We start from the raw sequence: 72,089 nt of genomic DNA, 5'->3' as shown, positions 1-72,089 counted from the left end.
TCTTTAAGAATTCTGGGGCATATCATCAAGGGCTGAAGATATAATTATCGCCACTTTAGCGTCTGTTTTTGGACGAAAAGCGGCGATAATTATATTGCATTATTTGTAAGGACACGCTAGCGCGTGTTTCCTTGATTCAGTTCCTGTTTTGTTCAGGTCTCGCTTTGCATCTCTAATGAGATGCAAAGGAGGCGTGCTTGACAAAACACCATGGGAAAATATCGCTACCCCAGCTTCGTGATATCATCAATGAGGGGTAGCGATATTTTAAATCCCGTTAACTATGCCTTAACGCAGGAATATAACGTCTGTTAAATTCACACGGGAGGTGGATTATGGTGATATGACCACAGGGTCGTATCACCAAGGCTATCTCCGTTTTGGGTGCAACATTGCTGGTTTTCCAGCGATGTTGGCCCATTTCCCTGGAATATCATCGCCCTGGAGTAACGCGTTGTTAATAACGCGTTACCAGGGCGATAAATTCCAGCGATAGATGGCGATAAATAAACAAGCGCTAAGCACGCTTTGTGTTTATTTATCGCCGTCCTAGTTAATATGCCCCCCGAGTCCTACTCTGCGCATTGGTTGTCTAAGAGCTCCAATAAATTCTTGCTCCAGAGGAGGGCCACTGAATCTGTTGGGATTCGCCCATTATCTGCCTCCCTGTCTAATCATTGACACTTTAATTTATCTGTTAATTTGGATTGAGAGCCAAGCCTCTGCTGCAGTACATACAAAGATGCAGTTATGGCTAGTGACATTTGAAAGTGGTGGGGCGTAAACGTTGGGCATGACTTTTATATAGCGAGCGATGTGAACAAGTTCAATGGACAAACCTGGTGTCCAGGGTGAGTCCCTCTCCCAAGAAAGAAATGAAAAAAAGATTGGCAAATGGTGCCTTTGTAAGCAAATTAATATAGTGATAAAGCACAGATTATTAGGCAGTGGAAACTTATAATCTTGAAATATTAAACACATTAAAAACTGCCCCATATCTTCCTGCATTCATTTGTTCAACAGTTACTGTAATGGGCAAATTGTTCAGCATGACAACTTTAGCCCTTTAAATATATGCTTGCCCAGTGTCTTGCACTGCATGCAGCATTAACTTTGGAAAAATATGCTCTAACCAGACTTCCAGAAGCACCCACAAATGCTGGCTGTAACCAGTTATATAGAAATATGTGCAGACAGGTATTTAAGTGAGATGAAAAAAGTGAGTGCTCTCTATAAAGGAACATGTCAAATATATTTCTGTGATTCCCATAGTGTGCCACCTGACCAGTATTTTGGTTTGTCTCTGCGATGTAATTTTATCCAGACAACTGGCACAGCAACTGACATGCGTCTAAAGCCTGTCAGTATGATTGGCTTTGTCACTGAGTGTTAGCTGTTTAAGATAAATGAGTAACAACAATGATTTCTTATAAATATTTAACCTTGGAAATGTTTCCATTCTGAAATTGTGAGTCTGTGAATTAAATAGCATAGAGGCCTGTGGAAGAAGTTTTGACCTTCAATTATGTGTGGTTTATTATAAATATGCATCCTCTTTTTCTCTGCATATCTTGTCCATCTGCACATATTCAACCGCCCCTCTTTCCTCTTCAGCATCCTGTTTTCACTCTTCCCTGAATGCACTTCCTCGCATCTGTCACTTCACCGCCACTTCACTGTCACATTGTTCTGTGTGCTTTGCAGAGAGGCTAACCCACTGACAGGCATTTTGATTGGCTTCAGTCATAGCAACAGAGCACTCAAAGCCCCTCATAATGAAGCCTCAAAGTATGCACAGGAAATAATATAGATAAACAACAGCATTATAAAATAGCTAATTCTTGGGGAATGCAAGATTACGAAAATGTAATAAGAGAGGAACTAAATCACTGAAATGCATTCCCTTGACGTTTTTAACATTCGTTGTTTTTCAAGTCAATCCATGTTTTTGGCATCAGGGTTAACTTACGGGAATGAAGAAGGACAGTTTTAATGGCATTCATCAGAGAACTGGCCACTGTAAGCACATTTGCCACAGTAAGCACATATCTCTCACTTTGAGCTTGCATCTGATATTTTGATTAACTTCGCAAGGGAGCAAGAACGAACTCTGCTCCTTATTTGGATCCATTTCACAAGGGAGCAAATGCCGCAGCTCTACTTCTAAAGGAGCAAGCAATATGTAGCAGGGGCCTGGGGTGTCACAGTGGGGGAGTTTAGTGTGATGAGGGGTCTCAGCACAATATACATTACACAGCATTAGCTTGCAAACACTTACCGTTACAGAGAACAAGTCCCCGGATCAGACGTGCTTGCATCCACTCTCACATAGGACAAAAGGGTGGGATCTACTCCTATGAATGACAGACGACTGAAATCATGCAAGAATGAAGTCTCCGACGCTCAAAATCATGACGCTTATTGCGTCACTGGCCTACAGTGTGCATACAACCCTAGACCACAATGGCATTGAAGGGCTTTTAAACAGAAAGCCCTGCGTTGTGCATACAGTTATGAAAGTTGATTTACTGCCTGGCTTCTATCTCCTGCTTCAAAGTGAGGCAGGGCAGGAAGCCTTAAACAGGCAGTCCAGACTTAAACACATCAATTTATCAGAATTCAGCAGAGCAGGAGCCCCAATGTACATTGGAGGGGCTCTTATCCCACTGAACTTGAGGGTTATCCATTTCTTTTAGAGGCAGGGGAATCACTGAGTTTCCACTTGAGTAGCATCTGGTATTTCTAGGTTTGGAAACACTTGACTTGGCAGCACATGCAACCAGAGGGTGGCTAGGTCATGAAAATGGTGCCCGTCTGTTTATGAGCACGATGTACCCCACTGATATTTCTTTCAGGGACCATCATGCAAGGCATTACCATTCTGATAAGGAAATTATTCAAATGTCTTTAATTCCCAGTGACAAATCTTCCTGCGTATCAGGAGCATTTTTCTCTGGCTTTTAAACTTTAGAAGTTTGTTGCTGAAAACTTAAAGAAAAAGTCAAGACGTCCGAAAAAACATTTAACCTGCTCATCATTGAACAGTGATGAAAGTGCATCTGCTTCACTGGAGAAGCACTTTCATCAGAGAGATGCATGCGTCAAAGAACTGCCCAGCAGGGATCTTTAGATATGGCAGCAGGTCCTCTGCTGTGGGGCAGAGGTGAGTGCCATCCCCAACATGGCTGACTGGTGCTCCACTCAAGAAAGCTAGTCCCTCATAATAAGTGGCACAGTAAATGGGCTGGATTTTCCCCATCCTTGGAGTTACTGATACCACAAACTTTGGTGAGTCCAGGAGTGGGGAAAATCCAGAACATCACAAGTGGTATTCTGGGGGTTCAATAAGAAATGAGGGGGAATCTGTAATTCAGGTCCTATTCCTCCAGTAATTCCTCATTTTGGATTGAGTTTTCTCCCTGATATTTTAGATTATTTTACAGCTGAAATCTCTGTGTGAAAGATAAGAGATCTCGGTGGCATATTATCAAGGAGGGCGTTAAAAATTATCGCCGGTTTAGCGGCAGAAAACTGCCGCTAAAGCAGCAATAATGGGCTTGATAATATGCCCTTGAGAATTCCAATAAAAGTCCATGTTCTGGTGTCAACATGGACTTCTGTTGGAATTCTCAAGAGCATATTATCAAACCCATTGTCACCGCTTTAGCGGCAGTTTTCTGCCTCTAAACCGGCAATAATTTTAACACCTTCCTTGATAATATGCCCCTCAGTTTATCCTGCAGATCTCATAATTCTGATGAGGCTGATCTCTGTTGTTAGTGGTCTCATCAGGATCAAGATACAGCTTCCAATGAGGGCCTTAGTAAGCCTCATAGTCAGAATCCCTGTCTCTTTTTAAAAGCCACCATGTTACTTTTACAAGACTAGCTATTGCCACTCTATAGACACCACTTGTTAGAAATGGGATTTCTGGCTGGCTAAGGCGTGCGCCTAAGCCAGGCAGAAACCACCCCTCTAGTCAGGGCAAGGAAGTTACACGCCAAAGATAACCCCTGTTCACCCCCTTGGTAGCTTGGCACAATCAGTCAGGCTTATCCCGGAGGCAATGTGTAAAGCATTTGCGCACGCACACAGCAACAACATCCCAGGACCACCACAAAAGAAACTCCACACAAGGTTATATATTTAAAAATAGCCTTTGTATTATCATAACACATTAGAATAGTAAGCACATATTATACAGGGTGCCACCTGGCACTAGGTTATATTTACAAGGGATTATTTACACCTGACTGGTCCCACTGGACCACTGTCAGTACCATCACAAAGTGAACTTAGTAAAGGTAGAACTTATCATGACCATAGAACACAACCAGTGACTACTGGTAATCACTGTACTTAGCATCGGCCTGTAACATAAACTACATTATGCACAGCATCTCACCAGGCGCAAATTACCTTCTGCGCTAACCTCACCATCAGAAACACATGAGGCAATCATCTCACCAGTCTAACCGCATTGGACTCTAACCTCCTAAGTATAACTACATTAGGGAATAACTCTCACTAGCATAAACCATCATATGCGAACCAACCTCATAATCATAAAACACATTTAGAGGTATAACACAGGGTGCGTAAATCATACTAAATGAATAACATTTCCTAGCACCACATTAGAAGTCTAACGCATTAGACACTAACATCTTAATCATAACTCACATTAGGCATAATCACATGAACATAAATCACATTAGGGCCTGACTCCCTACACAACTCACAGTCCCCCCCTGGCCAACTGGCCATCTCAAGCAGGGCTCAAATGCCCTATGTCCCAAGAGTCAGGGCTGTTGCCTAGGCAGCGAAGGTCAAGGGGGGCCACGGCGTAAAATCTAAACATTGCAGCTGCCCACTACTTGCTGGGCAGCTGTAAATACTAAAAATGTGGCATGGGCTTTCAGTGGTCCTTAAAACAAATGGGCCAAACGTTGGAGCCACCTAGACTCTAAATCAAGTATGCACTAAGAATAACTTACCCCCAAGGGAGCGCACTGGCACTTTCAGACCACCATGCCCCCGATGGAGCCACACGGGGTCTAACACAAAACAGGCAGGAATAGCCCTCAAAGCAAGCATGACCTCAAAAGAACTGGCCCCCGTTGGAGCGGAGTAGTGCTCAAAGCAAGCATGACCTCAAAAGAACTGGCCGCTCTCGTTGGAGCGGAGTAGCGCTCAGAAAGCAACCAAAAGGGAACACCCTCGAGCCCTCTCTTACCGGCTCTCGGTGAAGGCAGCTGTCCTCCTTTTCACCCGGTCCCTCTCCTAGGGGCGGGGACTTCTCACAGGTGGTGGGGCAGGCTTGCTCCAACCGCCTCTCTTCACTCGGGTTCTCTCTGTGTGCGGGGCTTCCCTCAGCCACACGGGAGCCCCACGCAGATTCAGCAGCATACTCGGAGGCGGGGTGAGCTCCCGCCTGCCCCCCACACCTCCCTATGTCGCCGGGGCTCCCAACCGCTCACGGGAGCCCCGCGCAGATTCATGACGCTGGCGCCGCTTCCCGCCCGGCTGCAGGCTCCGCCCCCATCACGGGCCGGAGTGCCTGACTTCCGGTTTGGCCAAACGGTGCCGCAGCGGTGATTTCTTCACTCCAGGCACAATGAGGGGTAGGCTCCCTCTTTCACTAAAAATATAAAGCGGGGTGGGCACCCGCTATTCTGCAATAAAAGTCAAGTCGCGGGGTGGGCACCCGGGCATTATTTAAAATGAATAGGAAGACGCAGGGTGGGCACCTGCTCAATGCAATAAAAATAAGCGGGGTCGGCACCCACGATGCAGGCGTCACGGGGGGAATCCCTAATCTGGGGATTCCCTCTCTCTCTCTCTCTCTCTCTCTCTCTAGGCAGCGCGACGCTGCACAGCCCCCTTTCCTCTTCCTGGGGAAATTAAAATAAAGCGCTCACAAGGCGCTTGATGTCCCTCAAGGAATCCATCAGGCAGAAAGGTCCCAAGAAGCAGTCCTCCAGGCATCCAGGGGCAGGGCAGGGCCCAGGGAGGCAAGCCTTCCCCTGAGCCCCAGCAGCAGCACGCCCCTAGTAGATTCAAGTTCACAAACAAGAACATTTTCAGGGGGTCACAGCGCCTTCTTTTATACAGCATTTTCCTTTGTTCTGCAACTGTAGGGCAAGGGGAGAACCAGATACAACTGGTTCAGGAGCACTTTGTTTTGCTCAGCTCCCCTCTCTATTCACAGGACAGGCCAGGGACATCAGACGCACCACAGGAGGTGGAGCCAGCATTGTGAAGGGAAGGCCCAGCCCCATTCAGGTCCCAGGTGCAACTCCTCCCTCCCATCTACATGCAGATCTCTCCATTCACCACTGGGCAGACTCACCCTGGCTCCTAGAATTCCCCAGCCCTCCCAGCTCCTGTCAATCATAAGTCAGACAGGCAATTCACATCACACTGCACACAGACATGCCAACTTCTAGAAGTGGCACTTCTCCACCAGTCACAATAAATCTGCGCACACCATTGCGCAGCATTTATTCTCACGAGTTCGCACATACCAAACTTGCCCCTGCACTCCTCTCACATCAGGAACTACCATGGACACACATATCCCCCATGCATTCCTATGGGAGGGCAGGCCAGTCTCACTAAATGTAACACAGAACGCACACACTTTTCACTGGGACACAGTGCTAAAGTGCCTAGAGGCCTAAAACTACTAACACTACATAGGGAAAAAGGCCAGGATAAATGCAAAACGTTTATGGGTGAACCTGCCAAAAGGGCCAGGTCCAACACCACTTTACTGGCAGACTGGGATTACAGGAGATTTTCTGGTAGGCAGGATCATGGGGTGCTGATTCCACGGCTGTGCTGCAACTCTCTATGAAGCCATTTCCACTCTTGACAAGGTTGCAGCACATATACGTAAATGCACATCTACTGAATATCAGATAGCTACAATTCGTACTCAAACTGATAATCTTCATGTTTGACTATGGCAAGAGCCTTCACCTCTGTGTTGCACTTTCCAAAATACAACTAACCAAAAATGCTGCCACAAGACCCCATTTCCACCTCCAACTTCACTGGCTACCTGTAGCTAGTGGAGCAATATTCAAAGCACCTTAAATCACCCTCTGAGCCTCCCATTAAAGAGGACCACTGTATCTATAAATTAAATTTAAGCAATATCAACAGAATAGGACTCTACAATCCACACTTACACCACAGATCATCATACCCTAATGCTATAAGAAATCCATAGGAGGCATAAGTACAATCCGCCAAACTCTTGAACTTGCTACCAGCCAAGATTCAAAGCATCCAAGACCATACACAGTTCAGAAGAAATGTGAAGTCATGGCTGTTTCTACTAATTACATCATCCAACAAACCTGAGATAGAACCTGTAACAATTATCTCTCCTTCAAGCACACTCTACAGAACATAGTGATGCAACAGCCTGGCTGGCACACTCTCCTCATGTTCACAGCCACTCTAACAACTTTCTATGTTCAGGTAAGTTGTAAAAGGCTAACCTGTGCCTAACCTGGACATTGTATGATTGTATGGTAATGTAAATTCATCATAAACCACAGATGTAGGGAACGGGAGCGGAAAAGAGAGGTCCAGTACCAATGCTGCCTAGAACACGTATGTACTACACTCAAGGGTAGCTGTACCTGAAGGAGATTTTGGCCCATTGGGCTGCGAATAGGGTGAAGATCGGGAGAGCGAAAAAAAGGGGGGAAGTGGGGTATAGAAATTTTGTTTGTCTCAGGATGGAAGTGTGGGTTAGGTGAATTTCCTTATTTGGAAGAGTTGCCCTCACACACCTGTGAAGGTGTCATGCTTCATCATTGGGTGTTTTCTGCTCTTCGTGGGGTCGGCGCTTGCAATATCCGACAGGCCCCGTGAGACGGCTCTTTAGTGAAGATTGTTTTGTAAAAAACACTGTAGTGGTGAGTGTGGGTGTGTGTGTGGAGTTAGTGAAATAGTGAGTTAAAAATACCTCGATAGTGCCCAAAAAGGCACACTTCCATCCTGAGACAAATGAAATTTCTACTACCCCTCCCTTTTTTCGCTCCCCCGATCTTCTCCCTATCCGCAGCCCAATAGACTGGAATCTCCTTTAGGAACAGTTACCCTTGAGTGTAGTACAATGTAAATTCATCCACAACACACTGGCCCTCAATTATACTAAAGAACTGAGTTGTTATGCAGCTGACAGTATTTTAAAAGAGCTGGTAATAATTCCCTTCTACTGCTTGGCCCTCTTACACTCACATAAGAGAGGTCATTTCTATCACCCTGTATACTGTATCAGTCTTCAGCAACAATGCCCAATCGTCAATTGAACAGGTATAGAATAACTGAAGAGATCTACCATGTACTGCTGGCCACTGAGGACTAATTTAGCCAGCACTTCAAGCCCCAATTAACTGCATACTATGAGTGCCTTTTGACATCTCACAATGGCACTTGTACAAGAGATGACTGCAACAAAGCCCATCTCAGCAGATCTCCTAACACTCTCTCCCTCAAACCTATACCTGCTCAGGAACATAAACACAAACAAAAATCTCAGAATATACAATACAATGTGGTAAGCAACATAGGCAATTGTGATCAAAGTTGTTAGAAATGGGGGTCTCTAGTTGGCAGAGGTAGGTACCTTTGACCATATAGGGACCCTTGGTTCTAGTCAGGGTAAGGGGGATACACAATTTAGATAAGCCCTGCTCACCCCCTTGGTAGCTTGGACGAGCAGACAGGCTTATCGCAAAGACAATGTGTAAAGTATTTGTACCAACACTCACAGTAACACAGTGAAAAAAACACAAATGGACACCACACCAGTTTAGAAAAATAAAGTATCTTTATCTAAACTACACAAGACCAAAACAACAAAAATCCAACATACACAGTTTAAAAATATGACTTCAAAAAGGTTTCAAGAACTTGTACCATAGAAATCTATGGATGTGAGACCTTGCACAAAAGTACCTGTAGATGAGACAAAAGTTCCCAAGCCAAACAGCTGCAGCGACGGAAAACAAAGAGATGCAACACTCCTGAGACCCTGAGGAGGTGATGCGACAGCCCCGCTGCACGCAGCGACGGGTTGCGACGAGTGCAGTCTGTAGGGGAGCGAGCGTTTCTGGTTCGCAAGTGATGCGTAGGGAAAGGTCTGTGCACAGGTACGATGCGTAGGTCTTCCGGATGTGACAGTGATCACTGCGGCAGCGTGGCGAGGCGCGGCATCAGTCCTCTTCAGCCGCGATCCCTCGATGCGCCGGTTCTTGCAGCAGCGGCAGGCACTGCAACGATCTTCGTAGCGGCACGGCAATGCGATGGAAATCTTCTTGTGCCGTTGAGATGCGCTGGTGAAACGTGCCGCAAGAAGAGCGATGCAACGGGTTTTGCAGTTCTTTTCACGCTTCTTCTTCTTCCAGCTCCCAACAAAGCAGAAAACACTCTAGGCAGGTCAAAACTCACACAGCAGAGTTCAGGGGGAGCTACGGGTGAAGACGTTGTGTTCCTGGGACTTCAAAAAAGGAGGAGAGCTCTCCCCAGGCCCTTGGAGATCTTCTTCAAGCAGGGGACACAGCACACAGCAAATTCCTTCTCCTTTCCTTGGCAGAATAGCAACTGCAGGTTAGCCCCAGAACACATAGAAAGGGCAGTCCTTCTCTTCAGTTTCTCCAGCTCTTCTCCTCGGCAAAGGTTCCTCTTGAATTCCAGGATGATCTAAAGTTCAGGGATTTCAGCTCTCATATTTATACCCCAAAAGTCTTTGTTCTCAAGGTGTAAGGGGTCCTGGAACCAGTCCAAACCAGTTCTGGGTGCACTCTGCCAGTGCACAACTTCTTCCTTTGTTAGTGTGGGCCAGGGCCATCAGACACACTGCAGGAGGTGGAGCCAGCATTATGGAAGGCAGGCACTATTCAGTCTAGTGCTGACTCACCCAGACTCCTGGAGCCACCCCAGCCCCTGTCACTCCTAAGCCAGACAGTCAATCCACAAACAGGCAGAAAGGTTGGACAAGAAAATAGCCACTTTCTAAAAGTGCTATTTTCAAACACAGTTCAGGGATACCAGATTCCAAGTTTCTTTCTCACTCCTATGGGAAGATACGCAGGTAAACATGTTACACCGCATTCCCCATTCTTTCCTATGCGCAAGATAACCTTTCAATAGTGAAAAACGAAATTGGCAGTATTTCACTATCAGGACATGTTACATACATTAGTACATGTCCTACCTTTCACATACACTGCACCCTGCCCTAGGGAGTAACTTGGGCCTTCCATAGGGGTGTCCTCTGTGAATGTAAAGGGAAGGGTAAGGCCTGGCAAGAGAGTACACTGGCGACGTCGACATAGCAGTTAACAAACTGCGCACAGGCAGTGCGGCGGCAGGCCTGAGACATATTTTTTTAGCTACTCATGTGGGTGACACAATCAGTGCTGCAGCCCCACTAGCAGCATTTGAGTTACCAATCACAATAACAATTTATACAGGGAGCACTTGCACTTTGACACTGATCAGCAGTGACAAAGTACCCAAAGCATCTAAACCAGCAAACCCGAAATCCAGCACAGTGTCAAAAATACAGGAGGTAGAGGCAAAAAAGTCAGGGCAAACCACGCCAAGGATGCCAGGTCTAACATGTGTCCCCTCCAGCTATAAAATGCAGAGAACTACCCATCCCCTTGGGAGTTCTCATCACTAAGAAGGGAGACCCTGAACAGACCATCAGCATTGGCGTGTTCTGTACCATGACGGTGTTCCACCATAAAGTCCATTCCCTGTAGGAAAGTTTTGGGTTCTCACCCCTCATCTGCATTAACCATCTGAGGGGTCTGTGGTCTGCCTGAACCCAGAAGTGAGTTCCAAACAAGTAGGGCCTTAGCTTCTTCAGTGCCCAGACCACAGCAAAAGCTTCCCTTTCAATTGCACTCCACCTCTGTTCCCTGGGAAGTAGCCTCCTACTAATGAAAGCTACGGGTTAGTCCAAGCCCTCGTCATTCAATTGTGAGAGTAATGCTCCCACGCCATGCTCTGAAGCATCAGTCTGCACCACAAACTCTTTGGAGAAATCAGGCATCTTGAGCATGGGTGCCGTGCACATGGCAGCTTTCAGGGCGTCGAACACGGCCTGGCATGCATCGGTCCAGAGCGCCTTCCTGGGCTGCTTACTTGAAGTCAGCTCTGTCATGGGGGCATCAATGGTGCCATATCCCTTGACAAACTGTCTGTAATACCCGGTGAGACCTAGGAAGGCTCTCACCTCTGTCTGAGTCTTAGGGGCTCCCAAGCCAGAATGGTATCAATCTTGGCTTGTAGCGGCGCCTCCTAGCCGCTCCCTAGTTGGTGTCCCAAGTACACCACAGATCCCTGCCCTATCTGGCACTTACTCACCTTGATAGTGAGGCCTGCCCTTTGCAGAGCCTTCAACACTTCACAGAGGTGTTGCAAATGTTCCTCCCAACCAGAGCTGAACACAGCAATGTCACCCAGATAAGCGGCGCTGAATTCCTCCAGCCCGGAGAGTATCTGGTTGATTATTCTCTGGTAGGTGGTAGGCATGTTTTTCAACCCAAAGGGCATAACACGGAACTGGACGTGCCCCTCAGGTGCTGAAAACACTTACCTCTCTTTGCCCCCCTCAGTTAAGGCAATCTGCCAGTACCCAAATATTAAATCAAACGTACTGAGGTACCGGGCAGCGCCTAACCGATCCACAAGCTCATTAGATCTGGGGATGGGGTGTGCGTCAGTCTTGGTGACCGCATTGAGCCCACGGTAGTCCACACAAAACCGGTGTTCAGGAGAGGCACCGGGTGTAGCCGCTTTTGATAATAAGACTACTTGGCTAGCCCAGGGACTGCTGGAGGGTTCAATTACCCCTAGCGCCAACATCTTGGAAACGTCTTCCTTAATGCTGGCCCTGACCTTGTCAGCTACTCTGTAAAATTTTTGTTTCACAGGTAAACTGTCCCCAGTGTCAACATCATGGACACACTAATCGGTGACTCCTGGCGTCAGGGAGAACAGGGAGGCGAACTGACCCAACACATGGCGACAGTCCCTCTGCTGTTTGGGGTCAGGGTAAGGGGTAGGTTTACCCTATCCACTGACCCATCCTGCTCCTTTGCCGACAGAAAGTCATGAAGAGGGTTACTCTCCTCTTCCGTCCCATCATCTGCAGCAAGGAGCATTGTCACATCAGACCTCTCAAAGTGTAGCTTGAGGCGGTTCACGTGTAGGACCCTCAAAGGGTTCCTTGGAGACTGCAAGTTAACCAGGTAGGTTACGTCACTCTTGCGCTCCACTACCTCATATGGACCAGTCCACTTGTCTTGGAGTGCACAGGGCTCCACTGGTGCCATAACCCACACCTTCTGCCCAGGTTGAAATTCAACCAGAGTGGCATTCTGGTCATACCATCTTTTCATTTCCACCTGACTAGCTTCCAGGTTCACCCGAGCGAGTTTCCTGAAGCGGTGAGTCTGGTTCCGAAAGGCCAGCACATAGCTGAACACATCCTGGGGGGTCTTAGCAGAAGACTTCTCACAGCCCTCCTTCACCAGACTCAGAGGTCCTCTCACAGGGTGACCATACAGTAGTTCAAAGGAACTGAACCCTAAGGACTTCTGGGGTACCTCCCTGTAGGCAAACAACAGGCATGGCAAAAGGACGCCCCACTTCTGTCTCATGGGTTCCGCAAGACCCTTGATCATCCCTTTCAGGGTTTTGTTGAATCTCTTAACCAACCCATTCCCTTGAGGATGGTAAGGAGTGGTAAACTTGTAAGTAACACCACACTCCTCCCACAAAAATTTCATGTACTTCAAGATGAAGTTGGTACCCCGGTCAGAGACCACCTCTCTGGGGAACCCCACACGGGAAAAGATCCCCATCAATGCCCATACCACAACAGGGGCTATGATTGTCGTCAGAGGGAAAGCTTACAGGAACCGGGTGGCATGGTCCACCAAGACCAAGATAAACTTGTTGCCTAAGGCTGTCTTGGGTTTCAGTGGCCCCACAATGTCGATGCTCACCCGCTCAAATGTGGTGCTCACCACAGGAAACGGTTGGAGGGGAGCCTTACACTTCCCTCCACTCTTGCCACTTGCCTGGCAAGTCTGGCAAGTCCTACAATGTGTACCGACGTGCTTCCTCATTTGAGGCCAGTAAAAGTGGGTGACAAGCCTTTGAAGGGTCTTGTCACACCCCAAATATCCTGCGAGAGGCACGTCATGTGCCAGACCCAGTGGGAAGGCCCTGAAGCGCTCAGGTACCACCAGCACACGGGCTGCACCGGGCTCAGTGACCTTAAGCTCACTATAGAGTAATCCATCTTCCCAATAAATCAGGTGTGATCCGGACTGATCACCTGCTACCTGGTCTGCAGCCTGTTGCCGCATACCAACGAGGGAAGGGCATTCCATCTGCGCCTTGCAGGACTCCTACCTGGAGAGACTTCCTTCCTGCTGCCAATCGGTCAGCTCAGGCAGGTCTCCCAGTTCGGCCACTTGTTACCCTGTAGGTTACAGGGCATCCCCCTCAGGTTCTGCTTCCTCCTGTACCGTTGGAACTGCTGGGACTGGTTTCCCACGACCCCTGCCCCTCCTCTTCCTGGCAGGCACCTGGGCCACTGTTTCAGGCTCCAGGTCCTCTTGATTACCCCTACTGGCTGCCATTGACCGAGTGGTCACACAGACCCACTCAGTAGGGGTGGGCGGAATTTGCGAAATTCACTTTCGCAAATTATTGCGAAAATGTTAAAAATCTCCGCGAACACGCGGAAATATCGCGAACATGCGGAAGTTTTTTTCCCGCCCGTTCGCGGTATGTTCTGCATGGTTGCAGCTCGCCAACTTACCCATGCGGTTGCTCGCGGGCACGACCATCTTGTTTTCACTTGTCTCGCGGTGCATGATCGCGAGAAGAAAAACGTGATCGCGCAACGAATGATGTTACTGCGGGCGCGAACTGTCGCGAGACAGCGCAAATGGCTCCCAATAATCCAACATCTCGTGGAGAACGCGACCGGATCGGGAAAACTTGTTGGCGAATGCGGGGATTCAGGTAAGGCGATCGCGCGCACGCAAGAATGTATTGTTTTACAGCGCGAGCAAGCAAAAAATTTCCGGTAAAATGCGGATTGCAGAAATTTTGACATTTTCGCGCTCTCCGCGGAACGCGAAAATGTCAAATTATCGCAATTTCCGTGAGCGGAACGGATTTTTAGCCCAGGCCTACCACTCAAGCAGACCCAACATCTGCAAATGAGCCTGGCGTTCCACCGTCTTCCATGAGGAACTCTCCAGGTCATTTCCCAGCAGATAATCTACAGGCATGGAAGGACTGACAGCGACCTTCAAGGAACCTGAGACCCCCCCCACTCAAAGGGAACTAGCGCCACCTTACATAGGTGCACGGAATTGTCTGCTGCAACCACAGGGTAAAGTGCATTGGGAATAACCTGCTGCTCAGACACCCATTCGCACCGGACAGATGTCACACCAGCTCCTGTGTCTCTCAGAGCCTCCACCCTCCTCCCATTGACGGTCACCCACTGCCTGTACTTTTTAGTATTTTCAGGCAGGTAGGTTCCCTGGACCATCTCTCTGTCCCCTAAAGAGATAGGGGCCATCACTGCTGGCTCCCCCCCTTCACTGGGAACAAATTCCTCCCCCAACGCTACACTCACTAAACCCGGTGATGGAGCACCAGTGGGTGCTGTGGATTTCTTGGGGCACTTAGGAGGAATGTGGCCAATCTCAAAACATGAGAAACACCTGGGGGGACTCCGGTTGTCCTGCCTGCCCTTAGGGGGCCTGGACGTCTTAGGCTTGGGGGGCCGGGACTCCTTTTCCTGGGAACTGTTTTTGGGGCCCTTTAGAGAACTCCTTTTGGTTACCCTTGTCCTCCCAATCCTGCTGGGGACCCTGCCCACCTCTGGCTGTGGTACCCACAATCCCCTTCCTTATGGACCCTGGTGCTGGTCCAGTGATCCACCTCCTTAGCAAGTTCACTGGGATCAGTTAGCTTTCTGTCCAAAAGGTGCTGGCGCAGCTCTGGAACACACAGACTACTCAAGTGCTCCCAACTAATTTAATGGTACAACCCCATATAATCAGTTACTTTGTTGCCCTTTATCCAACCTTTCAGTGCACACATCTACAGATTCACACATTCAACCCAAGTACTGGAATCAAGCATCTTGAAGTTCCTAAACTACTGTCTGTACTGCTCTGGAGTGAGCCCATACCTGAGGCATACGGCCTCCTTCATATTGGGGTAGGTCAGGATACCTGCCAACTCTAAGGGCGATAGAATATCCCTCCCAGAAGCCTCAAAGAGTTTCCACAGGCTCGCCCCCCAATTCTTCTCAGGCACTTCATTCATCTTCGATGCACTCCCATATGATGAAAACCAGACATAGATATCCTCACCCCTCTGATAATTCTGTACCAAATCCTTGGGTATGTACACCTTACCCCCTTGCACTGGCTGTGCGCTGCCACCACTTGAACTAGACTCTACTTGTTTGGACTTAATGTTCAGTTCCCTCATGCTCAACTCATGTGCCAAAAGCAATTTCTTTTCTTCCAAAGAAGAAATGTGCAGGAAGAAGGATAACGTGCAGAAGAGCAGAAAGAAGCCTTGTTGCAAAAACATCCTGTATCCTCAACTTTTTCAGATGGATACTGGTGGTAACTGAGTCTGACTAACCAGTCTTAGAGCCAGTGCTATGTTAAAAGACACTCAGAATACAGTGAAAACACCTACATACACTAGGGAACACTATGCGTTGGGGTCCCCCTGTGATCAGCATGACCTCCTCTGTAAGCCCCTAGTATATAATAGGGCAGGGTATTAAAACTACCTCTTAAAAAGCACCACAGGGCGTGTTTGCACACGTCACCTCAGGCCCCGTCCCCTCACATCCCCACTGTGTAAACATGCCCTGTGGCCGTTTTACGTTCGGAGATTAAGTCCCCTTGAATCCTGAGGGTCCCTAGGGTCCAACTAGACCACTAGGTACCTACAGTAAGTGCCACAGAGCTGTGTTGCAGAGTGATGTAAAAAAGGGCACGGCCTAGACCACCTCTCTGCAACGCAGCGCAGTGGCGCTTACTGGAAGCATCTGGTGGGCTAGTTGGCCCCCAGGGTCCCTCAGGATTGAAGGGGAATTATTTCCCCAACTTAAAACGTGTCACAGGGCTTGTTTGCACACGTTAACTCAGGCCCCGTCCCCTCCCTTCACCACTGTGTAAACACGCCCTGTGGCCATTTTTAGTTGGGAGATTAGGTTCATTTGAATCCTGAGGGTCTCTAGGGTCCAACTAGCCCACTAGATACCTCCAGTAAGCACCACAGAGCTGCGTTGCAGAGAGGTGTAAAAAGTGGCACGGCCTGGACCACCTCTCTGCAACACAGCTCAGGGGCGCTTACTGGAAGCACCTGGTGGGCTAGTTAGCCCCCAGGGGCCCTCAGGATTGAAGGGGAATTATTTCCCCAACTTAAAACGCGCCATAGGGCGTGTTTGCACACGTCACCTCAGGCCCCTTCCCCTCCCGTCCCCACTGTGTAAACACGCCCTGTGGCCGTTTTTTAAGTTGGGAGATTAAGTCCCCTTGAATCCTGAGGATCCCTAGGGGCAAAATAGCTCACTAGGTACGTCCAGTAAGCGCCATTGCAGAGAGGTGTAAAAAGGGGCACGGACTGCACCACCTCTATGCAACGCAGAGCAGTGGCGCTTACTGGAAGCACCTGGTGGGCTAGTTGGCCCCCAGGGTCCCTCAGGATTGAAAGGGAATTATTTCCCCAACTTAAAATGCGCCACAGGGCGTGTTTGCCCACGTCACCTCAGGCCCCGTCCCCTCACTTCACCACTGTGTAAACGCGCCCTTTGGCCATTCTAAGTTGAGAGATTAAGTCCCCTTGAATCCTAAGGGTCCCTAGGGTCAAACTAGCCCACTAGGTACCTCCAGTAAGCGCCACAGAGCTGCGTTGCATAGAGGTGTAAAAAGGGGCGTGGCCTCAGAACACCTGTCTGCAACGCAGCTCCCTGGCGCATACTGAAGATACCTGTTGGGCAAGTTGGCCCTCAGGGACCCTCAGTATTGAAGAGGAACTAATTCCCCAACTTACAACTGGCCAGGGGACGCGTTTGCAGAGTGCTGCAAGGAGGGGGCGTGGCCTCCCATGCGACGCCAGTCTTTTTTTTATTTTATTTGTTTAAGACGGAGGGCTGTGTGGCCCCCCTTCTTTTTCTAATTTACTGGCCCTGAGGACCCCATCCCCCAGGGCCTGCACTGCACCCTAATTTTTTTTTGTTGAAAAAAATTAATTTGGCCCTCCCAAGGCCTTAATCGGCGCCGAGGACCTGAAGAACCAGAACCTTTTGGGTCTGGCAGCGCAGAGTACGCCCAAGTCTCCAGAGTTCTCCTGCTCAGCTACACAGAGACACGGGACACTCTGTCGGCATTAGAAGATCAGATTTATTTAGCTGCAGCTAGTACAGTTATCCTAGAAGTACACAAAGTAGGGTCTCAGGAGACTGCCACTTCACTCTGTGGCGCACAGGGTTTTATACTATATAGGGTTCAGATACATTAACCAAAAGCACTCCCAGAACACACAAGAAAGAGCCAAAAAGGAAAGTTGGAAAACAGGATAGAACCAATAGGAGAGATTGGAAAACAAAAGTGTCAGATGACTCGAAGAAACCTCTCCTCCAACTATGTTTGTCACCCCTCCCTTTAACTAATTCATTAACGGATTTGTAACTAACTTGCAGGTGGCGAGATACGTTTGTGTGTGTTGGAGGACAGTTGTGAAACGAGAGAATGCTAGCAGAAGACAGTGAAGGCCAGAGGATAAGATAAAGTCAAGAAAGAATGGTGTGAATCAACAGATAGTTGAGACGGGGATTAGGAAACCCAGACAGGGATTAGTGTACTCGGTCAGTCCTAACACCAGCTTTGTAAATAGAGGCAGAAAGCGTATTTCGACACCAGGTTGCAGAAAAAGCAGAACAGACTTTGCTCGCCGTGCTGCCTGAGTGATGGCAACATAAAATGGCGGCGGAGCACAAAATGGCGGGTCGATTCGATCGCGATCAGAAATCGAAATTCCTCAGACCCTCCTTTTGCCAGAACTCAGGCAAGATAGACTCATGCTAATCTGAGTCAATGTCGATAGTCATGAGGTCATCAAGTTGTTGCTGTAACATCATTCTTATGGTTTCTGTTACTTGTGGTTTGGGTTTTGGGATGCACATAGTAGCACAAAGGTCACAGATAGCGGGACCACAGTGCATACAAAGGCAACAGGAGAAAATAATGGTCAGAATTATACCAAGAAATGTCAATGCTTTCCAACCCATTTGGACAGTAGTCCCCAAAACCACTCCGTAAAAGACCAATCTCCTTCGTCCTGGTGAATAGACTCAGAGATTATGTGCAACTTGGAGATAGCTTGGTATACTGTCGGAGCGTCATTAGGTATGAAAATACAGCAACTTGACCCGATCAATTTGCACACTCCACCACGATCTGCGAGAACAAAATCTAAGGCAACTCGATTTTGTAATGTCATAAAACGGTCCGCCTGTAGTTCTGCCGTGATGTTACTTAAGGCACCTACAGTGATGTCTATTGTGGTCTCTACGACACGAACCAGTTGCCTTATATTTCTGCTGTTAGCCATTGGACCCCAAAAAGGAAGAAATCCTTTGAGGAAATCTCCTCCCTCTTGTCCTGCTGTGTCCTTCGAATCAATAATCCCTCTGCCGTATCTGGTTCGATGATGGTTTGCAGAAGCGATGTAAGTAGGGGGAAGAAGAAAGGCTATATAACAAGTACCGGAGAAACCCGTTGGTAACCATGTATAAGCTCTATTATAGCAAATGAAATAGGTGCCCTGAGACGGCACTAGAGGAGGCGAGTTCTGAGAGGAATAAACGTACGTGTAGGAGCAGTTATTCCTTTGTATAGTGTCAGAAGAGCGATCGTTTATCTGTAAGCAGAAGTTGCCCTGATGTGGTATAGGCCAATTCGGTGAAGACTTTCCTTTCTTAACTTTATCACTAAGACCAGACATATATTGGGTGACATTCCAGTTGGTTGTATGACGTTACAACGCATACTTTTACAACGCATGCACTTACAACGCAATTTTTACATCGCAACATCCACTACAACGCATTCCTTTACATCGCATGACACTACAACGCATTTTTAAAAACCACCTTTACAACGCATTCCATTACATCGCATACTACCTTTACAACGCATACCATTACAACGCATACTGTTACATTGCATTTAAGGTAAGTATTGGATAGTATAGGGGTAAAAATTACTATTCTAACTCCAGGGGGTGCAACAGTAGGGTAAGTGTTGGATAGTGTAGGGGTTAAAAATTACTATTCTAACTCCAATGGTATGCATTGTAATGGTATGTGTTGTAATGCCTGCGTTGTAGTGACATGCGATGTAGTGTCATGCGTTGTAATGGTATGCGTTGTAATGGTATGCGTTGTAGTGTCATGCGTTGTAAAGGATGTTCCGTTGTAATGCCTGCGTTGTAAGTGTAGTGCGATGTAATATTTGCGTTGTAAAGGTTGTTTCCCATTCCATTTAGTGTACGCCTTTCTTTCGTCAATGGAGATTTTACTATTTTCCATGATTTTAGCCATAGCTACCATTCCCTTAATCACAGAACTATGACTAAAATCCGGATCGCTAACATGTGAACTAACAGATCGTCTGAATTTGCTTTGATAAGCATTGGAGAAGATTACGAAGTAAGCCCAAGCAGAACCCTCATAAGAAAACGGGAGAACTAAATATGGCATTCCTTTCTCTGTGGTGTGTGGCATAAGTCCACACACCCAACAGTTAGTTGTATTGACCACTAACTGATGCTGATGTAATAACTGGACAAAGGAATTGTTATAATATTCAGTTCTTCTAATGAGTTCATGTTGAGGAAGAGTATGAAAGAGATGTGGAGAGACAGTTGAAGACGACGAAAAAGAAGAAGGAGAGACAACTTTTGGCTGCAGAGCATAAATAATCCAACCTATAAATGCCAAAACAATACACAATAATATAATAACACATAAAGTTATACTGAAACGACTGTACATTATTTTACAGGATTCCTTCTTTATTTCTTCTTTTCTCTCTCTTTTGCCTAGTGTAATTTCCATCTTACTAATGGATGCTCACGGCAATCTTCCTCGATCGCTCAATCATGATTGTCTGCCGTCCTATGACACTGCAAGTCCTGCAGGCCTATTGCCACTACTCAGGTCGTGATTCAGACTCCTACCGTGACCCTGCAACCGGGACAGAATACTACACAAGAGAGAAAATTCTTAAGTGTTCTTTGGTCTAGGTCTTAAATTGTATCGTTCCATCCCAGGAACGCTTTGGTCTTGGAACAATGTTCGTGGATTAGTCGTATCCAAGCGACGATGTGGTGGTATTGCTTCCTGCAAAACGTCGTCGTCCTCTTTCTCAGACAGTGTCCCATTCAGGTGTGCATAACTAAAAGGCACGAATCTTGGAATCTTTTCACTTTCACAGTCACCAACCAACACCTCTACGAACCCACTAATCAAAGGGAAGAGGCAAAGGCACTTTCTTGCAATGGACACCATGAATCCAATTCTTCTTTCCTTCGACTTTAACTGCTGTTCTCGTAGTTAATAAAACAATCCGGGGCTCTCGCCATCTGGGTTCCAAATTCCTTGTCCTCTGGAATCTGGAAGTTCTTAATACACACCCAGTCCCCTGGTCGGATGGAATGACCTGGGTCTGTGGAAGCCTTCGGCAGAGCACTCTGAACCTGTTGATGGAGAACACGCAATTTAGTCGTAAGATCATGCAGATAGTCAATCAACATTGGATACGGCAAGTCTGAGTATTTCTTAGGGCGAGGGACTCCCCATACATTAGCTGGGCATCCAAAAACCACTTCGTAAGGGCTAAGTCCCAAATGAGAGTGTACTGCAGTTCTGGTGGATAGCAAGGCTAATGGCAAAGCATCGGGCCAATTGAGTCCTGTACTCGCTTGAACCTTTGCTAGTTTTAACTTCAAGGTTCCGTTGTAACATTCTACTAAACCCGCTGACTGGGGATGATTTGCCGCATGGAACTTTTGCTTTATACCAAGACCTGCACAAACTTTCTGTATAACTTGGCCAATAAATTCGCTCCCATTGTCACTCCAGACAATGTGCGGCAAACCAAACCTGGGGGAAAATTCTTTTATTAGAACTTTAGCTGTGGATAAGTCTGTGTTATCCTTTAGGGGGTATGCTTCTATCCATCTTGAAAAGGCGCACACTACCACCAGAACATATTTGAGGTTGTTGCATCGTTCCAAGTGAATATAATCGATTTGCAACACCTCAAATGGATATGTTGGGGGAGCAAAATGACCTGCTGGAGTTGGGGTTCCCTTTCCCGGATTGTACATCAAACAAATAATGCAATGTTTCACTACATTGTCTGCGCATTTTGGAATTTGTTCGTTTTTCCACACTGGAGCCAGAAGTTTGCATATACCTCTTGCACTTAAGTGGGCTGGACCATGTGCCATAGTAACCACTGGGAGCACATAGGCATCTGGTAACAGCCAACGTTGGTGTTCAGATAATTCTACCCAACAACCCATCTCATCTAACATTCCTGTACTTTCTCTCCACATGCTCAATTCTTTCTCCGAAGCCTCTTTCTGGATTGCTCGTACACTTTCCACTGTATCCTCATACATTCCTCTCTCTCTAACCCAATTTGCAGGACTCGCCACATACATTCGACTTGTTGCATCTTTCGCTATCTTTTTCGCTACTTCGTCTGCAAATGGATTTCCTCGACCAACATCATCTGTAATCTTTTTGTGTGCACTACACTTCACGATTGCTATTTGGGTGGGTAAGGCAAGTGATTCGAGGAGATCAGTCACTAACTGACCATGTTGTATTTTGGTGCCATGTGAGGTGAGAAAACCCCTTTCCTTCCAGAGACGCCCAAAGTTGAACGCTACACCAAAAGCATATTGGCTATCAGTGTACACGTTCACTCTTTTCCCTTTCGACAATACACAGGCTCTTGTTAAAGCTATCAATTCTGCTGCTTGCGCTGAATTATGTCTAATGCGTGCAGTTTCCACAACTATATGTAAAGTAGTTACAGCATAGGCTGAAACTGTATCTCCGTTAAGCATTTTAAAACAAGAACCGTCTACCCATAGAGTTCCATCGGATTCTCTAACGGTGTGTCTTTCAGGTCAATTCTTCCTTTCGTCTCTTCTTCAGTACGAAAGAAACAATCATGTTGCTCCTCAACACTTTTCTCATCTGGAAGGGGCATCAGAGTGGCTGGATTTAGGGTATTACATCGTTTGATGTGCACGTGACTAGCCAACAGCGCTCGTAAGATGCTGCGTTTTTGTTCTGTTTAGTAAAGTATCCACTGCATGTGGCACCATGACAATGAGAGTGTTATCCAACACTACTCCAGCAGACTGTCGGATAGAAATTGCTGGTGCTGCTGTCGCCTTGAGGCAACTGGGCAATGCTTTAGCTACCGGGTCTAACGTAGCCGAAAAATAGGCACATGGCCGCTGTTTGTCTCCAAATTGCTGTGTTAGAACTGACAATGCACAACCTTCTCTCTCATGAACATAGAGCGTAAAAGGCTTAGTGTAATCAGAGGTGCCTAGTACAGGAGCAGAACACAGAGCGGTACTTAAATCAGTGAAACTCTTTTGGCACTCATCAGTCCAAGGAAGGGGCTGAGGCGTATCTTTTAAAGTGAGTGCCAACAAAGGTTTGGCTATTAGAGAGAAGTTAGGGATCCACTGTCTACAATAAGAAGTAATACCTAGAAAGGCACGTACCTCCCTTTGTGTGGATGGTACAGACATTCGTGCAATCGCCTGTATTCGTTCTGGTGTTAGTCGCCGTCCCTCCTTTGATAGGAGATGACCCAATTAGGTAACCTCTCGACAAAAATATTGTAATTTGGAAGGTGAAACCTTATGATTCAGATTAAACAAATGGCATAATAATGCAACAGTGACATATTTGCAGATATCTTCTGAATCAGCGGCAACTAACAAGTCATCCATATGCTGGATAAGAGCAGCACCAGACGGCAAATGAAAAGTATCAAGATGACATTTTAAAGCTTGGCTGTAAATAGAGGGACTTTCACAATAGCCTTGAGGTGCGCGCTTAAACCGGAAGCTTCGGCCTCCAAGAGAGAAGCCAAAAATATCCCTACTCTCTTCTGCAATGGGAATACTAAAGAAGGCATTCTTTAGATCGATAACAGAGAACCAAGTCGCTATGGAAGGTATCATTGTCAACAGGGCAGTGATATCTGGAACAACAGGAAATTGTGGGACAACAATTTTGTTTACCTCCCGCAGATCAATTACGAAACGATATACAGGTGGTTGAGAAGGATCAGTGCGTTTGAGAACAGGAAGAATAGGACTATTGAATGCGTTACCTCTTGTTTCTTCAACCACACCTTTCTGGATCAAATCATGAATAATTTCCAAAAGCGCTTTTTCACCTTCAGTGGAAATTTTATACTGCGGGATGCGCGGTAATTCAACATTGGGCTTGAGAGTGACAACATAAGGTGAAATCTCAAGACAACCCACATCGTTCGGACCCGTGGCCCAAAGCGCTGCTGGAAGAGAAAGCAATTCAGGTGGAAACTGATCTTTGGAAAAATACATTGGAGAAGTCAGTTTCTGTCCTAAAGTAAGATGTACACCAGAAGGGGAACAATATATCGTAGCATGCATTCTTTTCAGTAGATCTAGACCCAACAGATTCTCACCGCAACCATTCGTCAACAGAAGTGGAGCTTCCAAATCATAAGGGCCAACTGAAATAGGCAAAGGGCAAGAAACTGGGTTGCGAACAGGGGCGCCAGAAAATCCTACAGAAACATTTGTTAAGCCAGACAAAGGTGCCCCAAGGAGTTTAGAATGAATGATAGAACTTCTCATCGCCCCAGTATCTAAAAGAAATGGCTCTGAAACACCCATCGTAGTGACGTTAACATAAGGTCCATTCTGATCTACTGGAATCGACACAACTCCCTTACTTTGTCTATGGCTGTCCTAGTTGGCATGAAGACTTTCATTCTCACCTTCAATGTAATGGTCTTCATTGTAATATTGCGTAGACCTAACATAATGCTGATCAAAACAGTTCACAGAATTGGGAGAAGGAAGGGCACACTGTTCTTGAGTCAATACATCCCAACCTCTACCTCTGTTTGCTGACTGAAGGCCAGCACGACCTCGTTGAGCAGATAATGCTCCGTTGCGTTGCAATAAAACCGGACAACTATTCTTAAAATGACCTTCCTCTCTACAATAGGCACATTGATTAGGTCCTAACAAAGGTCGCGGAATGTATGGCTCAGGTTGTTGATACAACCTCTGAAACTGTGGAGGCTGTTGAAATTGAGGCTGAACATAATGTGGAGGATAGGCTTGTTGCAAGAGAACCTTTGTTTTTAATTCTTTCGTCTTTTTCTCTTGCTTTTCTTTTTCCTCCTTATTTCTGTTTTCATAATATTGCGCAGTAGCCAGTATCTGGGCAGAAGAAGAAACAGCCCATGAACTTTCAGAATCTTTTAATTTGTGTGACAGTTCGGGAAGCAAATTGAATACGAATTTGTCCACAAATAATCGCTGTCCACCCTCTGTAGCCATATCTTGACCACTGTGATCAATAAAGGTCTCTTCGAAACGAGTGAAGAAGTCAGAGACACTCTCATCTTTCTTCTGCTTACACGCGGCTAGTTTATCCCAATTAACTCTCAAGGCAGGCATCATAGTTTTCATTAATGTAATAATCCTACCAGGGAGTTCCGAAATCAAAGCGTCAGGCTTTGCACCACCCACTTGATCTCTGTAGTAGTTATAACATCCCAAGTAGCACCTAGTTTCTGCGCGTGATCCTCTCTACGAATCTTAGCCCATATTGTCTGTGGGACTACATTTCCCATTAACATGTCAATATCAGCTAAATTCATGATGCAAGCATCAACTGTCTGCGATAATTCTTTGTAATAACCTGCAGGGTTCTTACGAGGATCTGGTAGAGTCTGCTTAAGGGCCAAGACTTCAGATTGTTTCCATGGAACATGTACCCATATACGCTGAAAATGAGCAGGAATAAGTGGATTAGCACCTACTGCTGCAACCTCTTCCTTCCATACTGGAGGAACCTCTCTCATAGGATAATTTTTCGACGTCAGTCTAACCGACGGATCAGAATCAAGGAAAGCCTGAGAGGACAATAAGGATCTATAAGAAACAAGTGTCCTTACAGCTTTCTCAACCTTAGGACCCCCAACAAGTCCTTTATCAAAATCGGCCTGAACATCTAACAGGTCCTGTGAGATTGGACTCGAACTCACATCTTCCCATTCTTTAATGAGAGTGTCGCACATTACATTAAAAACATATCTTTGAGTAGGCGCATTCCATTGTGAGAAGGTAGGCATAATATCAAGCACACTGTATTGTGGACCCTTCTTGATCCATTTTCGTGCAAGAGAGTCCAACTTCTCTCGTTCTTCAAAATCTGGGAACTGACTACGAGACTGTCTTCGAGCAAAAGCCGGAGACACATTTAAATCTTCAAAGAAAGGAGATAGAATACCAGTAACAGTGTCTGTGAGACACTTACGCACAGACGGAGAATTAGACATGAGAATTGGAGACAAAGTATTAGGAGAACTGACAGGAGAAGAACTGATAATTGCAGGAGGAGCAGAAGGCAAAGGAGATCTAAGATCAGGAGATGAGGGCAGAGAAGTCAAAGTTAATGGTAAAACCGGCAAGGGCGGTAATACTGGAGGAGTCAAATGCAGAAGAGCCGGAACAGGCGGAGGTACCGCTGGCGGCTGGACAGGCTGTAATAATTGAGCTGCATTAGCACTTTGTACATAGGGCGGAGGCAACCTCAATAAATGGGACATTATGGGATCTTCTTCTATATCTTTCTTATTTTCAGAGGGGGAAACAGGCAACACCGGATAGCATTTATCTATCGCCATACGATGCTGTCTCTCTGAGATTTCAGTCGCATTGTCAATTTCATCGTCTTTAAACTGTTGGGCAGCCTGTATAATTGTCATACACTGTGCTTTCCTATCTCGTTTTGCTTGTTTAATTTCTTTCTGTTTGGCTTCCTTTCGCCAAAGGCGGAAAGAGTCAAACGTTGCCGGCCGGGCTTTTCTTTTGAATAAAACTGCTTCCAAATTATCTAACACATCAGGATCAAAGCTACCATTTTCTGGCCATTTTAGAACATCATCTTTCTTTGTGTATCGGGTCCATGTCTCGTTAAAGGCAATGGGGCCAATACCATGTTTTGAATAGAGCTCATATGGGGGAGTTCCAACCGAAGGAATCGGACAAGAGTCCTCAAGTCGGGAATCCCTATTAAAACCAAGACAACAAATTCTTCCAAACTTAGTCAGACCAGGCATCTCGAGATGTCACTGGACTGTTCACAAACTTCAAGGGAGTAAAACTCAGTTTACGCAGCACAAATGCACTTACCCTCGGCTTTGTTTATTGCAATAGACAAATCTAAGAACCAAAGAAAAACAAGGAACCAAAATTGTGGGCGCGACCCATGAAGATACTTAACTAAGGACGTCTTCTCCCACCAACAGAGGCCCGTCTATCGTCTCGCCTTACCATACATCATCAAAGGAAGGGCCAAAGCAGGGCGGCAGTCAGGGCAGCGGTCGTCAGTTGCCGTCAGGAAGGAGTAACCGCGCTGCAAAAGACCTTCGGACCACTTTCGACATACAGGGGTCGCTTAATGTGGCTCGCGAACCCTCCGGAATTTTTTTGCGGGGTTCCTCACGACCTTCTGGCAGAACCGGTACCACTGAAGCCGCCCAACGTTGGGCGCCAGTTGAAGAACCAGAACCTTTTGGGTCTGGCGGCGCAGGGTACGCCCAAGTCTCCGGAATTCTCCTGCTCAGCTACACAGAGACACGGGACACTCTGTCGGCGTTAGAAGATCAGATTTATTTAGCTGCAGCTAGTACAGTTATCCTAGAAGTACACAAAGTAGGTTCTCAGGAGACTGCCACTACACTCTGTGGCACACAGGGTTTTATACTATATAGGGTTCAGATACATTAACCAAAAGCACTCCCAGAACACACAAGAAAGAGCCAAAAAGGAAAGTTGGAAAACAGGATAGAACCAATAGGAGAGATCGGAAAACAAAAGTGTCAGATGACTCGAAGAAACCTCTCCTCCAACTATGTTTGTCACCCCTCCCTTAAACTAATTCATTAACGGATTTGTAACTAACTTGCAGGTGGCGAGATATGTTTGTGTGTGTTGGAGGACAGTTGTGAAACGAGAGAATGCTAGCAGAAGACAGTGAAGGCCAGAGGATAAGATAAAGTCAAGAAAGAATGGTGTGAATCAACAGATAGTTGAGACGGGGATTAGGAAAGCCATACAGGGATTAGTGTACTCGGTCAGTCCTAACACCAGCTTTGTAAATAGAGGCAGAAAGCGTATTTCGACACCAGGTTGCAGAAAAAGCAGAATAGACTTTGCTCGCCGTGCTGCCTGAGTGATGGCAACATAAAATGGCGGCGGAGCACAAAATGGCGGGTCGATTCGATCGCGATCAGAAATCGAAATTCCTCAGAACCCAACCCCTGGGTCATGGCCTTTTTAAAAAAAATTCTTTAGGAGGGGGCTGCGTTGCCCCCCTCCTCAGGCCACTTATGGCCCCGGGGACACCATCCCCCGGGGTCGGCCTTTGTTTTTTATTATTTTTAAAAAATATATATTTATAGAAACACCTAGGACATGCTGGACAAACCGTATGTACCTATCACCATGACGATTTGCGTGATATTCATTAAAAGGCGACTATGCATAGAATGAATCCTCATGGAATGTATTTACACTGCTAGTGAAGCTCTGACGTGTCTGACACCCTACCGTGCCTAATCCCGGCGCCCCCGCCGGTGGGTACTCTCCAAGTAGACACCCTTGTCGTTTATTTATACAAACATGGGTAGCTATTGACGGGCACATTTCATATATACGCACACCAAGCCATTAAAAAGGGGATTCGACAAAAATCGACCAAACTATGCAAGAACGAAGCAGCAGAAGTCCTCAAAGACGAAGAAAAGTGCAGGAAGAAGGATAACGTGCAGAAAGAACAAACAGAAGAGCAGAAAGAAGCCTTGTTGCAAAATCATCCTGTACCCTCAACTTTTTCAGATGGATACTGGTGGTAACTGAGTCTGACTAACCAGTCCTAGAGCCAGTGCTATGTTAAAAGACACTCAGAATACAGTGAAAACTCCTACATACAATAGGGAACACTATGCGTTGGGGTCCCCCTGTGATTAGCATGACCTCCTCTGTAAGCCCCTAGTATATAATAGGGCAGGGGGATTAAAACAACCTCTTAAAACGCGCCACAGGGCGTGTTTGCACACGTCACCTCAGGCCCCGTCCCCTCCCTTCCCCACTGTGTAAACACGCCCTGTGGCCATTTTAAGTTAGGAGATTAAGCCCCCTTGAATCCTGAGGGTCCCTATGGTCCAACTAGCCCACTAGGTACCTCCAGTAAGCGCCACAGAGCTGCGTTGCAAAGAGATGTAAAAAGGGGCAAGGCCTAGACCACCTCTCTGCAACGCAGTGCAGTGGCGCTTACTGGAAGCACCTGGTGGGCTAGTTGGCCCCCAGGGTCCCTCAGGATTGAAGGCAAATTATTTCCCCAACTTAAAACGCGCCACAGGGCGTATTTGCACATGTCACCTCAGGCCCGTCCCCTCCCTTTCCCACTGTGGAAACACGCCCTGGGCCCGTTTTAAGTTGGGAGATTAAGTCCCCTTGAATCCTAAGGGTCCCTAGGGGCAAAATAGCCCACTAGGTACGTCCAGTAAGCGCCATTGCAGAGAGGTGCAAAAAGGGGCACGGCCTGCACCACCTCTCTGCAACGCTGCGCAGTGGCGCTTACTGGAAGCACCTGGTGGGCTAGTTGGCCCCCAGGGTCCCTCAGGATTGAAAGGGAATTATTTCCCCAACTTAAAACGTGCCACAGGGCGTGTTTGCACACGTCACCTCAGGCCCCGTCCCCTCCCTTCACCACTGTGTAAACGCGCCCTGTGGCCGTTCTAAATTGAGAGATTAAGTCCCCTTGAATCCTAAGGGTCCCTAGGGTCAAACTAGCCCACTAGGTGCCTCCAGTAAGCGCCACAGAGCTGCATTGCAGAGAGGTGTAAAAAGGGGCGCAGCCTCAGAACACCTGTCTGCAACGAACGTCCCTGGCGCATACTGGACATACTTGTTGGGCTATTTGGCTCTCAGGGACCCTCAGTATTGAAGGGGAATTAATTCCCCAACTTACAACTCGCCAGGGGGCGCGTTTGCAGAGTGCTGCAAGGACGGGGTGTGGCCTCCGGCGCGATGCCGGTCTTTTATTTATTTATTTATTTTTAAGAAGGGGGGCTGTGTGGCCCCCCTTCTTTTTCTAATTTATTGGCCCTGGGGACACCATCCCCCAGGGCCTGCCCCCTAATTTTCTTTTTAGGAAAAAAAATTTGGAAGGGGGCCGCGTGGCCCCCCTCCCGAGGCCTTAATTGGCCCCGGGGACCCCAACCCCTGGGGCATGGCCTTTTTTTTTTTTTTTTAAATTTTTTAGGAGGGGGGCTGCGTTGCGCCCCTCCTCAGGACACTTATGGCCATGGGGACCCCATCCCCTGGGACCCGCATTTGTTTTTCATAAAAAAAATTTAAATATATTCATAGAAACACCTAGGACATGCTGGACAAACCGTACGTACCTATCACCATGACGATTTGCGTAATATCTATTAAAAGGCGACTATGCATATAATAAATCCACGAATCCACGTGGAATGTATTTACACCTCTAGTGAAGCTCTAACATGTCTGACGCCCTACTGTGCCTAATCCCGACACCCCCGCCGCTGGGTACTCTCCAAGTAGCTACCCTTGTTGTTTATTTATACAAACATGGGTAGCTATTGACGGGTACATTTAATACACACGCACACCAAGCCATTCAAAGGGGCTTCGACAAAATTTCGACCAAAACTATGAAAGAACCCCCCCTCACGTTTAATAAAACACACATCCACAGCCTGGAAAGGAGACGAACCTCACTTGAGAGTCACAGCGCGCTCCTGGCTGAGCCCAATGCTGTGTTACACCCACCAGTGCCCGCCGAGTGCCACACACCTCTGTGTTGTATTCCACCAGCGAGTGCGTATGCTATGACACTCTCTAGCTCATGTGCACTGTAACACCACCTCGTGAATATGTCATGCCACACTTGCCTTTGCACAGGTTATATTGCCCCATCTAACGTGCCTTCCTTGATGCCTATGTTATAACGCACAGCGCTATGCCATACATACTACAATCTGGGATCCATATCTTTGTCACAGTGCATATGCAACGTTACACTCCACAACACATATTTTATATGACAACTTTAGAGACTAGTTAGGTTACACAACACTGCCCTGTGCATATTACACTCCAAGGTGCATATCGCATAGCACGCACTAGTGCCTGTGCTATATTGCGCTCTCCAATGAATCTGTCATTGCGCACAATGTCTTGCATATTATATTTCACGCCCCGGTTCATCTTATATCACACTTTTTGGTGCATAGTTTATACCATACACTATATCTAGTTTTAATTTTCAATCGTGCTCTCAGGACTATATTCTATATAACACTACGTTCACCTACCCTTTTCACGGGCATTACATTTTGTGATGGGAGTGGAGGGTCAGGGGGTGTTTCTGCCAAGTGAGCCTGGAGTCACAGTCACAAATGTCCTCTTCTTCCTGAATAAAAGTGAGATTATGCTGCATACTTGTTCATATTTTAAGTAGTTCGCACAGACACACATTTTAAAAACAATAAAGTTCCTAATACCCGCATTCTCTGAACAGTTAGCTTGCTGCCCCATCCACCTTCTCCGTATCCTCTGTTTTCTGAATCCATGGACTAGCCTCCTCCCTCCTGCCATGCATGGTCTGGTGTGCTGCCACTGCCCTCCATTTAGCATGATGTACCAGTCCACTCCTCCTGCCCTCCATTGCCCAATTCTATGCCCCATCATTGACCTCCTGCTTAGCCTCTGTGATTAGCTTGCTGCCCCTATTCTCCTTCCCCCTGCACTCCGATGTCTTTGTGCATGCTCCATCCTTTTTGCCCACCATGTTCCATGGACCTGCCACTCCTATCTACTCTGAGTGTTCTGTTGAGCTGCCACTCCCCTCCCACCTGCCTAGCATTGTCAGATGACTGTAACCTGTCCCTGCCACCTCCACCCTGCCTGTCCACATTCCATGCCCCTATCCCCTTCCTCCTGTCCTCCATGGTCCATTTTACTGCCACACCCTTCTGCCCTCCCTGGTCTGTTGTGCTGCAACTGCTCCTCCTGCCTGCCCCGCGTGGTCTGTTGTGAGGCCCCTTCCCCTGAACTCTCTTGTCTGTGCCCAGGTCCTGACCCGCCCTTCTATCCTCCATGGTCCTTTGTGCATGCCCCTGCACCCTCCTTCTTGCCCATCATAGCCATTGTGCTGCCACTAACCCTCCCACTTGCCATGCATGGTCTTCTGTGCTGCCACGGCCCCTCCCACCTTCCCTGTGTGGTCAGCTAGCTGCCCCTGACCCCCTCCCACCTTCCCTCCATGGTCTGTGTGTTGCTCTCCATGGTGTGTCTTGCTTCTAGTGCCCATGCTGCCTTACCTCCATGGTCATCTTGCTGCTCATGCCCTGCCCCCTTGCCCTCAGCCCTCTGTTTCCACGTGCAGACCCCTATTCCCTCCCTCCTGGCTTGTCTGTTCCATTGTAATGCCCCTGATCCGTCCCTCCTGCCCTTTATGGTCTGTTATGCTGCAGCTTTCTCTCCTGTCTGTCCATTATGGTCAGCTGGCTACTATTGCCACTTTCCCCTCTGTTCTCTGTTGTCCATGTGCATGGTCCTGTCCCCTTCCTATTGCTTTCTATAGATTGTTGTGCTGCACTCTCGTCCCACATGCCCTGTATGGTGTATTGTGCTGCTGCAAACCCTGATGCCTGCCCTGTAGGGTCAGTTTGGTGCACCTCTCCATGTCCCTCCTGTCCTCTGCTATCCGAGTCCAATTCCTCCTGCCTTCCATGATCCAATGTACCATACTTGTGAACATTTTGAACTTGGTAAGAGGGAGATTTTGAAAAAAAACTGGGGTATTGATTTTCCCCTTTGAGTTACATTGAAAAAGAGGAGATTGTAGACAGGAGACAGATCAAATAAAGCCCATTTGAGCTTAAAAACATTGGACGTTTCCTGGCTGAATCGGGTCTGTATGGTTGGACTACCACTGCCTCTTCATTCTGCCCACAATGGTTTAATATATTGCCACAGCCTCTCTTGCCAGTCCTGTATTGTTGGTTTGTTGCCCCTGCCCTCCATAGTCTGTTGTGCTGACACTGCCCTTCCTGCCTGTCCAGTGTGGTGAAATGTTTGCCTCTGCACCCTCCTACCTGCCTTCAATTTTCAGAGTCTGTGCCCCTGGCCTCTGCCTCTCAACTGTATCCTAATGAACAACTAGATTGCTAACATTCTATATTTATTACAAAAGTATGGAACGCCTGACGTCATATTGATGTAATCAAAACTGTAATACCTAGAGCATTTCCTTTAGAAATAACATATATGAGAGGGTCTTATTTGCATCAAAATTATGGTTAGTGCTCTATAAAACTAAAATAAGGACATATTTTCTGAGTTTTCAAATAGCGACAAAGCACTTTTAAATTATTAGTTATCGTTATGTTTTTATATCCAGTTGACCTCTTGATTAAATGTTGCACATAGGGGAGAGGATGTGGTGTTACTTCCAGAGCTGCAGACTTTGCAACTGGGGAACCAGGTTGGAGTTTCTGCTTCAGCTCGACAACATTCTGTGATTCTGGTCAAATCACTTAATCTCCCCATGTCTACAGCCAAAATGAATTTGTTCTTGTGTGATGTAACCAATGCTCATGTAAAGCACTCCAATACCTGACAATTCTGCACCATATAAAACTGCAAAAACACAAAAAATAAAAAGTGTTTTGCACACTTCTGTCATTGGGCTACATGTGGGTGATATTTGGGCTGCATTTGGGCTCTTTTGTCTCTGGTGGCCATCTTGGGAGACTTATTTGTTATGAAGTTTCCTAATTTCCTCATTTACTGCAGTCTCCTCAGTAGGAAATACTTTCAGCTTTTTACTTTGGTTCCATCAAGAAGGCATTCAGATGTGTCACACATTTGCCATAAATTCTGAATGTTAGCACTCTAGTTGCTCATTAGATCACTGTAGTAAAGCTACTGCTCACCAGGGAAGTCTGCTGCTGGTATTGAAAGTGCATGTTTCAGTCTGCATGTCAGAATTGTTTAATGAAATAGAAGAGGATTTGAGAAGTCACTCAAAATGTGCCCTCATTTTTCTTTCGGCAGCACTAATCATACTTTCTATGGCAAAATGAACCCCCTCATTGTGTTCCTTTTTAAATTAAATGTTTTAAGAGTTACCACTTTATTCCAATCAAGATGGCTTCAGGTGTGCAATACGTTTGTCATAAGTAGGACTGTTAGCGCTCTAGTTGTTCTTTAGAACACTCTGGGAAGCTGCAGTAGAACACAAAGGAATCAACTGACAGTCTCTTCCCTTTTTGGATGTGCATGTTTTACTGAGAATGTCAGACTTTATTCTCACATGACTGAGAAAGATAATGTGAATTTACAGAAAATATGCTTTCAGTTTAGCTTATAGATCACCTTCCAAACCTCTGTGAGAAAAGCATGAGAAAATAGTTTTCTCTCAAACATGATTCATGATATCCCAGCAGAAGGCTTTTTCACATGGTAAAATCACCTTAGAACACACCACAATTCCTAAAATGAGTATGGTACCATCAACAAATGATTTATAATGTAACTAAAGTCTTAAAACCTTCTATTAACTGCAATGCTTTTTAATGAGGTGCTATCATGTATATTGGTCCCAAGATGGCTGCCAACACTTCTTGGATGAAGTGCTGACAGCCAATCAGAGCCCATGATGAGATGTGTGGTTAGGCTCCACTCAGATATGTATGTGATTTTACTTTTGATTTTCTCAGGAACTACTGAACGGATTTACACCATTTAACCAAAAGGCACGAATCTGAACCAAGGGCTACCTTTTTTGCCAAATTTGGTGTAATTCTGTTCAGCAGTTCGAGCTGTAACTGCGATTGAAGGTTCCTATGGAAAATTGCACGGGGAAAACACATTTTGGGACCCCCCCTTTTTTCTCAGCCCCCGGTTGACGAATCGCCCCGAGACTTTCAGGATAGGAGCGGACCAGAGCGCCCCAGCAGTCTGAAAATTTTGCGAAGATTCCTCAACCGGCGCCGACGTTATTCCAAATAGAATGTTGCGGATTTCCTATGGATAACAGGTCCTAGCTATAACTACCTACTGGCGACCGCCAGTAGGTAATGTGTGCATATATATATATATATATATATATTACCTACTGGCGGTCGCCAGTAGGTAGTTATAGTTAGGACCACGTTTCCATAGGAAAACCTCAACATTCTATTTTGAATAACTTTGGCGCCGGTCGACGAATCCTCGCGAATTTCTCAAAATAGGTGGGGCGCTACGCTCCGCTCCTACCCTGAAAGTCTCGGGGGGATCCGTCAAGCGGGGGCTGAGATAAAAGGGGGGTCCCAAAACGCGTTTTTCCCATGCATTTTTCCATAGGACCTTTAGAACGAGCTACAGCCCGAACGGCTGAACAGAATTACTAGAAATTTGGCAGAGAGGTAGTCCGTAGGTCAAGGAAGTGCCTTTTGTAGGTTTGGTGTAAATCAGTTCAGTTGATTTTGAGAAAATAGCCTTTAAATCAATATATATATCTGAGCCAGCTTACGGTACGCTTACCGTACGCTTACGGTAAGCGTACGGTGGCGTGCGCGAGCGCGATTCTGATTGGCTCTTAGATCTTAGTAAACATTCGAATCGGCCGAAACCAGGAAGCGGCGGCCGCCATTTTGTGTATTTCACTCTGAAAAAAAAGAGTGAAAACAAGGAAAGGGGGCAATGAGGAGAGTTACAGACCCCCTAACAATTGTAAGGGGGTCAAAGAAGGACAGAAAAGTACAAAAAAAACATTTATTGATTTTAAAAAAAATCACGGGGTACGCGTACGGTAAGCTCACGGTAAGCGTACGGTAAAAAAAATAAAAATAAATAAATGAAAATCAGATTTAAGAGTTTAGAAATTAGGGAGCTCTAAAAAGAGCTGTTGTGTTTATGGAGTCATTTTTTTAGTGGTACCTACAAGTAAGTACCGATGCAGAGTCTAAGGTTCAAGAGGAAGACTCTGTTCCCTTCATCATTGAAGTGCACACCATCTCCTCTATAAATGTCTTGCATGTCGTAACGCAAGTTGTTGTGGTAAATGGCACCCATACCATAGTCACGGAGGAAAGCAGAAACAGATTTGTTGACGTGCTTTCTTGCTTTGTCAATCTGTGGACAGAAATGATTGGACCAGTTCCATTTTTGCCTTTGGCATATGTTGGAAAACACAAAGGCAGTTTTAGGGAAAAGTGTAAACAGTTGTGCAAAGGTGTCCTTCATAAGCATTTCCAGACCTACCCCAGTCAAAGTGCCTAGGTCATTGCCACCACAGTGCACTATTATGAGGTCAGGGTGTTGGATTTGCATGAAGGATTTCACCAATGGCATCAATTGGTGCCACTTTAACCCTCTCTGACCAATCCATTTAATGTCTACATTTGGCAAAGCAAGGTCTCTCACCATATCTGTTTTCTCTGCAAACTTTTCACTCCAGAAGACATAGCTGTGCCCTACAATCCACACTGTGAACATCTTCAAAGGAGAACTGGATGCACTCAGGAGGTGTCTTTCAGTAGAATGGCAATATGAAAAGAAAGACAGTTTGGAAATGGAGGCATACATATTTTTTACAAAACAAAAAGAACTGATTGGCTGTTTCATACCATTCTAGAAAAAAAACTAGGCTGTATGTGAAAATTAATAGAAGCATGTTTTGTATTGGTACAAAAAAATGTGTAACCAAAGAACAGTACTATGGATTTGCAGTTAGGTTTGAAAAGTCAAGCACTCTTGCTCTGTGGAATTGAAACATTGTGTGTCGAACTTCTGACCTAACTGCACACAGCAGTGTTCCATGAGCTGTTGCTATGGTAGCAGGCAGAAGTCAAGTTGGGGGAAGGGTACTAGGCAGAAGTCAAGTTGGGGGCAGGGTACTTTTGGAAAAGGGTTGGTTTTCAACCAATAGAAATGTGTCATTACATTTGAAAAAAAGGGGGAAGCACTGAGATTTGAAACTTACATGTATATGTGTGGAAAAATAGAGGGAAAGTTTGCCATTATCTGGTTCTGCTGAGAGGAGAGAGGTGTACAGAACAGAGATCCTGGCTCTGATAATCTGCTGTTTGAGTGACACATTTCTTTCACAACTAACTAATTTTAAAGGTGAGTTTACAGTTTGAGAGGGGATGTATGTGGTAACTTAAGAAATGAATAATAGAAATGGGAATTGTTTTTGTTGTAGTTACACATGGTGGATTCATAATGTGTCAGTCTGTAAAAGAGATTTTCACTTGGCCCGAAAAAAAAAGAGCAGTAAGTGTGCTTTCAAATTGGCAAAGAAATTTCGTTTTGGCACTAATGTGAAAACATGACTGTGTGTGCATAGAAGAATTATAGGCAGAAATGTATTGCGTCTTGCTCTGGTGATTTCACAGTTGCAGTAGATGGAAAAGAGGAGCGAATTTTTGGGGGAAGAAGCAGAGGTTTAGCACACACCCATGTGCTTGCCATGTATAGTCATGCACAGTAATTAGAAGCGAGTGGGGTTTTCAGGTTTAAGTCTGTAATGCAAATACATTCAGCATCACTAAGGCTGGTTGCCCCTGCTGGAGTGTAGGCAGTCACAGAGAATACACACGGTGGTGGTCTGAAAAAAAAACTGCTTGGACATGTGCATTTAAATAAATTAAAAAAAAAGGTTTCAGAATGTGTCAGTCTGTAAAAGTGATTTCAAATTGAAAAAAGAGATATACACTTGCCCCCGAAAAAAAAAGAGCAGTAAGTGTGCTTTCAAATTGGCAAAGAAATTTCGTTTTGGCACTAATGTGAAAACATGACTCTGTGTGCATAGAAGAATTATAGGCAGAAATGTATTGCGTCTTGCTCTGGTGATTTCACAGTTGCAGTAGATGGAAAAGAGGAGCGAATTTTTGGGGGATGAAGCAGAGGTTTAGCACACACCCATGTGCTTGCCATGTATAGTCATGCACAGTAATTAGAAGCGAGTGGGGTTTTCAGGTTTAAGTCTGTAATGCAAAAACATTCAGCATCACTAAGGCTGGTTGCCCCTGCTGGAGTGTAGGCAGTCACAGAGAATACACACGGTGGTGGTCTGAAAAAAAAACAGCTTGGACATGTGCATTTAAATAAATTTAAAAAAAAAGGTTTCAGAATGTGTCAGTCTGTAAAAGTGATTTCAAAGTGTAAAAAGAGATTTTCACTTGGCCCGAAAAAAAAAGAGCAGTAAGTGTGCTTTCAAATTGGCAAAGAAATTTCGTTTTGGCACTAATGTGAAAACATGACTCTGTGTGCATAGAAGAATTATAGGCAGAAATGTATTGCGTCTTGCTCTGGTGATTTCACAGTTGCAGTAGATGGAAAAGAGGAGCGAATTTTTGGGGGAAGAAGCAGAGGTTTAGCACACACCCATGTGCTTGCCATGTATAGTCATGCACAGTAATTAGAAGCGAGTGGGGTTTTCAGGTTTAAGTCTGTAATGCAAATACATTCAGCATCACTAAGGCTGGTTGCCCCTGCTGGAGTGTAGGCAGTCACAGAGAATACACACGGTGGTGGTCTGAAAAAAAAACAGCTTGGACATGTGCATTTAAATAAATTTAAAAAAAAGGTTTCAGAATGTGTCAGTCTGTAAAAGTGATTTCAAAGTGTAAAAAGAGATTTTCACTTGGCCCGAAAAAAAAAGAGCAGTAAGTGTGCTTTCAAATTGGCAAAGAAATTTCGTTTTGGCACTAATGTGAAAACATGACTCTGTGTGCATAGAAGAATTATAGGCAGAAATGTATTGCGTCTTGCTCTGGTGATTTCACAGTTGCAGTAGATGGAAAAGAGGAGCGAATTTTTGGGGGAAGAAGCAGAGGTTTAGCACACACCCATGTGCTTGCCATGTATAGTCATGCACAGTAATTAGAAGCGAGTGGGGTTTTCAGGTTTAAGTCTGTAATGCAAAAACATTCAGCATCACTAAGGCTGGTTGCCCCTGCTGGAGTGTAGGCAGTCACAGAGAATACACACGGTGGTGGTCTGAAAAAAAAACAGCTTGGACATGTGCATTTAAATAAATTTAAAAAAAAAGGTTTCAGAATGTGTCAGTCTGTAAAAGTGATTTCAAAGTGTAAAAAGAGATTTTCACTTGGCCCGAAAAAAAAAGAGCAGTAAGTGTGCTTTCAAATTGGCAAAGAAATTTCGTTTTGGCACTAATGTGAAAACATGACTCTGTGTGCATAGAAGAATTATAGGCAGAAATGTATTGCGTCTTGCTCTGGTGATTTCACAGTTGCAGTAGATGGAAAAGAGGAGCGAATTTTTGGGGGAAGAAGCAGAGGTTTAGCACACACCCATGTGCTTGCCATGTATAGTCATGCACAGTAATTAGAAGCGAGTGGGGTTTTCAGGTTTAAGTCTGTAATGCAAATACATTCAGCATCACTAAGGCTGGTTGCCCCTGCTGGAGTGTAGGCAGTCACAGAGAATACACACGGTGGTGGTCTGAAAAAAAAACAGCTTGGACATGTGCATTTAAATAAATTTAAAAAAAAGGTTTCAGAATGTGTCAGTCTGTAAAAGTGATTTCAAAGTGTAAAAAGAGATTTTCACTTGGCCCGAAAAAAAAAGAGCAGTAAGTGTGCTTTCAAATTGGCAAAGAAATTTCGTTTTGGCACTAATGTGAAAACATGACTCTGTGTGCATAGAAGAATTATAGGCAGAAATGTATTGCGTCTTGCTCTGGTGATTTCACAGTTGCAGTAGATGGAAAAGAGGAGCGAATTTTTGGGGGAAGAAGCAGAGGTTTAGCACACACCCATGTGCTTGCCATGTATAGTCATGCACAGTAATTAGAAGCGAGTGGGGTTTTCAGGTTTAAGTCTGTAATGCAAATACATTCAGCATCACTAAGGCTGGTTGCCCCTGCTGGAGTGTAGGCAGTCACAGAGAATACACACGGTGGTGGTCTGAAAAAAAAACAGCTTGGACATGTGCATTTAAATAAATTTAAAAAAAAAGGTTTCAGAATGTGTCAGTCTGTAAAAGTGATTTCAAAGTGTAAAAAGAGATTTTCACTTGGCCCGAAAAAAAAAAGAGCAGTAAGTGTGCTTTCAAATTGGCAAAGAAATTTCGTTTTGGCACTAATGTGAAAACATGACTCTGTGTGCATAGAAGAATTATAGGCAGAAATGTATTGCGTCTTGCTCTGGTGATTTCACAGTTGCAGTAGATGGAAAAGAGGAGCGAATTTTTGGGGGAAGAAGCAGAGGTTTAGCACACACCCATGTGCTTGCCATGTATAGTCATGCACAGTAATTAGAAGCGAGTGGGGTTTTCAGGTTTAAGTCTGTAATGCAAATACATTCAGCATCACTAAGGCTGTTTGCCCCTGCTGGAGTGTAGGCAGTCACAGAGAATACACACGGTGGTGGTCTGAAAAAAAAACTGCTTGGACATGTGCATTTAAATAAATTTAAAAAAAAGGTTTCAGAATGTGTCAGTCTGTAAAAGTGATTTCAAATTGAAAAAAGAGATATACACTTGCCCCCGAAAAAAAAAGAGCAGTAAGTGTGCTTTCAAATTGGCAAAGAAATTTCGTTTTGGCACTAATGTGAAAACATGACTCTGTGTGCATAGAAGAATTATAGGCAGAAATGTATTGCGTCTTGCTCTGGTGATTTCACAGTTGCAGTAGATGGAAAAGAGGAGCGAATTTTTGGGGGAAGAAGCAGAGGTTTAGCACACACCCATGTGCTTGCCATGTATAGTCATGCACAGTAATTAGAAGCGAGTGGGGTTTTCAGGTTTAAGTCTGTAATGCAAATACATTCAGCATCACTAAGGCTGGTTGCCCCTGCTGGAGTGTAGGCAGTCACAGAGAATGCACACGGTGGTGGTCTGAAAAAAAAACTGCTTGGACATGTGCATTTAAATAAATTAAAAAAAAAGGTTTCAGAATGTGTCAGTCTGTAAAAGTGATTTCAAATTGAAAAAAGAGATATACACTTGCCCCCGAAAAAAAAAGAGCAGTAAGTGTGCTTTCAAATTGGCAAAGAAATTTCGTTTTGGCACTAATGTGAAAACATGACTCTGTGTGCATAGAAGAATTATAGGCAGAAATGTATTGCGTCTTGCTCTGGTGATTTCACAGTTGCAGTAGATGGAAAAGAGGAGCGAATTTTTGGGGGAAGAAGCAGAGGTTTAGCACACACCCATGTGCTTGCCATGTATAGTCATGCACAGTAATTAGAAGCGAGTGGGGTTTTCAGGTTTAAGTCTGTAATGCAAATACATTCAGCATCACTAAGGCTGGTTGCCCCTGCTGGAGTGTAGGCAGTCACAGAGAATACACACGGTGGTGGTCTGAAAAAAAAACAGCTTGGACATGTGCATTTAAATAAATTTAAAAAAAAAGGTTTCAGAATGTGTCAGTCTGTAAAAGTGATTTCAAAGTGTAAAAAGAGATTTTCACTTGGCCCGAAAAAAAAAGAGCAGTAAGTGTGCTTTCAAATTGGCAAAGAAATTTCGTTTTGGCACTAATGTGAAAACATGACTCTGTGTGCATAGAAGAATTATAGGCAGAAATGTATTGCGTCTTGCTCTGGTGATTTCACAGTTGCAGTAGATGGAAAAGAGGAGCGAATTTTTGGGGGAAGAAGCAGAGGTTTAGCACACACCCATGTGCTTGCCATGTATAGTCATGCACAGTAATTAGAAGCGAGTGGGGTTTTCAGGTTTAAGTCTGTAATGCAAATACATTCAGCATCACTAAGGCTGGTTGCCCCTGCTGGAGTGTAGGCAGTCACAGAGAATACACACGGTGGTGGTCTGAAAAAAAAACAGCTTGGTTTCATAATGTGACAGTTTGTTATACAGATTTTCACTTGCCCAAAAAAAAAGAGGAGTTTGTGTGCATTCAAATTGGCAAAGAAATTTCGTTTTGTGACTATTGTGAAAAGAAATGTAGTAATATATTTAAATACAATAAAGAATTTTTTTTTTAGTTTTTTTGCAGGTATTGCTGAAGAACAGTGAACAAAATTTAAGATGCCTACAAAATCTCGAGTTCAAAAAACGCTAAAAAAAAAACTATATTTGAGGACAACTGGAGGACCAAAGTTAGTAGAAGATGCTGATGTTGGGAAAAAGAAAAAATCTTCTGGTAAGTAAAAAAGACAATTCCTAAACAAAATATTGAAAACAAACAAAAATGTACAAAATGTCTGTTCTCGGAAAAATGTAACAAAACCTACAGAACAGCAAAAAATTGAGGATTTAGTTAATGCAAATATACCTTCTGCAATTGAAAAGTTTAACATAAACAGAAAAACAGCATTTAAAGAGATACGTAGAAAAATGTTTCAGAGAAGAGTTATGTCCAATTTGATAAAGGATATAAAGAAATATAAGCAAAAGGCTAAATATTATAAGAGAAAAAAAGAAATTGAAGCCATTGCAGCAAAGGCATTAGAATTAAAAAGGAAACTATTCATATTAATTTTGAATAGGATGCGTACATTAGATAAAATGGTTAATGTACTGAAATCACAAAGCAAAAGCAAAAGAGTAGTGAACAGAACAAATTTTTGTAAAGTGTTTTTAGGAAAGTGGATGCATAGCTCAAGTAGTGAACCTTTTTTTAATGAAGAGAGCTATTTTCAAAGTAATAGTTTGCTGCATGCAGTTGACACCAGAGGTCGTTCATACGAAGTAAAAAATGGTTGCATAATGGAGAAGGAGATAATGGTTCCAAGAGATGAGGTACAAGTGATGGCAGATGAGGCAATGGGGAGACGTCCTAAAGCCCCAGTGTACACTTGGAATTGTAGTAGTATTTGCACTGTGCGTCAGGAATCTATTGACAGATTTCGAGAGTTTCTAAGAGAATATAGTAAAAAAAGTGTAAAACAAAAGATTAAGGTGCTTCAAAGTCTGGATCCATGCAGAGTGAGAGAGAATACTGGTTTGCAGGGTCATTCTCTTGCTTGTCTATCTAGAAAAGTGTGCAATAGTGTTTTCCATCATTTTAGGATGCTGGCTGTTCATCATACTGAAATGAGAAAGTTTGTGAGACGGTTGTATTTTGCCAAAAGTCCAGCAATAAAGTTAAATGAATTGAATAGGGCTCTGTTCCGAGGAACGGTATCAGATGTAGAGAAGGTTGTTGATGAAATTCAGTTTTGTTACTTTGGTCCTGAACAAAACAGTGCAGAGAAGGACACAGTAAATGAGGCAGAAGTGGAAGAGAATGTAGAACCTTGTGTAAGTAAGACATTTAATGATCACATAACAAAATTTGCAATAGTCTCTAATGAAAGACCAAATGTTACTTGTATTTGTTGCCGCAGAACTCATTATAGAAAACAAACTAGGAATGTTGATCTCTACAGAAAGAGTGAAAATGAAGATAATTATAAGTGGATGGATTTTGCAACATATATATTTCTTGAAAATTGTTTTGAATTGGGTGAAGATCAGCGTATTTGTAAATACTGCTACAACAAGTTAGAGGAAAATAGAATGCCGACCAGAGCTGTACATAATAATTTAGAATTGGATGCTATTCCTGCTGAACTTTCTGAATTAAATACATATGAGTCTATACTCATTCAATGTGTTCATCCGTTCCAGACCATAGTACGTATGGAGCCCAAAACTGGTAAATTACCTCCTTCAGATTTACTGAGAGGTTTAAAAGGTAGAGTGGTGTATTTGCCCTTGGATTTGAAAAAAAATATGGAAACTATTGATGCGGATACTTTGGAAACTGAACCATTAATTATTCTGGTTAATGGTGTACCTACAAAGAATAAGAAGATTTGGCAGGAGCTGGTAGATGTGCGGAAAGTACAAAGAGCAAATTTGTATTTGAAAAAAAATAACAAATGGTATGAATCAATTTATATAGTAGAAGAAGAAGAAGAAGAAGATTTACAAGGAGATACAGAAACACCAAGTGGACAAATTGAAAAAGTGGACAAGTCAAAGGAAGAAGAAATTTATGAACATTTTAGCATACATCCTCTCCATTCGAAAGAAGTTATGGGAGACAATATTGATCTCTTTCAGATGAAGAAAGCAAAAGGAAATCCCGTGAGTGTATGGGAGGAGAGCTTGGAAGCTCGATGTTTTCCCCAGCTGTTTCCTAAAGGAAAAGGAGGACGATACGATGAACGTCCGGAACAGATTCCAGCTTCTGAGTATCGGACTACAAGACTATATGCTGAAGATCCCAGATTTCGACAAAGTATCCCTTATTTGTTCCATCTTTTATTTGAAAGCGACTTGTCTGCACTGTCTTATGCAGTAAATCACATTTTAAAAAGTGGAGTACATTTACAAAATGTGTCTGCTAAGGATTTTATGGAGAAAGTGCAGCACCGAGATGATCATTTGGAAACACAACTGATCAATCTGATGGCTTGTCAGCGTGGGACAAATGAATATTGGTACCGACGCCATGGTGAACTAAAATGCATGTTACGCAATTTAGGAACACCAACATGGTTCCTTACCCTAAGCTGCGCCGAGTACGCTTGGGATGATTTACTGGATTTTCTACGAGAGGCCAATTCAAACATTGAAAACATCGAATACAAGACAGCAGGAGAACTGTGCTCATTGGATCCGGTTAATGTTTGCAGATATTTCAATCATAGATTTGAGGCTATGATGTCCTTCATCTGCAATAAAAAAAATCCACCCCTTGGAGAAGTAGTGGATTTCTTTTGGAGAAAAGAGTACCAGGCAAGAGGTGCTCCTCATATTCATATGCTGCTGTGGATCAAGGATGCCCCAAAGTTTGGAACAGATACTGATGAAGCAGTGTTATCTTACATTGAAGAATATGCAACATGTGCTATACCTAAAAGCACAGAAGAGTACAAGTTAAAGGAGCAAGTTCTACGTTTCCAAAGTCATCGGTGTGGAAAATACTGTCGACGGAAATACAAGAGCAAAGAAAAATACTACACTAAATGTCGATTTGGATTTCCTAGACCTGTTCTTACAAATGGAAGAGTCAACAGTTTTATGTCAGCTGTGAGACATACTATCACAAGAAAATCACCTAAGAATACCTACAACCTTAAAAGAAAAGAAGAATCAAAAAATATAAATGACTACAACCCAGTCATTTTATCCATGTGGAACGCTAACATGGATATACAGTATGTTGCTGACAATTCCATTGCTGTTGCTCGATATGTAACGTCTTACATTACGAAATCAAAAAAAACAGAATTGAAGGAAATGTGGGAAGAGATTTCTCACGAGAAGACTGTCAGTAAGAAGCTGTACAGTTTCAGTTTGAAGATGTTATCGCATCGAGAAATTGGATCCTACGAATGTTCAGATAGATTATCTTCTGCAAGTCTCTACTCGAAGTCAAGAAGAATAATTTGGGCAAGTTTAGGCCTTGCAGCAATGAGAAATCGGGTACTGAAATCTGTTGGAGAAATTGAATATTTGGCACAGTTCGAACCTGAAAGTACAGATATATTGAAAACAAACATGTTGGACACATATTATCCCAAGAGAAGTCATCATCTGGAGAACATGTGTCTCTATGAAGTGCTGCAGAACTACATTTATTCACGGAAAGCTGCAGAAGACATCAATAATGGAAAATATAAAGTCGTTGGTGAAGAAGGATGTTTGGTGAAGCAAACCAAAGGAAGTTTGATAAATCACCGGAAGCTGAGTTGCGACACTACCGACAAGAAAGAATTTTACTACTTGGCTCTTTTACAGTTGTTTAAACCATGGCGTTCAGAGGATGAACTACTGGGAGAATTCCAGAGCTATGAAGATTCTTTTAATGCTTGCAAAGACAGCATACAATGCAGTACATTCTCAACTTATCTGCAAATGTTAAATGAAGAAATTGAACAGGAAACTACAATTGCAGCAGAAATTGCTAGAGACAGTTCTCAGGACATCCAAAGTTCAGGAACATACAGTCAAGATCCCCTAGGACAACCAATCGTTGAAAATGAAGCATCAATAGCCATGAATGAAGTGGAAACGGCTATGAATCAAGCTCAAGAAGAATTTATAGACTTAGAAAATTTGGAAAGACAACTGAATCAAGAGCAGCAACAAATTTATGAAGAGATCAAAAACAAAATTGATCACGGATTTCTACATGAAAAAAAAGAGTGCTCATGCACATCATTTCATCCAATCAGGATGTATGTAAGCGGACAAGCTGGCACTGGAAAAAGTTTCCTAATTAAAGTCATCAGAAGCTACCTAAAGCAAAAAACAGATTCTACTTTGTCTTGTGTGGTTACTGCTCCAACTGGGTTAGCAGCATATAACATAAAAGGAATCACCTTACATCGTTTGCTAATGTTACCAGTGGAGCATGAGAACAAAATACAATTCAACAAGCTAACTGGAGAAGCATGCTTGGAAGTTTCAAGAGTATTGAAGAAGATGCAAGTTCTCATTATTGATGAGGTGAGCATGGTATCAAACTTAATGCTTGCCTTTGTGCATTTAAGAATGCAGCAAATTTTGAAGACAGACTATGACGTGTTATTTGGTGGAAAACACGTCATAGTTTTTGGGGATCTTTTGCAACTTACTCCGGTTAAAGGACAACCAGTGTTTAATACTGTGACACATGAAGACACGAAGAAGTCATTGGGAAGCATCGGTAATACAAATATTTGGTCCTTCTTTGAGTACAAGGAACTTACAACTAATATGAGGCAAGCAAACGATGAAGAATATGGAAGTATTCTGAAAGATATCAGGATTGGACTACTCACAGAAGCTGGCAAAAAAGCATTACAGACTCGGCTGCTACATAATTTATTTCCAAAGGAAGAAATAGTTGCAGAGAAGATATACAAGAACATTGCAGAAAACAAAAGTGTCATCTGCTTAATGCCAACTCTACGTGAATGCTCAATATTCAATGAGGAGCTTTTGAAATTGGAAAAGGAAGAGATCAGGAAATTGGAAGCAGTGGACAAAATTGAGGATGGAAGAATTACTGTCACAGTAACAGGCAAACTGAAAAATAAATTGGACTCACTAGAGAAGAACATCTCCAAAACAGCAGGATTAGAAAAAAATCTATATGTTTGCATGAACTGTAGAGTGTTTTTAAGGAGAAATTTGGATGTTGAAAAAGGCTTAGTAAATGGAGCGATGGGAAGAGTTGTGGGTTTTATTAATTATCAGAAAAAAGATGGAATTGAATGGTTAAAAATAAAATTTGATCAGATAGAGGAAGTTAAAGACATTTGTCGTTGTTCAGTTCGTTTCATGCTTGTGAAAGACTTATATGTACGTAGGAAGCAGTTTCCGTTTTCTCTAGCATATGCTGTAACTATTCACAAGTCTCAAGGATTGACTGTAGATTGTGCATTTGTGAACATTGGATCTAGTGTGTTCAAAGAAGGTATGGCATATGTTGCTTTGTCACGAGTCAAAACATTATCAGGTTTATTCATGATAGACTTCGATGACTCAAAAGTTAGTGCTGATACAAACTGTGTAAAGGAGTATAATAGATTAAGAAGAAGCTATGCTCCTCATTTAGGTCAGTATCCTGTGTTGGAGAAACGTGTAGTTTCTCGTAAAAGGAGAAATGAGAATATCTGTAATGAAGATGTAGAGAAGAGGAAAAAAAAGAGGAGTGATGTAATTGCAAGCAAAAAGAATAAGGAAAATGAAGAACAGGTTGTAGGATGTCATTTTGAAAATAGCTCTGGTGTCAACTGCTACGCAAATGTAGTGCTGAATGTTGCTTTTTATCTGGAAAGTTTGCAAGAGCAGATAATAATAAATCAGGGAAAAAGATTCTGTTCAGAGCTCAGTCTCCTTTTTCAAAAGCTGAGTAAAGATAAAACTCAAATAGAAAGTGCTACTGATATTAGAAAACTTTTAGATGTATGTTCAGGACGAACACAGTTTTCTCAAAATGAACAGCAAGATGCTCACGAATTTTTGATGTATTTTCTTCAGGTAGTGGAAGAAGAAGGAGTTCCCATTGACATTTTTTTTGGTCTCTCTTATAAATGGGAACATAGTTGTGATAATTGTTATAATATAAGTGGTTCTATTGTTGATAATGAAAGGTTTATTTATTTGACATTGCCAGAGAGTAAAACAGTCACTTTTGCAAACTTAGTTAAAGATGCTAATCATAGCATGAAATGTGGTGAGTGTAATTCTGACATGTTATCAACATTAATTTTAAGGGAATACGGACAGTATGTAATTTTAATGATGCAACGATGTAGAGCTGATGGATCAAAATTGGATACTTTAATAAAGAAGTTTACAGGACAGCAATTATCAATTTCAGGAAAAACTTTTGTAACTGTTGCAATAATTTTCCATGATGGACCTACTGTTACTTCTGGACATTACACAGTTTATCTAAAATGTGAAAAAGGATGGACACTGTGTAATGATTCCCAATTGATTTTCAAACAACGTTTGCCTTTTGATTTAGCAAATTCCTATCTAATCTTCCTGAAACCTAAATTTTAGAGAGACTTGGCAAGATCTGGACAAAATAATTTTACCATTTTACAGGATTACCATTGCAATTTTGTAGAAAAAAGATTTTTAAAATTATCATTTGGCCTAAAGGAAAGATAACCAATTGTAATGTGGACTTTTTAAATTTTTAATGCAATTTTGAAAAACCAATAATTTAGAGATTATCGGTAACTTCTGCACATTTTAAATTTTGGAATGTTATTGGACTGCCACTGGAAATTTTTTCAAAAATAATTTCAAAAATTACTATTTGGCCATGTGGAAAAGTAAGCAATTCTATTGTGGACTAAATAAATTATTCGAAAAATTTTCGTGAACCAAAATGTTACAGAGAATCGGTGAGATCTGGACAGATTAAACTTTAGAATTTTAATGGTTTTCCCTTGGAAATTTATTCCAGGGAAAGAATAAAAAATACTATTTGGCCTAAAGGAAATAAAATCAGATGTATTTTGGAGTTATTTGAGATATATTATTGTGAATGTACTTCTGAAACAAAAATATCAGACGGTATTTTAAAGAAAAAAGTATTGTTTTTAGATGACATTTTTTAAGAATAATATGCATTTCTGTAATGATAAGTTTAAGTGAGAAGAGATTCTGGGCTTTTTTAATACAATCTTTGAGATTGTTATTTTTTTTTGCCCGCTGTAAAATGATGAATGCAATTGCTTTCACAATTTATAGTGAAATGCAATATATTCTGAAAACAGCAAAAATAAGGCAAAAATATTTTTTGGAAAAAAATGTAAATATGTGTACTGTATTATAAAATGTTTTAAAAATATTAATACTTTTTTCTTTTTTTTCAGATCGATATAGAAAATTTTCGTAAACTACAACCATTTTAAAAACTATTTTTTAAAAAAACAAATGAATAAATATTTTTTTCAGTGAGTATGGTAAGTCAATAGTAATAATTGTAGTCTTTCAAGGACCTTGTAATGTGAAAAATGATTTTTAGTGTTTTTTTTAAAAAATAAAAAAAAAGGTACGCTTACCGTACGCGTACGGTAAAAAAAAAAAAAGTTTTTTAAAAAAAATGTAAAAAAAAGATGAAAGATAAGGTTGGCTCTTAAAAGAACCGTTGTGTTCATGCAGGGACAGAGGAAAGGAACCATGGGAAAATCATTCAAAGCTACAAATGTGCTGATCTATTTTGTTATTCACTAGGGAAACACTGGTCTCCCTATAACAAATTAGAGCTTTACAAAATGTGCAATGAATATCAACCTTCCGAAATCGAGGGTTCATTTCCAGAGGGCCAGCAAAAGGAGATTCTCCCCCCACAGATGAAGGGCTCACCTGAGCTGCAGAAGAAGGAGTAAGCTCTGCAGGTGATGGTCCAGGCTGAGCTCCTGTGGATGTACTGGCTCGTCTTTCTGAAGAGTTACCTCCAAAAAGTTGAGCATGTGTCCTTTTGTGTACATCCTTGAGGTGCCTCATCATGGTGTGATTCCCAAAGGAATACTTCCTGTCAGGATTACCTCTAGAAAGTACACGCTTACACAGCTTGCAAGTAACTAAGGGTGCATTCACCTTTTGCTGGCCTTCTGGAAAAGTAAAATAATCCCAAACATAAGAAGGTTTTACTTTCCTCGCTCTCTGCCTCAAGACAGTGCTGCTGGTGCTAGCCTCACTCTCAGAAGAGCTCTGCTGTTCTGCCATCGTATCCCAAAGACAAACCAGCTCCTTCTCCCAAGGGATCACAAGCAGAAATGAGGGGAATGGGTGTGGTGTAGGAGAGTTCTAGAACTGAAAGTAGTTTCAACCAATCAAAAGTTGTGTTTCAAGATCACATGACCTACCGTACGCTTACGGTACGCTTACGGTGCGCTTACGGCAAAAAGTACGCGTGCGCGTAAAAAAGACACGCGCTTGCGCACATGCGCATAACAGTCATTTCCCGGCACTTCCGCGTAACGTGCGCGTGTTGCGTAAGCGCGCACGCGTCCCACGCGCAGTACGCGCGGCTACGCAAAGTGCGTAACTATACGCAAGCAGCGTAGATAGATTACGGACGTTGCGTAAACCGTACGCTTACCGTGAGCTTACGGTACGCGTACTATAAAAAAAAAAAAAAAAAAAAAAAAATCTGGAAATAAATTTTACATGTTTATTTTAAAAAATATATATAAAAAAAATATTTAAGGATTTTAAAAATTAAAGCATAGTCTTTATAAAAGATAAGAAAATTAAAATAAAAATATGTTTGAAAAAAATGAAGAATATAAAAAAAAAATAGCATTTAAAAAACCTTGCAAATTCACTGAAAAAACCATGGGTTTCACACACGTTATAGTTAGGAATTAGCATTTAAAAAACCTTGCAAATTCACTGAAAAAACCATGGGTTTCACACACGTTATAGTTAGGAATTAGCATTTAAAAAACCTTAGAAATTCACTGAAAAAACCATAGGTTTCACACACGTTATAGTTAGGAATTAGCATTTAAAAAACCTTAGAAATTTAGTGAAAAAACCATAGGTTTCACACATGTTATAGTTAGCTGGACATTTTACTCGTAAAAAACCAATGAAATTGCCCCGTTATAGTTAGTTCAGCTAACTATAACTCGCGCGCCCGCAATGCACTGCTGATGACGTCACATATTACATCACTCATGACATGGTCAGTGACATCACTCATGACATCACTGATGACATCTCAAATGACATCACTGATGACATCACTGATGACATCATCCAGTGAATGTGTGTTATTCTGAAAATTAAATATGTTTTATATATGTATATCTCATGGTCGATGGAAGAATAAATGGGTATATAAGTGTCTAAATGGATGATTTGTTTTTGAAAAATTGATTGTGTAACTGACTGATTAAGTGTATCATAGTGAATACATGGCTTAGTGAGTAATGTTTAAATATGTAAATATCTGTATCAGTCTCTCACTTTGTGTATAAGTGGCTGCATGGGTTGGTGAGTAGCTACATGGGTGCCTATTTAGGTTATTAGTTGTTTTTTTGAGTATCAGTCTGAGTGTCTGCATGGTTCGGTGGGGGGTATTACGTAGTGCATCGGTGCATGAATGAGTGACTCACTGTTTGTATGTGTTGAACACAGCATGTGTGCAGGACTGTATGGGTGGATGAGTGTGTGTATGGGTGTGTTAGTGAGTGAATGACTGTCTCAATAGTGTCTTCAGGAGTAACTACATACGTTTTAAACTAGTATATGTGACTATTGGTGTATATATGTGAGTATATGTGAAAGTGAGAGATTGAAAGAGTTCCTGTATGAATAAGTATGTGTTTCTATAAGTGATTGTTTAAAAGACTAAGTATGTGTAAGTTTCCGTAGAAGTAAGTGTGGTGGTGTGTGTATAACTGTATATGCAAGTAAATGTATGTTTGATTCTTTATTAGCATGAGTGACTATGTGTGTGAGTAACTCTATGGATGAGTGGCATTGTGTAACAGGATGTATAGATGTATGAGTACATATGATGAGTGAGTACATGTATGAGTGACTGTATAGGACTGTTGGTGAATGAGTGGATGTGTATGTGGATCTTAGAATTACTGAAGAGGTTGTTGTAACTGGTATTGGTATGTCCATTGTTTTGAAATTTTTAGTCTCTATTTTTGAATGTGTGTATCAAAGCTTATATTAAGGTGAGAGGAGGTCTGCCACTCTATCACAAGGATGATGTCATCAGTGAGGTCATCAGTGATGTCATTTGAGATGTCATCAGTGATGTCATGAGTGATGTCACTGACCATGTCATGAGTGATGTAATATGTGACGTCATCAGCAGTGCATTGCGGGCGCGCGAGTTATAGTTAGCTGAACTAACTATAACGGGGCAATTTCATTGGTTTTTTACGAGTAAAATGTCCAGCTAACTATAACATGTGTGAAACCTATGGTTTTTTCACTAAATTTCTAAGGTTTTTTAAATGCTAATTCCTAACTATAACGTGTGTGAAACCTATGGTTTTTTCAGTGAATTTCTAAGGTTTTTTAAATGCTAATTCCTAACTATAACGTGTGTGAAACCCATGGTTTTTTCAGTGAATATATATATATATATATATATATATATATATATTCACTGAAAAAACCATAGGTTTCACACACGTTATAGTTAGGAATTAGCATTTAAAAAACCTTGCAAATTCACTGAAAAAAACAGAGGTTTCACACACGTTATAGTTAGGAATTAGCATTTAAAAAACCTTGCAAATTGTAATATGTAATATGTGATGTCATCAGCAGTGGATTGCGGGCGCGCGAGTTATAGTTAGCTGAACTAACTATAACGGGGGAATTTCATTGGTTTTTTACGAGTAAAATGTCCACCTAACTATAACGTGTGTGAAACCTCTGGTTTTTTCAGTGAATTTGCAAGGTTTTTAAATGCTCATTCCTAACTATAATGTGTGTGAAACCTCTGGTTTTTTCAGTGAATTTGCAAGGTTTTTTAAATGCTAATTCCTAACTATAACGTGTGTGAAACCTATGTTTTTTTTTGTGAATTTGCAAGGTTTTTTAAATGCTAATTCCTAACTATAAAGTGTGTGAAACCTATGGTTTTTTCAGTGAATTTGCATGGTTTTTTAAATGCTAATTTTTTTATTTTTTTATTATATTTATTAAATATTTCTTTTTCAAAAATTTCCCTACGTATACTAACCCTGGGCGTAGTTCGCGTAGTCGCGCTTCGCGAAGCTTCGCGAAGATGTCATTGCACTACGCGACCTTCGCGAAGCTTCGCGAGCTTGCGTAGTTGCTTGTGGCAACCTGTTCGCGATGGCTTTTTCTTGTTCGCGAGCGCGGTAAGCATGTTCGGGGAACTGTTTGCATGCTCGGGGGATATATCTCGCGATCTTACCCATGCGGTCGCCAATGGGCGCGGCCATCTTGTTTTTCTATAGTCCCGCCCGCTCGCGATGCCTTATTTCCTGTTCCGGGTCGCGGATAGCGTGTTCGCGATGTGCATTGACGTGTTCGGGAGCGCATTTTACTTGTTCGCGATAAATTGTACATGTTCGCGAGAAATATCGCGCGAACTTACCCACGCGGTCGCGAATGGGCGCGGCCATCTTGTTTTTCACTCTATGCCATGTTTCTGGGCCTACTTTTGTATCCTCCCTTTATCACAGCAATCCTTTGTCTTTAAAGCCTTTTTCCTGACTTTTTTTAGTTATTATCTATCTCTCTGTTTGCCTCAGTTTATATTTTGCATTTTATTTCTACTTTTACTGTGTTTTTGTTACTTTTATAAAGTTCTTTCTATCTTCTTCCCCCTAACTTTTTTTCCCCTTCGGACTTTTCTTTTCCGCCTCCAATCCACCCCAGAACCATGGCCAAGGGCACACCAAGTCCCAAGGGCAAGGGACCTGCAGGCGCAGAGAAGCGCCGCCTGCCTTGCGGCAGAATGCGTCCTGCAGGGGTGCAGGCCCGGCAACTGTTTGGGGAGGAGGAGGTGGCGGCTCTTGTTTTTTTCATCCAGCGCCTCCTCCCCTTGACCTTGGCAGCAGGCGGCAGGCCCGGCTCCGGGTACGCTACCCAGGAGCGGCACCGTCGGTGGGCGAAGGTGCGCCGGGCCGTGTTCCGGTGCACTGGGATCCGGCGCACCCACAACCAGCTAGCTCACCGGTGGTCCGACATCCTGGACCGGGAGCAGGACCTGTTGGACCTGCTAGGTGTCGAGGTCATCGGGCTTGGTGAGTAACTGATTGTGTATATTAAATTAGATGAACAACAAGATTACTGCTGCGTGCCAAGCGTTGCTGGTATTACGTTCCAAAAAGCAAAATGTTCTTTGATTTAAGGACCCAGGTGCACGGTGGTACTCTTACTTGTTTGCAACGTAGTTTGCGCTAGCTTGTGCTGATGCTGATTATGTAAGAGTTTACTTTACAGAACTGAAGTTAGGTAATGCGATTTGCTAGAGAGACTCTAGTCCTTCCATTGTCCTACTGTGAAATAGTGGTGGATGGATATTGGATACTAGGTTTAGTTTGTTAGTAGTAGTTACTAATTGTTTTATGCGGTCTGCGTGACGCATCCTCTGTCACTGAGTGCTGCTTACCCCAGTCCTCCGTCGAACCTTTTTTACTTTGTTTAGTGAGTGGTAGGCTTAGCATGGTCAGTCAGTAGCAGAACTAGATCAGCATTATGCAACCAACCCACAATTTGTTGTATGTATGCACTAATGTATGCAACTATGCATGTGTCCTCCATCTCATCATCTATGCATTTGATGGCTGAAAAAAATTGAAGTGCAGACTTAGTGAACAATTGGCCCGTCTGGAATAGGTGGTGTAGGTCAGGTGGTACTTACTAGGCTTTGTTAGTATTTGGAATCAGAATGATCAAGGAACACTGGAGTGTTCATAAATAAGTAGACGATCCGTAAATGCACTAGGAAGCAGCCAGTAGTCGATCCATCTGATTAGATAGGTCAATTTTATTGCACTTGTTGTTTCCTAAAATGTTCTTTGACTTATTGTTTTTCCAAATGATTTATTATTTTTCTCACAGCACTCCTTAATGTTGGTCTCTTTCTTTATTATATTTTACATGATCATCAGCACCACCCAGGGGCAAGAAGACGGGGTCGGAGTCGGCGGGGGAACCCCAGGACCTCTCCTCTACTGAGGCTCCTGCAGCTGGCCCCAGTAAGTCCTCCATTGGTTAGATTGACATTTATATTTCCCTAAATGTTATGTTACTGCATCTTTTCTTTCCCAAACTCTAAATTATGGTTCAACTTTCTGAATCTCTTTTTTACAAAAGCTTACTTCTTTGACCTTGACTATCTGTTTACTAATTCTGTTTATCCCTGCCTCGAAGTTGCTTCTAACTCCCTCTGCTATGACTCTCTGTGCTACTAATACTACTACTACTATTACTATTATTACTCTGTGTGTAGCGAAGCTTGCACAGTTGCCCACTCTTTAATAGAAGGTTTTCTTTGCAACAATAAAACTCTGATTGACCAATAGCTCTAGCCACTGGGTCCTGTCCTTTGGGTTGTCCTCTTGAAGTCTTCTCAATGATGAGGCTTTGACAATTACCACAAACAAAATGCCCAACCAGATATTTGACTAGTATTTTTGATCGGATAGTACATGATACTACTATTGTCTAGGATTCTGCAGAGCCACATACAGAACTATGCACAACAAAATAGGATGGTGCTGATGGGAGGTTGGATCTTACTGATCACACCTCAGTCCGAAGAACCCAGGATCCCCTAACAGACTAGCTATAGTGTCTCACATTAGGGTCCCACTCCCGACCCCCCCACGAAGACGATACACAATGTTGATGATGACGGAGACAGAGACAATCCAGAACATAATAACAAACACCATTATGCTCACACACTTGTGTAAGTCCACTCCACCACACCAAATACCACAGAGTCTATGTGTAAGTTCAAAAGGTTTATTTGAAACAAGTATCAAACTCTGTACATCGTTAATATGAAATTTAATTTACGACAGCCATAGTCAATAAGCCAGCAAAAAGCCTAACATTAAAACAGTAAACATTTACAAGTGCATGATTGACAACAAGAACAAGAGCCAAGATGTTTATAATTCTGGAAGATCCCTCACCGTAGAACGTAGAAATACTGGTTACATCATCTTGCAGCCACTATGCTCTGTAAATCTCTGGTTTGTAGAAGGGAATCTTTCGCCTATGATATATGAGAAAAACGCTGCGAGTTAGCCGTTAGATAGTATACTGGTGAATGATGCTAGCATTTTGCAGTCATGCCAAAAAGTGTAACATGTATGTGTGATGGCTAAGCAATATAAACTAAACAAAGTCAATATGTTGTTTTTTTTTCGACCTCTTCACTTGTACGCAACAGTCAAGCGGCCTTAAAGGCATCTACTGCACATGTCAATACGCTGGCAGGTATAATATGCACCAAAAGAGTAGTAGTCGACATGATGAATCTAAAAGGGTTACTCATGGCTCAGGCTAACTTTCAAAAGAGCTGAGTAGGACTAGATGACCCTAGGAAGTGGAACCATATCCTACTAGTGTCTGTCTACTGACTGTACTTACTGTCTAGTGCTGATGTATGTTGCATCGCATTAACTTTTTGTTCAATGTTCCAAGTGAACACTTAAAATAGGGGGAGGGTTACAGGCATCTACAAAATTTTTGATGCTTTTTTCTAGGCACACTACCATCCACCAGTGCCGTCGGGGCCAGCGATGCGGCCATTCCGGAGGGGGCAGGCGAACTGGCGGCACCTGCAGGAGACACAGGGCCCAGGGGGGATCCAGCAGCAGTGGCCGGCGGCGGTAAGTTATATTCATTACTTCTTGACATTACAGCTAGATGGAACTGTGTTCACTATTTCACTGTACTGTGCGACATTATACAACGGTTGAAGAAGACACCCTTTACGTAGCATTACCAGCGTGAGTAGAGTAACCAATGGCCTCTTCTATTTGACTCCAAAATCAGCTGTGAATGTTTTATGGAGAAGACAAACTCAGATCAGATGACCTTCATGGATGTGTTGAACATAGAGGGAAAGCACTAAGGGTGGAAGGACGGGCGAGATAAAGAATATGACTGACCGGCAGAGAAGGATATGTTGTTGGAAGCATGTATAGGAGTCTGATAGTAATAAGATCAGATGCATGGGTTGTTGAAGGATGGGTGGAAGGTGAAAGAATGCCTGCCTGGGTGGGCGACACAGTATGGGTGGATAGTACTAGATAGCAAGAATCAGCGGTGTTTTTGGTTCAAACTCAAAGCCAAGGCAAGGAAGGAAGGAGCAGAAGCATGGGTGTTTGTTGGTGAAACCAACTAAGGTTTGTTAAGAGATATATACAAAAGGATAGACGTTTACTTTAATGGATGTATGCCTGGATGTACTATCACCAAGAGACAGTATAGGTGGAAAGTGTCACTGGAGATTCTTACTTTGAAGAAAATGTAACAGAAACTGCGCGACAGTAGCAAAGCCTAGAGGAATCAAGGTAGTATTATGAGCATACAGTACACTTGCAGTAGTTTGCAAGCACGTCATATATTATCAAGCGGAAACCCCTTCCTCCCACTCTGGGGACCACTCCCTACCTATTATTATTAATGTATTTACGATTGGGGCAGCCAGCCTGCAAAGGGTGGCCTATCTGTTGTTTAATGTTTATGTATATTGGTTACACAAGCAATGAAAGCAAAGTACCCTCTGCAGTAGCGGTTGGTGGTGGGATTGTTGGCGGGCGGCGACATGGGGAGGGGACGGGTGGGTGGCACTGGCGAGTAAACTGTGTATTACTGTTACGGCCAAATACAGGTAATCAACATAAAAATAAATAAAACTATTTTCAAGGTGCGCACTGCACCGCCGAATGCGATGCAGTGTGTGCTACTGTGTGCAGCAATGTTTTTTTTTTAATGTATTCTTTAATTACCTGTGAATGTCCTTAATCCATCGTTTACTATCCCCACCCTGCACCTTCCCACGTCACCGACCGGCAGCACTCCCACCACCGACCGCTACCGACCTGATGTCGTATATCGTATTAGCACTAGCAGCATCTATAATATGAATATAAGCAATGATCGTTGGATCCGATAAATAAATAATCAGCCTTTTTGTAGTACCCATGGTAGGGTGTAAGTGAAATTGTGCATGCCATTTGCCCTCATGTAACAGAGTATGACCAGTGCCAACGGCCGTAAGGCGTCAGACAAAAAGATGAGCTTCCCCACCTGCAGACAGTAGTAGTAAATAAAAGTAATGTGAGTCTGCATCATCATGTGGCTCATATCTGTTTCTCTTGGGTGCAAGCTTAGCTGATGGACCTGGCATGCCGCCTACAACAAGGTTATGTAATTGGGCTAGACTACAGATAAGAACAGCACGACTGGTGTACCGCAGTACATACATAGTACGATTATATTTATAAATAATGTCTGAAACGGTCACAAATGTTAGAGTCCAAGGAAGTAGGATTAGAGATACTTACCCCAGCACCAAATCCCAAATGTTATGAACTGTGCTTGCTAGTGATACTGTGACACTATGTGTTGAATGATTTTAGTGCTCCTGTTTTGCTAAGAATATTGGCTCCAACATGTTCTTTTTCTTTTTTGATATAGATGATACTCCTTCTAATAAACCATCAAGGAAGGAGTTGGCCGCTAGGGCCCGGCGCCGGAAACTGGAGGCCATCTGCGAGCATTATCGCCGGCTGGTGGCTCAGGAGGAGGAGGAGGCGGCTGAAGCTGCAGCCTCCTCCAATGCCCCGGGCCCCAGTCAGGCCCGGCCTCCACTTTCACGGCGCCGTGGTCCGGCATTTGCCCGCCGCCGCGCCTCGATTTCCAGCACTGCTGCCCCCCACCCTGGAAGCAACTTTAGGGCATTTCGCCGCCAGCTGCTCCGCCGGATGGCCCGCTGGGAGGAGAACATGGAGGAGCGGGTCAAGATCCTGGTGGACAAACACCTTAAGGCCCGCCGACAATAGAGGACCTCGTCGTTTGCCCCTTTTTTAATTCCTTTTGTTGGTGGGTGGGTTTGTGGGTGTTGGGGATTTCAACGGACATTGGGACTTTGGACTTTCGTTTCGTTGGGGTTAGGGAGGGGGGTGGGTTAGGTCAGAGCGGGATAGTTTATTTTTGTTAGGGGATATTAAAAATATACTTACTATTTATTTATATGATGTTAATGTTTTTTGTGGTGGGTTACAGTTTTCCGAATTCAATGTAAGTTACATGCTTGTTTACTTTGTTTCCGTGCTGCTGCATGCCCACAGCCAGTGTTTGATTTAAAAGATCTGCCAATTTTGTAACACACAAACCGATAGATGCAGTACCCCTCACTGAGTTATTTTTAATTGTCATAGTACTGTCAGTCTCTCCTCCTAGTCCATACCTCCCACCAAACTTATCTTACCTGTGATTGATGATGAAGTTCGGCACACTGATGGCTGCATGGTTGGTTTCCCAAATTGACGGAGTTGATGCCATTATAGTGGTGGTAGTAGTAGACACTGGCAATAGCGTTTGAAAAAAGAAAGAGAAAGTCACTTGACTGAGACTCAGGGAGGAGGAGTGGAACAGAACACAAAGTAAACTACAGCATGGGTGGTCAAGCAGAAGAAGATCCTTGCCCTGCCTTAGTTGAAATTCAATTAGTGTTGCTTTCACCACATCTGCCCCAGCAAGCGTGTGATCAATTGGTGTACATAGTCATCACATCACACCTCAATATAAATCACACAGCCCGGGGGAAGAGGGTTAGGGATTGATGATTGGATGGGAAGTGGGGTTTTGGGAAAGGTTTGAGAAAGAAAAACAGACAATATGCATGGACACAACAAAAGTAAAACACAATCTTGTAAGACGACCATGATCCATTATCAAAGAAATCAAAGTATGAAGTGAGAGAAAGCAAATGCATGCATGCTGAGGATGATAACTTGATGGTTAATGAGATAATGAGTTGTACTATAACTACTATGACCCAATGAGACAGTACAGTCAGGGACGAAATTGAAATTTGCCTTGCCTGTCTGACGCCCTCAGAGCTCAGACCGAACCCAATTACCTGCTCTACCGGGCTTACTTTCATTTTTCAAGCTAGCTAAGGAAACTAAAAAAAAGTTGGATCAATTAACAAACAAACCACAACACACAGTCGTAATGATTAAAGAGAAAAAAGCAAGCAAATAAATGTAAAGACGAATGATGATACTAAAGTTACTGTATTATACTGGTCCAAATGAGGAGTTGCATCATTCTCGTCATTCTTCTTGGTCCTCCCTTCCATGGACACTCCGCACATCAATCTTGGGTATCACTGCCTGCCTGGTGCGTATTGGTAAGGTACGTGTGAGTCGTTTCTCCCACTGTAGCACAGGGTAAAGGGCCGGCCGGCCTGTAAGTGTAGATGGAAAAACAAACGGGGTATTGAAAAATTACAGCCTTTACAACAATAAACTCAATTACAGTGGAGTGCAAGACAACACTCTGGAGAGAACACTTTCAGACTGAGGCAGCTTGGATAGGCTACATAGTGTGTCTACTCTACAGCAAGCATTAAGGTACAACAACAACGGGACAGGATTCAGGAGCCAGCACAGCCACAGAACAGGAGAACCGCGGCACAGGCCAGGCACCCTACCCCTTCCTTACATTTTGACCGAGCCAGAGAAATGTCAAATGCACTGCAGCAACCTAGAATTTTCCCAATGAAGTGACTAAATCAATGCGCCACTGTCCGTCATACCACTACACTCTACTCCAGTCCACACCACTACAAGGACATCTAGCCTAGGTCTGCTGTGGTTCTTGTTCAAACTTTTTACCTTTTATGTCAGCCCATGAAAAGCCTGATGCGTATTGGTAAGGTACGTGTGAGTCGTTTCTCCCACTGTAGCACAGGGTAAAGGGCCGGCCGGCCTGTAAGTGTAGATGGAAAAACAAACGGGGTATTGAAAAATTACAGCCTTTACAACAATAAACTCAATTACAGTGGAGTGCAAGACAACACTCTGGAGAGAACACTTTCAGACTGAGGCAGCTTGGATAGGCTACATAGTGTGTCTACTCTACAGCAAGCATTAAGGTACAACAACAACGGGACAGGATTCAGGAGCCAGCACAGCCACAGAACAGGAGAACCGCGGCACAGGCCAGGCACCCTACCCCTTACTTACATTTTGACTGAGCCAGAGAAATGTCAAATGCACTGCAGCAACCTAGAATTTTCCCAATGAAGTGACTAAATCAATGCGCCACTGTCCGTCATACCACTACACTCTACTCCAGTCCACACCACTACAAGGACATCTAGCCTAGGTCTGCTGTGGTTCTTGTTCAAACTTTTTACCTTTTATGTCAGCCCATGAAAAGCCTGATGCGTATTGGTAAGGTACGTGTGAGTCGTTTCTCCCACTGTAGCACAGGGTAAAGGCCGGCCTGTAAGTGTAGATGGAAAAACAAATGGGGTATTGAAAAATTACAGCCTTTACAACAATAAACTCAATTACAGTGGAGTGCAAGACAACACTCTGGAGAGAACACTTTCAGACTGAGGCAGCTTGGATAGGCTACATAGTGTGTCTACTCTACAGCAAGCATTAAGGTACAACAACAACGGGACAGGATTCAGGAGCCAGCACAGCCACAGAACAGGAGAACCGCGGCACAGGCCAGGCACCCTACCCCTTACTTACATTTTGACCGAGCCAGAGAAATGTCAAATGCACTGCAGCAACCTAGAATTTTCCCAATGAAGTGACTAAATCAATGCGCCACTGTCCGTCATACCACTACACTCTACTCCAGTCCACACCACTACAAGGACATCTAGCCTAGGTCTGCTGTGGTTCTTGTTCAAACTTTTTACCTGTTATTCCATAAATTTTCTCCAATCCAACTGACTGTGTGCAAAGATAGTATGCTCAGCATCCTCAATGATGGTGACCGTGTGGTACGTATTCTCCAACACCAACTCAGTCTGTAGTGACTGATTACGTTTATAATATATTCCATATTACCAAATTGCAACGGATATTGGCCGGCACCTGCAGTGGTAGGAGTACAATGTGGTCATTATTAAACAACAAGGAAACATTAACTGTCACCACACCTGAGTCACTTGTACTTTGTCGATAAACTAGTATAGTTCTACTTCATGGCATGCACAATTCTTCGTAGTCAGCCAGCATCCAATGCAATGCATGCCACCATCATTCACAATAATCACTCATTACCTGTCTTGGTGTTCTCTTTGGCTGTCTGATCTGATGCCTGCCTAGCCTTCTGCCAGTCAGTGATGAGTTTCTTTCGGATTGGAAACAAAATGGAATATAGGTGGAGTCACGTTTCACTTCTTATGGAGGGACTGTTAGAGGCAACATGTATTGTACTATTCTCCATCTCCATCCAATGTCTGACTTGCTTGAAATGTACTTAGGGAGAGTAAGGAACATGGAGCAGGACCCTGAGTAGTGGAGTGGACAGTTATGCACAGACGTGCAACTCCAATAGGGAAATAAAAAAAGGAGACTGTTGATGGCTTTGTTGTGAATGTAGATTTTGAACCAGAAAAACAGATACACACAGTCACACACAAATAAAGGAAGGGAGAACAATTTGAAAGCCTAGTTGTCAGGGAAGAGGACCTCGTCCTCAAACTCTGGTGGTTCGGACAGCAGTACGTCTAACAATCCACTACTTATGTCATCAAAGTCACTCTCCTCTTCCTCCTGTGATTCACGTATTTTGTACTCTGGTGGTATAAAGTGTTGATTCATTTTGATCATGGTTAACCTCTCAACACTTTTGGGCGAGAGACTGGTCCTTTTGACAGTAACAATGGCACCAGCAGCACTGAAAACACGCTCTGAAGAGACACTTGCAACAGGGCAAGCCACATACTTTATCGCCAGCCTGCTGAGCACTGGCCATTGGCTTCTTTTCCCATACCAATACACCAATGGGCTTTGCTCCATGTAGACCTCTGTTGTGTCATCTAGATAGGCCTGAACCATCCGCTCAATGTTCAGGGGTGCTCCGATTTCCTGGGCCTCTTTTGCCTTTGCATCAGTCATTGATGTGCAATACCCTTTCCGTAGAAACCAATCACCTGCCGTTTTTGTACATGTGCCTGATGATCCTGTTGGTGCTGTTGATGTTATTGCTGCTGGCAGTGTTGACTGCTGGGAGGCAAACGCACTGCTCTTGGCTTCTGAAGTAGAACTTCGTTCTGGGTGCCCTGCAGTACTTTTTCTGCCCTGGAGGGGCGGGCCTTTAATGAAGATCCTTTCGTTTTCAAACTCAGTGGCTTCCTCAGCTATCAAAGTTTTGTACTGGGCAACATTCACTTCTGAAAAAGGAATGACTTCATTACTGCGCAGCAATAATTTGTAACGTGGATCCAAAATTGAGGCAGTAATGTAATGTGGATCTGACAGAATGTTATTTTGAATCCTTGTATTGTGAGATAAGCGAGCGGATAAGGTGTCTGCCAAAGAATGTGCGTCTACTTTGTCATCCACATCTGCGTACATTTCTGCCACCTCCTTCAGCTGTTGCTCTAGCATGTACAACAATGGGATAGCTTGGCCCATAGTACAGTCCTCCCGGCTCACTTCACGGGTGAAGACCTCAAAAGGAAGTAGCATCTCTGTCAGGCTTTTGACAAGGTCCCATTGGGCCATCTCAACTCTCATGCCTTTCACTGTAGGATCCCCTGACCTTTTCATGACATAAGCATTAAGTGGTATGTACTGCTCAAACAGACGCTCAAGCATGTAATACGTTGAGTTCCAACGTGTTGGCACCTCTTGGATGAGTGCTTTGACTGGCATTTTATGCTCACGTTGAATCACCCTCAGCTCCTTCCGGGCTTTAAAAGAATGGTTGAAATGTGTGCATATTCTTCTGCAGGTGGTCAGTAAGCTGCTGACTTTGCTTTCATTTTTCAGAAAGTCTTGCACAACAATGTTAATGCAGTGTGCCAAACATGGCACCCTGAAATACCCACCATCTTTCATGGCCCGAACTACATTACTGCCATTGTCCGTGGCAACAAAACCAATGGTAAGACCTCTTGGTCGCAGCCACTCAAACACCTTGCTGTTAAACTCATCCAAAATGTTAGCAGCAGTATGAGATTTCTCCATTGCAAACATGGCTACAGTTGCATGTTTGCGAGTGTCTTTAAAAATCTCAGCGGTGTCAACAACGCCGTCAGATATCTTATCTTTAACACCCGAAAAAGAGACCCAGTGTGCAGTGATGCACATGTAATCAGTGGCTTGGCAACTGGTCCACATGTCTGTTGTCAGGTGTATACTCTGAACAGCACTCTGTTTTAAGGCTTTTCCAAGCAATTCCAGCACGTCGTGATGTAGTGCTGGAACAGCAACTCTTGCAAAATAGTAGCGGCTGGGAACTTTCCATTTTGGGCAGATGGTGGTCACAAACTCAAGAAAACCCACCCCTTTAACAAAAGAAAAAGGGAGAAGGTCCAGTGCTAACATTTTTGCCAGCTTAGCATTGTACAAACGTGCTATTGGGTGATTGCGTTCGTACTGCCCCTCCGGCCTACTAAACATGCTAAGAATGGTAGGCTGCATGGTATTCCTTCCTGTGGTCGACGTCGCACTTTTTGGCCCAGCAGTACTCCTTGGTGTCTCAGGCTGGCTCTTACTCTTGTGCCAATGAGATGTGGCTGAGGATGTGGGCGTTACCACTGCAGTGCCGGGGACAGGGCTACTTTGTGTACCACTAGCACAGAGAATGTCTCCCTCTTCTTCCTGTTCCACCGTGAGCGGACTTTCTACTCGTTTATGCCCAACAGCAATGGTTCCAGTTTTGATGAGCCTAAGGTGCTCCTCCCACTGGATTGCGTGGTGTTTTTTCAGATGGGTCATTTGGCCTCCGGTACCATAGTTTGTACCAAGCTTTCCACGGCTAACAGAGGAATGACAAACGGAGCATACAGCAATGTTCTCCTCCTTTGGGCTAACCGTAAAGTAGTCCCACACTGGGGAGCTTAACTTTTGTCTCCTGCTGGAGGTGCCACTCACACTTCCAATGCCGGATGAACTGGAGGGTGTGTGTTGAATTTGACTCTGTGCAGGACCACTACCTACTTCTGCTGAGGTGGTGCTTGTTGTGCTGGATGTAGGACGCTGCCGGCCCTTTGCTAATGTAAATATGGAAGCTGGAGGTCGTGTTGGTGTTACCTGTGTTGGAGGTATGCGTGCTACATCCCTCGCATCCATTTTGGATAATGTAAAAATGTTGCTCTCCATCTCCTCAGGCCCGGGAGTGATGTTTGTGATGACTGGCTCATCATCATCATCATCATCATCAACCTGCTCTTCTACATCAACATCCATAAGTGTAAGGCTTTCTGGAACCTTCCTTTTGCCATGCCTGCTCTTGTGATGTGTTTCCCTCTCAGACTCAGTTTGTGGCTTCCAAGTGACATCTAGATCATCAGAAGGGGGGCTTGGTGAAGAACTTGATGTACTAACCCTCCTTTTCCTTGCTGGGGATTTAAAAGCCAATGCAACTTCTAAAGGAGTGGCTTCCTCTTCTTCCTCTGCATGAGGCTCAATTTCCTGAACTGCCCCTACTTCAGGAGGAACAGCTACTATTGCGGGCGGTAGCTGCGGCTGTTGACCACTTATCTGCTGTGTTGATGATGTTCCCTCCTGCGTTGATTGTGTACTACTTTGAGATAGCGATAAGTTTAGTTCAGGCTCAGCATCACTGCTTTCTACCATAAGGCTGGCTACCTCTTCCACACTCATCTGCTTGGGCATGGGTTGGTGGGTTGGGCCCACTGATGTGGAGGTGCTGCCCCCAGCTTGCCCCCCCGACACCGCTGCTGCAGGCCTCATTTTTGGTGAACCAAAAAAGGTTTTGGGAGGCACACCAGACTTAAGTGACACTTCCTTCTTCTTCTGTTCCTTCTTCTCCATGGCAACTTTCTTGGTACCGGAGGACCTGCTACCTGCTTTCTTTGGGGGCATCTTCAACAGATGTCAAAACAGCACTCAGTTGCACAAGTTGCAGAGATGCCTGGTCAGGTCACTGACACGTCACGTTGTGTACACTACAGCAGCAGGACGTCGGTCTGGCACCACAACAGTGGATGATGATGACACACCTCTGTCTTTTGTGCACCTAAAAGCAAAAAAGCCAGAAGAACATCAGTCAAAAGATCCATAATATAATATATAACTTATTAGTGTCTCGTGGGTGGTCATCACAATTATTAAATTTCATGAAGTCAGTGAACAACATCAACAGTATAGCCAGCCATTAAGAGACTGACAAGGCCAGGGATCCTGTTGTATTTGTACTGTGTAGTGTACACTTAGGAAGAAGAATAGCAAGGAAAAAAAACCCGCCGTGATGATTGCTGAGTTGTACCCCTGGGCCTACTGTACGACTAGGCCACAAGTTTGGACGCCTATGGCAAAGGCCCAATGCATGCCTTCCTAAAATGGCCGCCACACACATGCCCAGCCCACCCACCACAATAACACACAAAAAGTGATTGCAAAGGACAGGAAGAGGAAGTTGTAGTGTCTGTGGAACTTAATCCCTCTCATAAAAATGTTTTCCAGACAAATAACAGCTTCTCCCTGCTCCAAACCTACAGCTCAATGACAGCCTGAGGAGTTTTTTGTGCAGAAATGCACAAAAAAGCGTTTTCGAGAAGGGTCTATGTTGCTCGCGAGATATTGTTTGCCAGATTGCAAAAGCTGCGTGTTCGGGATCGCGAACTGTACAAAAAGGCTTTCTCGCGTGCGCGAACACGCATATTGCGAGCGCAAAAATGACGAAAACTGTAAGTCCGCGTTGTCGCGCTGTGCAGAGTTACCGAAAGTTCGCGAGCTGAATCCCTTGCCTTACATGCAGGCCAAAATAGCCCAATTTGTTTAGAACACACCCAAAAAATGCTATTGCACCCCAAACACACCTTTTGCAATAAAATCCAAAGCCATCCATGGAGTAAAGGAAAATCACCAGACAACACCAACTGTACATGTAAAATCACGCACCACAGCTTGGAGGCTGACTACCTCTGGGCCTAGTGGAAGACTACTAGGCCACAAGCACACACATCCAACAAAGGTAAATCACACACACACACCAACAGTGAAATACACCACAGCCACGTTTAGCATTTCAATCCTATGCCATCCATGCCCTACATGATGTAGAAATTCTACAGACACCACAAAACATGGACCCATGGGTACCCTACTGGCTGAAATTGCAGAGAAAAACAACTAGGCCCATATTGAAAGTAGTACAGGCCACCCACCACAACAATAATTTTTAAAAACAATAAAAATCCCAGAAAAATGTAGGTACAAACAAGCCCCAATGAAACAAACACACCAATTCTCCAACTTACTTGTCGTAAATTAAATCTCAAATCAAAAATTCCTCAAATAAATCCAAAAAAATGGTATGATGCAGCAGACAGACACAAAAAGTGATCCTTCCAGCTCCAAATCCAAATGAAAGTGAACAACACATGCACAAAGCACATGGGAGGAGCCTGCTGGACAGGAACAGGAAGTTGTAGTGTCAGGGGCACTTCCTTCCTCTTGAAAAAAAAGTGTTAAAAAAATTAAAGGACTCTTTCTTACACAAAGACTACAGCAAGATCACAATCTGAGGAGTTTTCTGAGCAAAATGATCATTTTAGAGAAGGTTTTATGAAGCTCGCGAGATATTCTTTGCCAGATTGCAGTTTTCCATGTTCGGGATCGCGATCTTACCAAAACAGCCGCCGGAAGTCAGTTCGCGCGCACCAATGACGTGTTCGGGGTCGCACACTCTCGCGGGCTTGGGCAGCCATAGTACAAATCTCGTGGCGCTCGCAAACAGACAGAAAAGCAAGTTGGCGATCGCAGAATCAAGGTAAGACATTACCGCGCGCGCGAGAATGAATATTGAGCGCGCGAGGAAGCAAATTTACTACGCTACGCGCTAGATTGCGTAGCAATCTGCAACTTCGCGCTCTACGCGAAGCGCGAAGTTACCAAAACTTCGCAAGCTCCGCGAACGGAGCGTAGTTCAACGCCCAGGCTTAACGTATACATTTATATATTATCTGTATCCTTTAATTTGGTGTGGCTCATTTTTTTTAAAGTTTTAATTATGATAAAGTTGAACAGCATAGTTAATATCTTCTATTAAGTTATGTCCACTTTTATTTTTTTATATAAATTCTTAGGGTGCGCGCTCAGAGCACGCACCTAGTACGTTTGCGTACATTTTTTATGAATTCCGGCGTACGTTATTTACGTACGCATACATACGTTTTACTGCGCGCTCGGAGCGCGCACCTAGTACGCATGCGTACGTACGCATGCTTACGTGCGTCGTACGTACTCCACGCGGTACACTTCTGTATACGCGTAGAGTACGCGCGCTGACGTTTACGCATACGCGCGTGCTGCGTATGCGTGTTATGTACGCGCATAGTACGTAAGTGCATGCGCGCATACGCGTTTGCACATGCGTAATTGCACCGTGCGCGCTGGGAGCTTGCTCGGTGCACGCTCCTCGGGGTATGTGATGAATAAAACAACACTTTTAATTGGTTTTCATTACTTTCAGTTTCAGATTGTTTCAACACCACACCCAATCCCTTCATGGCAAGTCATGTGATCCAGAAACATCACTTTTCATTGGTTCATAGTACTTTCAGTTCCAGATTCTTCCAAAACCACACCTACCCCCCTCATTGTTAGTTCTGATTCCCTAGGAGAAGGAGCTAATCTGTGTGTTGAGATACAATGGCAGAGCAGCAGCCATCTTCTGAGAGTGAACAGGACACTCTTGAGAGACAGAGGCAGAGGAAGCAGAAAGACTCCTTCATATGGCAGTTTTTCACTTTTCCAGAGGGACAAAAGAAGGTGAATGCACCAAAGGTCACCTGCAAACTGTGTCAGCGCATCTTGTCACGTGGGAATCCTAACAAGAAGTATTCTTTTAGTATTCATACTATGACGAGGCACGTTGAGGCAATGCATCCAGTGACTTTTCGTCAAGCTTCTGGAGCAAACCCTCCATCTGCTCAGCCGACGACATCTGCAGCAGCTCAGCCGAGCACATCTTCGGCAGCTCAGGCGAGCACTTCTTCTGCAGTGGTGCCTTCACCTTCTTCCACACCTTTGGATATTCGTCCTTGTTTTGGGAGGATGAGTACACACTGCATGGATTGTGGTTCTCTTATTTCTTTGGGTGAGAGCAGTATTGATCTCATTCAAAGAAAATTTGAGGAGCATCTTTGCGAAAGGCCATAATTTTCTTATTTTTTTTTCCCGTTTTTCTCTTCCTCTGTCCCTACATTAACTCAAGGGCTCTTTTTAGAGCCACCTAAAATCAAAACACAAAAACTTGTTTTTTAGAATCTATTTCTTTTTTTTTTTTTTTAGAGTGCGCGCACCCAGCGCACACTCAATGGGTTTTTTTTTAAAAAAAAAAAAACAAATTTTTTTCACCTTTAGTAAACCTTCAGGGACTCCCTGAGAAAGAGAGGGGAATAGCAAAGTAATTAAAAAAGAGATGGTGTACATTTCACAGATGAAGGGAAGAGAGTCTTCCTATTAAACGTTAAACTCTGCATCAGTATTTCTGTATAGGTACCCAAAAAAGATAATAGCTCATTTTAGTGCTGCATTAGAATTGCCTGTATTTACAAGGAGAGGAAAAGACACACAAAGAGGCTTATCCTCTCCTTGTAAATATGGAAAAGCACCCTGCGCAACTAGTTCATCAAGAAAATTGACGTAGTGGTGGCACAGGTGGCTTGTAAATGTGCCCCAGAGATGTCAAGGAAATTAAGGGTAAAACAGACAAACCAAGAGTGACAGATACAGACACAGAGAGCAAACAACTGACAGGGAGTAAGACAGTTAAAAAGACTAAGACATATGGATACAGAAAAAGCAACATGGATGAAAAATTAGTGATGGAGGTAGTAAAGGTAGGGGAGTAGTATAGAAGGAGTGAGGAAGTTACAAAAGAGTAGTAAAGCAGGAAGAGAGAGTGAGAAGAGAAATGAGAAAAGTAGAGTAAGGAGAGGTGAAGAAAAAGAAGCATGAAACGAAACCAGTGACACATACAGATATGTTAAACTTACCTGACCATAAAAATAAATAATTTAGAATTAAATGTTTTTATTTAATTGCAAAGATAACTGAATAACATCTTCTAAATTTTCTTTCTAGTTCTGAAAAAAAGAAAAAAAGTATTAATATTCAACAATACACTTTATTAAACAGTACATGTTTTTTCATATTTAGCAAAGCAATTTTTTGCCCTTTTTTTGCTGTTTTCAGAATGTTTTGATTTTCACTGAAAATAGTAAAATCAATTGTATTCATCATTTAACAGCGGGCAAAAAAAAAACAATCTGAAAGATTGTTTAAAAAAGCCCCAAATTTATCCTCACTAAAACATACCTTAATAGAAATGTTAAAAATACCCTTTAAGAAGAATAACAATTTCCAAAAAATAACGTCTGTAAACCTTGTTACAAGAGAACATTTTCCAAAATAATATCTGTCAAAGAAGTCCACAATTGTTTGTTTTACCTTTCCTTACGGCCAAATGGTAAGTTTAAAATCTCTTTTGAGCGAAATATCCAATTTAAATCCTTTTAAATTTTAATAATGCTTTCTTCCAATGATGATGTTAGTATTTAAAATGTTGGCTCCAGAAAAATTAGGTAACAATTGGGTAAATCATAAGGCAAACGTTGCTTGAAAATCAATTGAGAATCATTACACAGTGTCCATCCTTTTTCACATTTAAGAAAAACTGTGTAATGACCAGAAGTTATAGAAGGTCCATCATGAAAAATTATTGCAACTGTAACAAAAGTTTTTCCAGATATTGATAATTGTTGTCCTGTAAACTTCTTTATTAACCCCTTCAGCGCGGCGCGGATTTCCGCGCCACGTTGAAGGTTCCGTGCGCGGGCGGGGCCATGACAGAACGGTTCCGTCATGCGCACAGCGCAACCGACGTGCATGACGGAACCGTTCCGTCATGCGCGTCGAAGGGGTTAAAGTGTCCAATTTTGAAACATCAGCTCTACAACGTTGCATCATTGAAATTACCTACTGTCCATATTTCTTTAAAAATAACGTTGACAATATGTCTGATTTACATTGAGAACATTCCATGTTGTGATTAGCATCTTTAACTAATTTACTAAAAATCACTGTTTTACTCTCTGGTAATGGTAAATATATGAACCTTTCAGAATCAACATTACTACTGATTGTGTTCATACAGTTATCACAACAATGTTCCCATTTATAAGAGACACCAAATACATTTTCTACTTCTACCCCTTCATCTTCCAGTACCATCAGGATATACATCAAGAATTCCTGTGCATCTTGCTGGACATTTTGTGTAAACTGTGTACGTCCAGAACATACATCTAAAAGATTTCTAACATCAGAAGCACTTTCTATTTTAGTTTTATCATTACTCAGCTTCTCATAGAGGAGACTCAGCAAAGAACAGAATCTTTTTTCATGATTTAGTGTTATCTGCTCTTGCAAAAAATCAAGATAAAATACAACATTCAGCACTACATTTGCATAGCAGTTGACACCAGAGCTATTTTCAAAATGACAACCTCTTTCACACTGTCCTTTTTCTTTTTGCTTGCAGTCACATCACTATCTTTTTGTTTTCTCTTCTGTACACCCTCATTACAGATATTCTCAAATCTCCTTTTCCGACAAACAACACGTTTTTCAAACACAGGATACTGACCTAAATGAGGAGCATAGCTTCTTCTTAATCTATTATACTCCTTTACACAGTTTGCATCAGCACTTACTTTTGAATCATCAAAGTCTATCATGAATAAACCAGATAATTTTTTCACGCGTGACAAAGCAACATATGCCATACCTTCTTTAAACACAGTAGATCCAATGTTTACAAAAGCACTATCAACAGTTAATCCTTGAGATTTGTGAATAGTTACAGCATATGCTAGAGAAAACGGAAACTGCTTCCTACGCACATATAAGTCTTTCACAAGCAAGAAATGAACTGAACAACGACAAATGTCTTTAACCTCTTGTATCTGATCAAATTTTATTTTTAAACATTCAATTCCAACTTTTTTCTGGTAATTAATAAAACCCACAACTCTTCCCATAGCTCCATTCACTAAACCTTTCTCTACATCCAAATTCCGTCTTAAAATTACTCTACAGTTCATACACACATAAAGATTCTTTTCCAAACCTGCTGTTTTTGAAATGTTTTTCTCCAAAGAATCCAATTTAGTTCCCAATTTGCCTGTCAATATAACACTTATTCGTTCATGTTCTATTTTATCCACAGCTTCCAGTTTTATGATCTCTTCATTTTCCAATTTCAAAAGTTCTTGATTGAATACAGAGCATTCATGTAGTGTTGGCATTAAGCAGAATACAGTATTTTTTTCTGCAATTTCCTTGTATATTTTCTCTGGAACTATTTCTTCTGTTGGAAACAAATTACTCAGCAATCGACTCTGTAATGCTTTTCTACCATGTTCTGTGAGTAGTCCAATT

Source organism: Triturus cristatus, chromosome 3_1 (assembly GCF_964204655.1).
Source record: "Triturus cristatus chromosome 3_1, aTriCri1.1, whole genome shotgun sequence".
In the NCBI taxonomy this organism is placed as follows: domain Eukaryota; kingdom Metazoa; phylum Chordata; class Amphibia; order Caudata; family Salamandridae; genus Triturus; species Triturus cristatus.
The sequence above is the reverse complement of the archived record's forward strand: the minus strand, read 5'-3'. Positions refer to the sequence as shown.